We start from the raw sequence: 72,089 nt of genomic DNA, 5'->3' as shown, positions 1-72,089 counted from the left end.
ACCAATCACATTCTCAAAATGAGAAGCAAATCAAGAACACTTCCCAATATATATAATATCAAAGAAATCATGAGTAAATTACTGTACATAAATTTGCATGTAAGCATACTATTAAGCAAGACAAATAAAGCATCTTAAATAGTTATAATTTGTAAATGCAAAACTGCATACAAGATAAGTTGCACTCACAGTTTTGACTCTATCCCTTTATCTATGGGGACACAACGAGCATGGCATACTGGTGTTCCACCCTTAGCAATAATACCACGCCATATATAATCATCGCCAGGATGACGTTGATGAGATACTACAATGCCCCTTACACCAACTGGACTAAGACTACGCTTCCCTCGAACATTTATGAATGGACCTGAGATAACAGCATCAGTAGCTGACCCAAGCCTATATGTTTTATCTAAACCCAGCCCACGATCATCAATCTTCCTTGAGGCAAAAGAATCATCATCTATGGGCAGTGGCCAATCAATCCTTGACCTTTTTGGTTCCCTCTGATTGGGGTCAAGTACATCCCATCCACTAGACACTGACCTCATTGATGGCCTAATCCTTGAACCAGGAGAAGGAAGAATCCCAGATTCAGGAGGTGAAGGCCTTCTCCAGTTAGGCCCCATTGGAATGTTAGAATTCCCATCTCGGAAATTACGCAGAGAAGCCAAATCATTATATTCTGCACTAGAAAGCACAGGGTCAAAACCACCTTGAGGACCAAAAGGACGCAATGATAGGTTTGGTCTATGCACACTACTAGGTCCCAATGGTCCAGGAAAAGTATGTAGCCCTATAGGACGATGATGATCCAATATTTCCCGCTGGCTAGATCCCAAAAGATGTTCATTAAAATTCTCTGGCCTTGTCCCTTTAACCCCAGGGTTAAAACCAGAGTACTCTTTACCAGGAGCCAGCTCACTGCTTGAATACATAATTGTGATGCGAGGATCATTGAAAAGCCGCCCCTGCAAGCCTTCTTTAGCACGCCGAGCTTCATCTACACTTCTGAACTCTATAAAGGAAAAGTGCCTTGATGGAAAGCTCTTAATTCTCTCAATCTCGCCAAAAAGAATCATTGCATTGTGGAGCATTTGCTCATCAATCTGCACAGATGGAGGATAGCCTATCCACAGTACATTACTGGGCAAACCTTCCCTTCGGACCCCTGAAAGCTGAGACTGCTGTAACATTAAGAATAAAAAATTAATTTTCTAGGTTGGTGACCAATAATGTTAATTTATCTGGTTGAGAATGAGGCAATTTAAGCAATCAACCAAGTGAACCATCGTACAAATATTTCCATCTACAGTCCAGATATTTTATATCATCCAAACAGACCACACTCAGGCTCAGAGCTTCTGCCTGAAACTGTGAGCAACAAAAGTTGAGTGATAGGTAGTAAGTGACAAAACCAGCTGACCAATCATGCCATAAGAATACAAGGTCATAGTAAAATGGGAAGCTAGACTACAATAGTGAGTTTAAGAAAATAGGCAATTACACAGTAACAGTGGGAGTTTTGCTATTTCAGAATCAATCACCTGCGCTGGTCTTACTCCAGAATGTGCAACTGAAAACTAACTCTCTTTTGAAACATGAAAATCAGTCAATTATTCCTACTCACACAAAAATTTAACTGTAACCTAATATTATCCATCCAATCAAATAGAAATTATAAATACAATTTAAAGGAAAATGAATCCATTTGAAAAAGCAGACAGCCTAGAGTTTAACTGAGCAGTATTCCTCAAGTCAGAACATACAGAGGACACAGGAAACAAAAAATACCCAACCATTCCATCCATCTTATATCAATGCAAGATTAATCAATAAGATGGGTCCAATAAATGTGCCATCAAAAACATTTTTCATGGAAAAAAAAAATTTACATGAAAAAGCAAGCCTCATTCTCTGATCACTTATTTCTACCTAATTTAGTTTGCCCATTCTAAGGGCCTAATTGCTTCAGCAGCTGCAGTCACAGTCAAATATCAGCTGTCAGCACAGCAGCCAGCAGTTAAAGGGCTAAAAGATTGTTAGTTGAAAGAAGCTTAAACATTAAAAGATGGCTTCCAATTGCTCAAACAAACAAGATCTCATAACAGCTACAATTAGATCTCTGAAAACTACAGAGTATATTCTTAAGAAATCAACTTACTCTTCTTAAGGATTGTGAACGAACAAAATCCACAGATATGTGGTCACCACCAATTCGCTTTCCATTCATGTTTCTCATGGCTTCTGAAGCATCTTCCAGTTTGACATACTCAATAAACGCAGTATTCCGGTCTCTATGAAACTCAAATTCCTCAATTTTACCAAACTTAAGAAACACTTCTTCCAACTGTTCCTTAGAAATTGCTGGGCTGAATCCACCCACCCATAGATGCTTACAGGGTTTGGCCTGAAAATAGAATTGATTAAGAAGACCAATAAAGGACTCCAAGATTCATTATTTATATGAATAACTCCAAAATCCACTCAAAACCATTCGCCAAGAGAAAAACACTACTCTGAACCAATAGTCGTATGGCTAAACAAGATAGGGAATCTAATATAATTGCTTAATAATCAAGCCTGATGCTTAACCAAAAAAAAAAGCATCAACACTAAAGTGTGTGTGTGTCCAACTGTCCATCAGCATATTTTAGCTTGCATCCTTAGGAAATTAAGCATACTGGAATAGCCAAATAAGTTTCTTCATGATCCCCTAGCAATTTTCCCTTTCAATCTCTGTTATTTGAACTATTCACTTTACCTTAATCAACCTATCCCAGAAACATATTGAACAATCTTATATACTTAGATATAACACATGTTGAACATTCATATATACTTGATATAATTCGCAAAATATAAGGGAAAATTTAATTTAATAGGGGAAAAAAACTTATATCAGAAATGGGTACGTGGGCCCTAAGGGTATCCGATAGGGAAGACACTTAGGTGGCATTTTTGTGGTCCACAAAAGAATTACCAATCATTTTTGTGTCACAAAACCAACCTCCCTTGTAAAAATAAAGAATTAAAAAAAAAAAAAGCGCAAATAACATGGGTTCACAGCTATGCCGAGGGTGTAAAGAGTGTGTACCCAATTGAGGCAGCTAAATAGAGCAGTAAGAAAAGTTGTATGTCAAAAAAATTTAAAAAAAAAAAGAAGAGTGGTTGTGATTTCTAGAATCAAGTCCAAGAAAAAAGCTTATCCATTTCCACTTCTCCTATATTGCATACAGATTATCATTTGCCAGCATCACTAAGAAAATAAAATTCTAGAAAATCTTATCAATATTTTATGGCGAATGACAGACTGACACATTAACCTAAACAAAAAAAAAAAAAATTGTCATTTGGGACAAATAAACTTTTCAGCCCAAAAAGATGATATGTCTTCAAAAGTTTTTCTGGTGGATTCAGGAAAGTGACTAGAGCTTTCAAACAAGTTCCATTCCTCTTGGACAAAAAAGAGGTCTAAGAACACAATTGAAAATTATGCATTACAAATATTATCACAAAAAAGCAGCAATTTGTTGTATAATTTTTCAGATGAGTTTGGACTTGTCATGAATTGAAAAACTTGTTGGTTTACTGTGAAAGCTTATGATATATTTAGTACATCAAAAAGATTACAACACCTAATGTAGTGACATAACACAAAAGGACATAGCTATTTATATCTTAGCCCTCTATTTTTCGAAAAATAAATCAACTATGGGAGACCAAACTTCCTATTTAAGTATTTTGATGGCCAAAATTGTTGCAGTTAATATGGGAGTGGCATGGTTAACTAAATTATTTAATAAGATTCTAAACTCAAAGAAAATGCCTGATGAATAGAGAATGAGTATTTTAGTACCTATTTTTGACAATAAGGAAGACATACAGAGTTGCTCAAACTATAGGGAAATTAAACTCATGAACCACACTATGAAGTTGTGGGAGAGAGTTGTGGAGCATCGACTACGACATGATACTTCTATCTCTTTCAATCAATTTGGCTTCATGCCCGGTCGTTCAACTATGAAAGCGATCTTTCTCATTAGAAGCTTGATGGAGAAATATAGAGATGTGAAGAAAGATCTACACATAGTTTTTATTGATTTGGAGAAGGCTTATGGTAGTGTTCCAAGAGATGTCTTATAGAGTGTATTAGAACAAAAGAGAGTATCTATTAGGTACATACAAGTGTTGAAAGATATGTATGAAGGAGCAACTACTATTGTGCGCACAGTGGGAGGGGACACAAGAGATTTTCCGATCTTAATTGGATTACACCAAGGATCAGCTATAAGCCCTTACCTTTTTACATTAGTTTTAGATGAATTGACAAAACATATACAATAGAGTATTCCTTTGTGCATGATGTTTGCGGATGATATTGTTCTGATAGATGAGACGCGAGAAGGAGTCAATAGAAAGCTAGAACTTTGGAAAAGTACTCTAGAGTCAAAGGGCTTTAAGTTAAGTAGAATAAAGACAGAATACAAGCATTGCAAGTTCAGTGAAGGCCAAACTGGTGATAGGGAAGGAATTAGTTTGAATGGAGTGGTACTGTCCAAAAGTAATCACTTTAAATATCTCGGCTAAATCCTTCAAGTAGATGGGGGATGTGAGGAGGATGTTAGTCATAGGATTAAAGCTGGATGGTTGAAGTGGAGACGTGCCACGGGAGTTTTATATGATCGCAAGATTCCCAATAAGTTGAAAGGAAAACTTTACCGTACAGCCATACGACCGGCTATGTTTTATGCTAGTGAGTGTTGGGCACTGAATGAGTCGTATGCGTCTAAGATAAGAGTTGCGAAAATGAGAATGTTAAGGTGGATGAGTGGTCATATTAGACTAGATAAAGTCCGTAATGAGAGTATTAGAGAAAAGGTAGGAGTGGTGCCAATTGAGGATAAGTTGAGAGAAGGGAGATTAAGGTGGTTTGGTCATGTGAAGCGTAAACATACGGATGCTCTAGTTAGACAAGTAGAGCACATTAGCTCAGAGGATAGAAAGAAAAAAAGGGGTAGACCTAAATTGACTTGGAGAAGACTAGTACAACATGACTTAGAAGCATTACACATTTCTGAGGATTTAACCCAAAATCATTTAGAGTGGAGAAAACGAATTCATATAGCTGACCCCAAATTTTTGGGATAAAGGTTTAGTTGAGTTAGTTGAGGGTTATATTAGTTGCATTAGATGTTTAGCATCTGTGAGGTCAGACAGTGATCGGTCTTGACAAATTATGGAAACAAGTAAACCCTAACAAAAGAAGTCAGTCCATGTGTTTGTGTCCATCTGATATTCATTCAATTAACATTTTACACCATATACATATATCACTTTGTTTACGGCGAAAATATGATACTTTAACTTAGCATCTAAAAGAGCTCCCTCCCTTTTTGCTTCTTTTGGCTGGAATTAATACATCCTAGGTGGAACAAGCCAAGGGCATCAATTATGCTTAGTACCATTAACAACTTTATGTTGTAAATAAGCAATTAAGGAAAATCCCAATGTCATGCAACATCCACTAACACTTAATCCAATCTCTTGTAAATCTCTGTACCATCAAGGAAAATTTTTCAAGACAAAAGGCGGCTATTTGAAGGAAGGAAGCTGAAAGCATTACCTTTCCCCCCCTCATTTTTTTTTTATAATGGCTTATAAACATATGAGCTTTAGAGGATCAAGCTCAAAAAATATATTGTAAGTGTTCATATTTCTTACTTCACATAGAAAGAATTTCTAATCTACCAACATGTATACGTATGAAATTATTCTTCCCCGACAGGGCACAAAACAAAGGGCATATATCATTACTCAACATTTCTGCATTTTATGTTAAAATCATGGTTACTTATAAGGCAACTAACAATAATTGGCATTCACATACAAAGGAGTCACCAATATGTAAAGAGTTAATTGGTTGAGACTTGGCCACCCACAACTTTTCATCAGCTTGCTGGTGATCTTCGATCATGGCCCAACATAAACAGCTTATTGTCAATCCATATGAATTTTTTATCATTGATAATGCCAAAGTATCAAAACAAAAGAGAACTGGGCAGTGGGGCCTTCTTGTTTGTGGCTTATATCGTTTAATTTTGAGAGATAATGTGTAAGTTGCCAATTTGGGTCGGAGAAAAAAAAACATTTTCTAAAGGAATATATTCTCATCATTTGAGTTATCAACGCTGTGTGACCTTATTCGTGTTTCACCCATTATATAAAACTTGAAATGTATTGTCAGGGTTGAGTAACGCAAGTAAGCTAGGATTTTAGGATTTTCTTTATGTTTTTTTCTTTTTTCTTTTTTTTTCTAATTTTCATTCTCCAAATTTAAACCAATAATCGGCACTGCTCATATCTCTTGTCTATAAGTTTCATTAACCTCGTTACTTGATTATTTCATTTAGAAATCCCAATCCAATATTTTGTATTACCTCTAAAAGCGGATTAGATACGAAACAACATCATCCTGCGTAATCAAGATAATGCTTAAAGTATTATTCGATTTGTGAAATTCCCCATTTTTCCCTTTTTCCTAAAAAATTATTCAAAGAACGCCGAATGGATGTGAGATTTCGAAAGCCAAAATAAATCGTTGGCAAATTTGTTCTCAGTTATTTTGTTATCTTCGACATTTTGAGATAATGACTTTAGGAGGATGATTTTGGATTTTGTTTTAATAAAAAAATAAAATAAAATAAAATAAAATCAACCCTTTGAAGTTCCAGAAGAGAAAGACAATCTGCAATGCTTAAAAAATCAATCATCATTAGATAAATTAACCAATCCACAAACTGAATAATAATAACTATACCAAACAACAACGACCGAAATCGACAACCATTAAAACCTAACGAGACGCAAAGATGAGAACAACGAACCGGTCTCGCAAACTCGATCTTCAAAGGATACCCACGCAAGACCGTTCCTTGAAGCGTCTCCTTCGCCGCTGCAGCATCCTCCACACGTTTGAAGTATAAGAACGCATAACTCCTAGACGTACAAGTCATCATGCAATCAAGAACACCGAACTTTGCAAATAGATCCATAAGATTCGAATCCGAAACGTCGGCGGCCAAATTCCCAACCCAAAGATTGCTCGAGGGACCATCGAGCTCATCCGATTCCTTGTAAGTTACTTTGCTCGATTTGATTAGATGTGACATTGGCACAAACAGCGAAAGAATTAGGGTTTGAATAAACGAAGCAAATAAAGAAAGTGAAGAGAGGACTTGGGATCTCTTCTTTTATACGGGACTAGGAGGGCTGGACGGATGAGGATGAGGGATGACGTTTGTTTAAACGGCGTGTCGCTTTCTTTACGAATGGCTGTTTTGACTCTACTTAATTGATGCTCCGGGCCACATTGGATAAGTCGGCCCACCAGTTTTAGCTTTCAATGGGTGCATTAATGTGAGATTTTATTCTCTAATTACTTTCCAGAATTTTGAAAATTATAATGCCCGGTTTAGTATCGTGTTTGGTGATCTAAAATTATTATTTTAAATAAAATTATTATTTTAAATATTATTAAAAATTTATTTTAATATTTTTATAATTAAAATTTATTAAATTTAATTTTAAATTATTTTTTAAAACCCTTTAATTAATATATTTAAAAAAATAATATTTTCAGCAGCAGTTTTAACCGTAATATTAAATATGTTCTAATTCTTGTAAATGTGTGTTGACATTATTCTATTATTATGCATATACTTGTTATTTTTTTATGTAATTTTTAGTTAATTTTTCATATATTATATAATATTATCATAATATATTAATTTTTAATATTCAAATAAATTAAGAAAAATGGATTTTATTAATTATTAATTTTTCTCCTCGTCTTTTTAATTTTTTACTTATTTAAGAATTCATTTATTATTGCATTTAAGTAAATAAAGAAACTATTAATATACATTGTCTTATCATTTTTATTTTCATAAATTAAAATAAAATAATAAATTTTGATAATTAATTAAAAATAGGCTCTGAAGAAAAGAAGCCATTTAAATAAAATTAAAATAATTTTAAAATTCAATTTAATATTCATCAATCTTTTTGAAAATATAAAAGCTATTAAAAAAATAAATTTTTGATTTTTTTTAGTTAAATTTTTATAAAAATGGATCAATTTTTTTAACAAAAGTGAATTTCTGATGTTTTATTTAAATTTTTTGCAAAATAAGCGAAATTTCTTGAAAAAAATGAAAGTAATAATTTAAAAAAAATAATAAATTTCTGATTTTAGTTTTTTTAATGAAATTTTACTCTTAATTATAATGAAAAAAACTTAATTAAATAGAATTTAAGTCCCAATAGAATTAAAAATTTTAAATTTATCTCTAAAATAATTTAAATAATAAATATTTAAAATAAATTAATTTTTAATAGCGAATTAAATTTTGTCTTTTATGTCACATTAATAAATCGCCAACGGTATTTTTGACATAGCCAATATCCTCCCTTTCTACATTTATAATGTAATTATAATTTATTTTTTATATATAATTTTCTATTAATTTTCATATATAATATAATATTATTGATATATTTTTCTTAAAAAAAGTTATATATAACAATATTTAATTTACAATAAGTACGTTATTCTAAATTTTTATGATAATAAGCTAATTATAAGAATTTTAAATAAATTTTATTATGGTTCAAAAAGGATTATACTAGCATTTTTTTTTAACCTAGATGGAAAATTACCTCCTCTTAACAAGGTTTAGAAACAACACTAAAAGTCATTTATTGTAAAACACAGCTATTGTACAAAAGTTTTATATTTTTTTTCCAAATTTACTTTTTACATTCGCTTAATATTAAGTTTGTAATTTCATCTTAAATTACTTTCATTTAATAAAAAAAAGTTTGTAAAACCAAAGAATATAAAAAAGAAATAATCCTAAAAATCAATTTATTGTAAAACAGAGCCATTGTACAAAGGTTTTATTTTTTTTTTGTCCCGACCCAATCTATGGGCCGGATCGGTACTAGGACCTGGGCCAGCCTAAAGCCCCCGAGGCCCGTAGTAAGCTTAACTATTACTCAATCCAACTCTAAGGCCCATTTGGGCCTAATTTCAAAAATTCAACCGGACAGAGTCCGACTATAAAATGGACCTTTCAACGGGGAGTTTTTGATTCATCCGACCTGTAAACACAATATATAATCAATTGGGGAGCTCAGCTCATCCCCCGCATACTCAAATATCATAAAAATAAATGGGAGCTCAGCTCCCTCATCCAGTCTAACATACACACATATAATAAGTTTACAGGTCCAGCATGGTAATTATATTACAAACTCAAATCAAACGAATATTTCTAATATATGCGGAAATTCTAGGAGTTAATAAAATTATACAAACATTAATAAATAACCTGCGAATGAGAAAAGCAGGTTAACCACAACAATAATCCTCCTATAGCCTGAAAAATAATGAACAAGAGTAAGCGTTCGACTCAGAGAGTAAAATATCAATTTTAACCATAATATCTATAACTATCTAAAGCTAATGCACCCTGTAGAGTAAAATGCAACATCGGCAATATTTTCACATCAGAACAGCAAAAAGGTAATTTGGAGCAGCACACACCCGGTAATGTCAAACAATACATATATGGGAACTGATCCCCTATACAGCTCTCTTAATCCAACCTGTGTCAGCGAAGAACTCAAGTCGGACTTCCACTTAATAAACTAAATCGGGGTCCCAGCGAAGAACTCAAGCCGTGTCTACCCCGAAGGACCGGGTTCCAACGAAGATCTCAAACCGTGTCTACCCGTTCTATCCATAGCCAACACCACATCACACGCACGCCAACGCACGCACACAACTCTAAATTACCACAACAACATCCATGGCACTTTAACAGTTGTGAATACTACATAAAACGTGCCTAGAGTTTAACTATATAGATATATACATATAAGTGATACATGGGTATGCTTAAACATATAATAATATCGAAATTACAATTAAAATTAATATTTTACTCACAGACTTAACAGCAGTCACTGTGGCGGCTGAGCGGAGGAAGAAGGCTGTCCCGACTCACTTGACAATTTTATTATAATCATTTAATAAATTTGACTCAATACAAACTAAGAAAAAGACAAAAAATATCCTAAGTCATGCCGAAAATCCAGCAGAGTCTCCCCTATACCTAGGACCCACCCAATCTGCAAAAGGGTTTAAAACACACTTCTATATACACAAACCATACACCCACAACTCAATCATATCACACAGCCCCTCTTGGGCCCATCCAAATAGTCATCAATCACAATATGTAAAATTACAGTTTAGTCCTTATAATTGACTCTTTTTTCAAAAACTACCCAAATAAACTCTAAAAATTCTAAAATTTTGTCCTGCGGTCCTTAGCAATATTACTAGGCTAATGCAAAAAGAATCATAATTTTCTGAGCTACCACGAATATTTTATAGATTTTTAATCCTATTTAAGCACTAGAAAATTGCGAAAAAGCAAGGTTTGGGTTTACCTATGCAGATTCCGACTCCGGGGACGCGCTTGGGACGTCTGACAATGGTGAGGTAGCTAAAATCTCGATCCAATTCCAAAACTTTTTCGGTAGTTAGTTTGTCTGGCTGGAAATTCACAGACCTGGACAACTATCGAAGTTCCTCGAATTGAAGGTACATACATGAAGCCCACAACACGGGGGTTAGTATAAAATTTTTACTAAATTTTTTAAGCTCATTTAATGCTCGAAAAAATACTACGAAGTTTCGTGGGAACCACCGAAAAATTGTGTCGAAAAATTTCGAAATTTATATTGCCTCGAAGCTCTCAACGAGTGGAGCGCTCTGGTACTCTCGGTTTTCTCTTGGGGTTCACGATTTGCGAGAAATCTAGCCCAAAAATTGAAATTGGCTAAAACTTCCCGAATAAAAATTGGACAAACCGCTCAATAGATTTTGGTGTTCTTGGTGTTTATGGAAAGCTCTCGAAGTGTGGATGGTGTTTGACACAAGACCCGACCCAATCGGTGGCCGGATCGGCCAAATTTCGGTCGGGAAGCTGAAGCGGCGCGCTACACGTAGGTGGGTCTTCGCGCGCGTTTTCCGGCAGCCTGGAGCATCAGCTGGCCGTGGGGAGGCACTAGGGTGATGCGCCGGCGAGGTGGGGAAGGCTGGGTGGCAGCGGCGCGGCCTGGGGTGAGGGAGGAGAGAGAAAATGGGAGAGAGAGAGAGAGAGAGAGAGAGAGAGAGAGACGTGCGGGGAAGGAAAGAAGAAGAAAAGAAAGGCCGGTCCGATCCGGTCCGGTTTGATTCGGAATACAAAATTTTAAATTTTCACTCTGTCTTGGGATAAAAAACGAGGCTCAAAAATTCCGAAAAAATTCTAAAAAACTCAGAAAAATTCGTAGACTCCAAATATATTTTTATTTTTTCCACATAGTCTTTAAATTAATTTTTAAAAATTATCAAAATTTTATATTTTCTAGAAATCAAACCCGATTTCTAAAATTTGAAAAAAATTTCAAATAATTCCCTAAAATTTAAATAAAATTAAAACATTAATATTACTCACAAAATAATAAATTTAAAAATTTGGGGTGTTACATTTTTTTCCAAATTTACTTTTTATACTCGCTTAATATTAAGTTCGAATGATTTTTAGATCTAAATCATTAAGTACATAATTCATAATTCAAATTGTTTTAGTAATTGATAAATATTTCATATATTTCTAACCTAATCCTAACAAAAACACTATGATGTATTAATTAACATGGTTGGTGTCAAAAATGAAGCTTGGAGGATGGGAATCTCGATTCCTACATCCGATCATCTTGAATTGTTGCCATTTGACCAGAAATGGTATCAAAAGCCGTGGAGGGGGGGAAATTATATAATAGTCTGGGTATACCATGTTACTAGGTGATGTGATACACCCAACTAACAATAATACGACAAATCATATGTATTACTTAACAAAAAATTATTTTATTTTTATGATAAAATTTTGACTCACCTTTTTATAGTTGACGTGTTGTTATCTGTTTGGTCTGATGCACCAAATTATGCTTATGACCTGGTGCACTGAGACTACACAATAATTTCCCTTGGAGGGGAGGCATGAAGTGGAATTTTTAGCCAATGAGGAGACGCCACAACCGGAGCCACTTTCATTGTTCAATGGTCCAATTACAAAAGCAAGGGCAAGTTAGTTGCAAAGCTTAGTTAATAGACTTTGAAAGAGCTAAGAGGATCAGATTAGGCTTGGGCTTGGGCCTTTGGAGGACAAATAAATCAGCTTCACACAATTGAACTTTGGAGCCTAGCCTCTAGAATATTCTATTTTTGTTTTTTTATGCCATGTGGCAGATTAGTTATTTGTAACTCATATAAATACTTGTCTTTTACATCAAATAGTGATAGCTAAGATCAAACATTGAGAGAGTATTAATTTTCGGCCATCGCCATCAATTATGAGAGCTTTATGATTTCTTTCTTGTTTCTTGAATAGAACTTAGACTTAAGCAAATTGACCACTTACTTATTTTATCTTTATAATCAAGGTACTCTAGCCTAACTACTATTGTGTCTTGATTGGTTATCAATTCTGCCTTATTTGTTGTTAAAAAATCTTTAGATATTATGTTTCTAATTTGAATATTGGAGTGTTCATCGTTAACGCACACCATTGGTCGAAAAAGGGAGCATCTAGCTATGGAGAATCGAATATTGTGTTCTTTCACATTTATGATGTTGAGATTGCCGAGAAAGTGGCCGAAGAATCTCTCAAGTATCTTTCTCTCTCTTTACATTCCCATCACTTTTCCTTGCCATAAATGGAGTTGTTGGCTTTCTTTAACTAGAAGGCTGATTTTCAATGATGGGCTTCAATGCCAATGATAAGAACTTAAAAAAAAAAGAAAAAAAGAGGGGTGGTTATGTTTCAAAAAGATTACACTAGCATTTTTTTTTTAACCTATATGTAAAATTACCTCCTCTTAACAAGGTTTAGAAATTCAAGCCTTTTTTTTTTTAATTCGAATTGTCTACCTATCTTCTCTAAAAAATTATCTCTCTATAAAAATTCTCTCAACTTAAAATCAGATTTGAGGAAGAAGTTACTTTTTGTCGGTGACGACCTCTCTCTCCCTCATTTAGATATTTTTCTAAAATTTATCTTCAAGTAAAAAAATCTAATATAATTATATTAAAAAATCAGCGAATTTTATTGCCTATGATAATAAGTTTCATGTACGATCTAGGAATTGACAATTGTCCCTTTTGTAATTATTTGTACTCTTAAAATTTTAATATTATCAATGAATTTATATTTTTATTAAAAAAAATTCAAGCTTAAATTTTTTTTTTAAAATTTTTACCCTTTCTCTTTGCCCATTCTCTCTTATCTTTTACAAGAAATTAATTTGCCCAATAAATTTTTTTGATAACTAAAAATTAAACAAAAAATTTAAACAAAAAAAAAATAAATTTAAATTGAAAAAGGTAAGGCCCTTTCTCACTCTCAGAAATCGCGTTCATCTCTAGCTCTGTTGCATTTTATTCTATTTCTTTCTTTTTTTTTTTTTTCACATTCCATTCTCTCAAAGTCTCATCTTAGTCTCTTCTTTGGTCTGTCTAAAAAGGTAAGGATATTAGGGTTTTGCGTTTTTGTGATTTTAAGATTCTTATTTTTCCCATTCTTTTTGTTTTTATGCGTGCATTTGAGATAAACTGTTAGCTTTTTTTTTTTTTTTTTTTTTTTTCCTGATATTCAATCCTTTCCATTAAAAATGAAATTTTATTATATTATATTGGAAAAATTTATAATTTGATTTCTAAATTTTATTCTATATTATACTTTAATCACTAAATTTTAGAAAATTAATTATTTAGTTCTTGAGTTTTACACTATATTATATTTTAGTCTCTAAATTTTTAGAAATTAATTATTTAGTTCCTAATTTTACATTATATTATAATTTAGTTCCCGTAATTTTAAAATATAGAATAATTTAGTATTTTTCTCAATGAATAAAATTATTAAAATGATTGTAAATATTAAAATTATAGAGATTAAATTATTCTATATATTAAAATTAAAGAGACTAAATAATTAATTTCTAAAAATTAAAGTGTAATATAGGGTAAAACTTGAAGACTAGATTGTAAATTCCCCTATTATATTTGTTATGGGTTTTGATTTTTGAGCTTAAAAGCTATGCATTGAATTGATTAATTCTTAACTTGATTTCAATTTTCTCAGCCTTTGTAATAAATCATTTATAAGAAAAAGAAATTAAATTTTTACATAATAATGTTTTATTTTTATTTCTTTTAAAATAAAATTTTTTTAAATAAAAAAATAAATACTTTTATTGTAAATATGAGAATTAATAAAAAAAAAATTAAATTATTACAAAATTCTAATTTTCAAACACTGAGATAAACTATTGGCATTGCAAAATTATGGATAGTAGCTACCCTCATATGTTAATAATTAAGCTAAGCCTAAGTTTGAAACATTGGCTTGCTGAGCCTTCTTTTAGAACGTCTCATATCATATCTAGGTCTTGTATTCATTTAGCATAGCTTCCCAGGTTTTCGTTTTTCCAGTACTAACATATATATTGTTGTTCCATTGTATAGATAATTGAAGCATCACTGAAAAGAGATGCACAGCAGTAATTTTTTTGAGTGGTGGGCAGAAGCCTCAAATCCGCAAGCTAGAGATATCAGACAAAAGCAAAGATTTTATAGAGCTATTGCAACAACTAACTGTGTGTGTGATTCTGTATCAGACAAGGAATTTGAGTGAAGATTTCAAGAGATCAACTCTCATGGACATAACCATCTTATTTGTGTAATTGAAGATGATGAATCTGGCAAGATTATTGCAACTGGTAGTGTGTTTATTGAAAAGAAATTTGTAAGGAATTGTGGCAAAGCTGGGCACATTAAAGAAAATAAGCTGAGTTCTTGAAAGATCATGCCCATTCAATGGGGTGCTATAAGGTGATTGTGGATTGCAGCATTGAGAAGAAAACCTCACTAGAACTGAAATTTGAATTGGAAAAGAAAATTATATTGTTTTCAAAAGAAATAGAAATGGACAATGTTCGTAAATTGAAAATGACTTCTAAAGTATTAATTGATTGGACTGCTTAGAGTTTGATTTGTTGATTAATTTTATTGGTTGATTAAGTTGTTGGGTTGTTAGGTTCTTTCATATTGCATATCAAATATTATTTACAGTAACACTTGATTGACTTAAAAAGTAACTTCTACTACTTAAATATCGGATAACTATCCAAAAATAATTAATAAACATTTATTTCAAATTTCATAATTAATTTAATACAATAAATTAATTAATTAATTTCATAGAAATTAATTTGATTAATTATAGACTTTAAAATAATTAATATGTTAAAATAATTATTTTAAAAGTAAACAGAAGGCTCAAATTTTTTTATTATAAAATTTTAAATATTTCATAAACTTAATATTTATGTTCATATATTTATATATTTATATTTTGTTTTTAAAAATGATGCTGAATTTATTTTTTAAAATGTTTAATATTAAAAAAATATTTAATAGCTTTGGTTTAGACTATTTTTCCTTTAAATTGAAGTTTTTTTATTTTTCCTTAAAAATATAAATTAAATTTTGAATAACATTTTTTTTTATGTAGTAGAAGGGGAAAAGACAAACTAACATAGGGATAAACAACAGCAGTTACAACACGAGTTAACTAGAATTTTTAGCTTAGTGTTTAACTTTAAACTGTTACCAGATTCAAGCTATTCATGGAAATGTAGTTGATAGCAGACTTGGCCTTTGTGAAATTCCTTGATCTGAATTGTGTGGATGACAATTGGCAAAGATATATTGTATTTAATTTACCTCTACTTCTTGTACCTTTGCAAGCATCCATGTTTCTAAACTTGATGTATGTTGCATTATTCTTTTTAGTTGTTTGCCTTCGATTTCAATTCTCAGAATTTCTAAGCTATTGGCATTGCAACAACTGTGTGTGATTCTGTATCAGACAAGGAATTTGAGGAAAGATTTCAAGAGATCAACTCTCATGGAAATAACTATCTTATTTGCGTAATTGAAGATGATGAATCTTGTAAGATTATTGCAACTGGTAGTGTGTTTATTGAAAAGAAATTTGTGAGGAATTGCTGCAAAGCTGGGCACATTAAAGAAAATAATCTGAGTTCCTGAAAGATCATGCTCATTCAATGGGGTGCGACAAGGTGATTTTGGATTGCAGCATTGAGAACAAAGCATTTCATGAGAAGTATGGATTCAAGCAGAAAGAAATTCAGATGGTCAAGTATTTCAGCTGAGAAGTACTTACTGGGGCAAAGTTAGTTATCAAAGTTACTCATTAAAGCTTTATCAATGCACTAAAGGAATCAATTAGAAAGCAACATCAAACTGGTATTAATGAGTTGAAAATTGACAAGCTGCAGGCTAGACACTTTTTAACGCAGAAATCTTAAATTTGTCATCCAAGCCAAAGCCAAGTTCTGTAAGACTCATTTTTCTTTGATAGATATCCAACAATTGAGGTACATGTTCTTGATACTTTATCACAAACCTTTCCAAGAAGTACTTTTCAGAAGGTGGCAACACTGAGGATAAATGGATGTCCCCCTTAATCAAACCCTTTAAAAGCAAAACTCTTACAACTGAACATCTAGGTATAATTCTTCTCTCCAAACTATAACAAAGCACAGTTGGAAATCTAGCAACAGCAGCGGGCTGCCAACCCATCTTGCGCACAAAAAAATCCATCGTACCCATAACATTCTTCTCTGACAAACTCATGCATTTGGGATGCTTTCTGAAAATCAACCAAACCTCATCTTCAGAGAAACCCAATCTCCTATAAACCTCCAATTTGTGTTCCCATGTTTTGTGCGACATGAAATGAAAAACACGGACTGCCTCAACAAATATTAATTTTGAAGGGTCAAATCCTAGTTTCATAACCTTCTTAATCACTTCAGCAAACTTGCCCACTTTTTGGCACATGACCGACGGAGATTGGGTGACCAAGTAAGAGATGCAGGATTGAGAGATTCGAAGCTCTCTCAAGAGTGATGTATTGTTAGAAAATGTTTTCTGAAAAGAGTACAAAGATCTGTTTTCCATGCGATTCAGGGTCGTAACTACTTTCACATCAGAAATAAGTACACTTTTAAGGATTTCATAAATTGGGATCAGACACCGCTCTAAACTTCGAGCCAACAAATCTGGATTCCTAGAAACAAATAAAGGAAGGCCTGATCTTGAAACCCCTATAGAACGCAGAAACTCAAACTTGGGCAAGAATGTCTCTTCTGGTTTCGCTAAAAGCAAACGGGGCCGATGCTTAACAATTTTGGAAATGTGGGAATTGTTGAATCCATGTTCCCTGAAAAACCTTAATACTGAGTCGGGTCTTTCAGGGGTTTCAAAACATACCCTCTTAGAAATAGATTGAGCAGATTTTAGGGTTACTCCACAAGAATTTGTGAGATATGAGACTATAATTGAATTCTCATTCAAATTAGAAGATGTGGAAGACGAAAAGGATGTGATCACGAATAATGAGTGGAAAGGAAGAATACCCAGTTGGGCATTTGAGACAAACAGAGAAAAACTCCGATTTAAACCTAATCTTGAACCGCAAAAACCAAACATTGCAGGATACTCACTGAAATTTTCGAAGTGAATCAGCTAAGCGTTAGGCTTTGAGGAACGAACGGTAAAGCATCAACTGAGTCAAAGAGGCTGACATTTCCCCAGTAAACTGCGAAGAGCAGAGAATTTATTAGGGTTTTGCTTCTGCTCGCCACTGTCTCTTGGCTAATGTTCGATTTCTATTTTGAAATGCAATTTTGCTGTGCATCGTCTAAAGCCTAAACGCTCCGTTTTTATGCATTTTAAGTTTCGCTCCGATGGACAGGCACAGCACATAGAAGGGAAGTGGGTAATTGGATATCTTCTTTTTAATTTTTTAGTTCATAATTTTTGCAGAAATAAGGACGAATATTATGTACGATGTGTTTGATAAAAGATTAAAAAATAAAAAATTAAAATTTTTTTTTATAAATTTTAATTTTTTTAAAAATAATTATTAATTTAGTCTTTTAAAATATTCAAAGAATAATATTAATAAATAATTAAATATTAAAAATAAAAATTATTTATTATTAACATCGCCCTATATAATTTTTTTAATATTAGAAAAATCTTTCTGTAATTAATTAAAGTTTTTATTTTTTTTCTTAAAAAATATAAAATACATTGATAATTAACCAAGCACCAAAACTCTCTATTTAGAGTGAGGTTTTGTAAGATAATGGAGGATTTTTTTAATAAGTTAATTAAATAATAAAAGGTCATATTTACGGTATACAACTTAATATACTAAAGTTTGTTTATAAAATTATACTTATTAAATAATTTTTATTTTAAAATTTTATAGTAATATATTAATTTAAAGAAATTATTAATTATATAACATAATTTTAATATTAATTAATAATATATAATATAATATTAAAAAATTTCATATACTAATATAAAAAATTATACATTTAAATTTTAAGTTAATTGTTAATTTACAGTGTATCATATAATATATATTTTAATTATTTTATAATTATATAATTTTTAGTTATAAATTTATTCTCATCTATGGTGATTGTCTTATTCTAGGCTTACCGTAATCGGTGTTTTCGGGCGACCTAAAAGTGGATGCGAAACCCACAATCAGTCTCTTTCGTTTCGCGTTGAACAAAGCATCCTCGTCTTGAGTGGTAGCTCAATCGTTGAATGATGCCACGCTAGTGGAACTACGCACCACACATTTATCGAACCCGAGCATGGAGTCCATCACGCGCATGTTTTAGAGGATTCATCAGCAGAGTGTCCAACTTATGAATATGTAGAAATTCAAAATTTACAATTTCTTATCTTCGCTTCATTCCAAATCAAAGATGTTTTTGAATCCAAACTCAAAATCAGTCTCTTAATTTCAGCTGGAGATCCTTCCACAGTAAGTTCTCGAGGACTCTCATTTGAAGTTAGGCAGTAGTGGAACAATCAGCCCCCTGCTACTAGATGGCACCTCTTCTGGGCCATGCACTTCAGCTACTACTTCACTTTGCAAGGAGGAAAAGCCTAGTGGATCAAGGGATGTATTTTCTTGGTGTTTTATTCCTTGAACCCTTCTGCCAATGGATTTGTCATAATGTAACTCAACTCAATTCAATTCAACTCAATTAAATTAAGCTTTTATTTCAAAAATTTATTGTGATCGGCTATATGGATTCTCTTTCTCCACTCTAAACGATTTTGGGTTAAATCCTCGAAAATGTGTAATGCTTATATTTCATGTTGTACTACTCTCCTCCAAGTCAGTTTAGGTCTACCCCTTCTTTTCTTTCTATTCTCTAGCCCAATGTGCTCTACTTGTCTAACTGGAGCCTCCGTATGTCTACACTTCACATGAACAAACTACCTCAATCTCCTTTCTCTCAACTTATCCTCAATTGGCACCACTCCTACCTTTTCTCTAATACTCTCATTACGGACTTTATCTAGTCTAGTATGGCCACTCATCCACCTTAACATTTTCATCTTCGCAACTTTTATCTTAGACACATACGACTCCTTCATTGCCTAACACTCATTACCATATAACATGGTCGGTCGTATGGCTGTACGATAAAATTTTTCTTTCAACTTATTGAGAATCTTGCGATCACATAAAACTTCCGCGGCACGTCTCCACTTCAACCATCTGACTTTAATCCTATGACTAACATCCTCCTCACATCCTCCATCTACTTGAAGGATTGAGCCAAGATATTTAAATTGATTACTTTGGCATCCAAACTAACTCCTTCCCTATCACCAGTTTAGCTTTCACTGAATTTGCAATGCATTTATTCTATCTTCGTTCAATTTAACTTAAAATCCTTTGACTCTAGAGTACTTCTTCAAAACTCTAACTTTCTATTGACTCATTCTCGCGTGTCATCTATCAGAACTATATCATCTGTAAACATCATATACCAAGGGATACTCTCTTGTATATGTTTCGTCAATTCATCTAGAACTAATATAAAAAGGTAAGGGCTTACAGCTGAACCTTGGTGTAATCCAACTGAGATAGGAAAATCTCTTGTGTCCCCTCCACTATGCGCACACTAGTAGTTGCTCCTTCATATATATCTTTCAACACTTATATGTACCTAATAGATACCCTCTTTTGTTCTAACACTTTCCATAAGATATCTTTTGGAACACTGTCATGAGCCTTTTCCAAATCGATAAAAACCATGTGTAGATCTTTTTTCACATCTCTATATTTCTCCATCAAGCTTCTAATGAGAAAGATCACTTCCATAGTTGAACGACTAGGCATGAAGCCAAATTGATTGGGAGAGATGGAAGTGTCATGACGTAGTTGATATTCCACAACTCTCTCTCACAACTTCATAGTATGACTCATGAGTTTAATTCCCCTATAGTTTGAGTAACTCTGTATGTCTCTCTTATTTTTAAAAATAGGTACTAAAATACTCCTCCATTCATTAGTCATTTTCTTTGAGTTTAGAATCTTATTAAACAATTTAGTTAATCATGCAACTACCACATCTCTCAAATACTTCCACATTTCAATTGGTATTCTATAGAGTCTACAGGCTTTACCCACTTTCATTCTCTTAAGTACTCCATTTACTTCTGAAAATCTAATCATTCTAGTATAATTCACATTCTTTTCTATTGCTCTGTAGTCTATATTCACGCTATTACTACTTTGACTGTTATTAAAGAGATCATCAAAATAATTTCTCCATCTTTCTTTAATGTCCTCATCTTTCACCAACATTTTTCCTTCTTTATCCTTAATGCACCTAACTTCATTGAGATCTTGACATTTCTTTTCTCTACTTCTTGCTAATCTGTAAATATCTTTCTCCCCTTTTTTAGTTCTAAGTTTCTCATATAACTTTTCAAAAGCCTGCGCTCTTGCTCAACTAACTGCCTTTTTTGCCTCTTTTTTTGCTATCTTGTACTGTTCATACGCCTTATTATTATCACACTTACGTAATTTCTTATACCATTCCTTCTTTCTCTTCACTGCCTTTTGTACTTTCTCATTCCACCACCATCTCTCTTTTGAGGGTGGTCTATATCCTTTACACTCTCCAAGTACTTTTCTAGCTACTTCTCTAATATTTGATGCCATCTGTATCCGCATATCATTGGCCTCCACATCCAGCTTCCATGTTGTAGGGGAGGGGGGCGTGAGGCGAAATATCATCCATTAGAATTATATAAAATGCACCAGGTAATGCACCGGGAAAGATGGTGGAGTCACAATGGTCTCACTTAAGTACCACCTCCTTAGACAACATTCCCTAGACATGCACTTCATACAATCCTAATAGAATCAAACCACTGGTAAGTACCGTCTTCCCATAACACTACCACGGTACTAAAGATTTATGCCACAAAGGCATAGATAGACAGGAGTCGCCACCCGGGTAATAACCGAGACATATTCAGTGTTTCTTCCGAGGGTCATGGATGGCAACTTACCCCTTGCAGAGTTTCCACAACCGTCATTACCATAGCCCAATATCTAGGTTCGGGATAGTGGGTACGTAAGGTGAAGGTGTTAGGCACCCCTTACGCCTGGTCTAACCTTGTTAATTCGAGTGCCAGTCCTCTACTAATATTTCTAGAAGTCTTGTTTATTATTCCTTTATTAAACTTTATCCTAAAAATGCAATTTTAATCCTACACACACAAGTAATTCATAAAAGGGTTGTTGTTTACACACAATTTTCATGCACAAGTAATTCCTATCTATGGGGTTGCTAATTATTTAAATGATATTTACCAGATGACTAAAATTAATTTATTATTGAGAATTTAATTTGCAAACAAATTCAATTTCAAATAACCCTACGTTTCTATTTAACCTAATTAATTAATTTTCACCAAGTTACCCTAAGAATAATTGAACTAAGTTAATTATGTACATGTGTAATTTATTCTAATATCACATAAGTCCCAAGCAATCACAACCTAATAAAGATTTCTAACATGTGAATTTATTTTACAATTACCAAGTATTAAATTAAATTTATTTTACATGCCAATATTAGTTTAATTTATAAACAAGATTAATTTTAATTTACAAAATATTTATTTAAATTAATTACATGCAAAAGTCAATTAAATTAAAAAACAAAGTTAATTTTAATTTACCAAATAAAAGTTCTATTATTACTACAATTTCATTCCAATGGTTATTCGAGAAATTTAGAGCTACTTACCTGTTGGTAAATGCAGTTGCCATTGGGGCAAGCTACCCTTAAAAAAGGGTCTTCTCTTCTAGTATGGCAATGATATCACAGCTTACTCGTTTAGCTCCATATAAGCTCCACGCAAATGCCCTCTTTCGTACTTACCTTAGGGCAACTTACCAATTTTGTTTGTAATAAAAAATAAAGAAACTAAAGAAAATAAAAGAAATAAAGAAAATATTAATAACAATTTACATTGGATTCTAACTCTAGTCTCTTAAAGAGTTAAGATTCCTAATTAATTACAACTACCTAATGGTCTAAGTCTTTTAACATTATCCAAACACTTCATAACACTTCTTGAATTAAAAAAACACAGAAAAATAGATCAAATATCAATTAAAACCCAAGAAAATACAAAAACATGCATAAATATACAATTTTTAAATTTTGGCAGATTAACAGTAGCAAGAAATCCGATTTTTTAAAAATAGTTATACATGCCTAAAAATCATAAAAAAATTACAGAAGATAGCCTACATATCATACAAGATCATAAAATTTATAAATCAAACAAAACCCTAAACGAATGGTCTACATAAATCGTAACTTTTCTAAGTAACAGAATCATACTACTTTTTTGTAAAATTCATAACTCATTAACCACATTAGATATGAATGCAAAACCAATTGGAAAAGATTCATAAGAGTCTGAAGTTAATTTTAGACACTAGATTTACACAAAAATATTAAGGAACAAGGGAGATATGGGCTCCACAAGTCGGATATCCTGCAAATCAGATTTTACAGAAACCCTAACTTTAAATAGCCATAACTTACAAAATATTAAAGCTTTTTTTGTGATTCTTGAGCCTAAAATTAATGGAATTTTGTGTAGAATATGAATATAATTTTTACAAATTTTTTACAGATTCAGAAAATAAAGAAAAATAATAAAAATACGAGAGACAGAAACTAAACATGTGCAGAGTTGTGTATTCCCTCAAATTAAACATGATTACATGATCTATATGAACATATAAAATAAATTGAAGACAAAGAGCATAGAATTAAAATATTATGTGGCATAGATCTTGAAAAGAAAACAATAAAAAACTGACCTTCCAGAAATCTTGTCTGAAAATCTTCTTGAAGAAAAGAAAAAAATAAGGAATAACTCAAAAAGTCTTGAATATCTCTAAATTTCTTATAGCTCTGAATTTTCTCTTCCTCTTTCCTCCATCATCCTTTTTTTCCTTCTCTAGTAGGGTATTTATAGGGTTTTGGGAGAGAGGTGTGATAGGGTTTGGAGTCTTAGGGTGATAAAGTTTAGATGACTTAAATAACTACGATTGCAGAATTCGAATAAGACTGGGATATGGGTGAGGTGTTTCAACCAATAGGAAGATAGGAAAAAATGGAAGGCACCAATAGGGAGTGAGGAAGAGGTGTGGTAGTGTTTGGAGTCCTAGTGTGATAAAGTTCAGATAACTTAAATGACTAGGATTGATGAATTTAGATGAGACTGGAATATGGGTGAGGTGTTCCAACCAATAGAAAGAGAGGGAAAGGGGGTGACACCAATAGGGAGTGAGGAAGAGAGTGGGGCCAAGGAGGAGAGAGATATTTTGTTATTTTAATTTTTAGAAAATAATTAAATGGGTCCCATTTAAAATTCCTAACTAGGCTTTCTTAGGCCCATGGAGCCCAATTAAACTTAATTAGATCCATTTAAGAACTACCCATATTAAATTTAAATAAAATAAAATTTTATTTAAATTTAATTAAATTAATTTCCCCAAAACTTTATTATTATTTTTATTTTTTCAAGATCATGCCACGGAATTAATAATTCAGCTCCATGCCTCCAATTACATCTTACAGTCATATAATTTTTCATCATCGGGTTTCCCACGGCCTCAATGCACATACTCATCACAAAATAAGGGTCTACAGTTTGCCCCCCACTTTGGAGAAAGTTGAAATCAATGCAAAAGCATTGCTCAAGTTTCGTCAAAGTGAAACTCAAATTTCTAATAACTATGAAACATTGGCTATGAGGATCAAGTATATCTTGCTCGGTCGATATACTCTATGTTATGAGACTAGCTAGGCCTCATAACGGTAATAATTGTGTCATGTGAAAAATGAGTGTATTTTACTCTGTCGATACACTCTGCGTCATGAGACTAGCTACGGTCTCATAACAGTGATAACTGTGTCATGTGAAAATTGAGTGCATCTTGCTCTGTCGATACACTCTGTGTCATGAGACTAGCTATGGTCTCATGACAATGGCAACTGTGTGATTTGAAATGTTGTGGATTCGTATTTAGGACCGCAGTCCTAAACTACCTACGTATCCTCCTCATTATCCTGAGGAAGAATCAGACCCACTCGTAGTTCGACACTTGAAACTGTGGTGATGCATGTTCTTCTACGCCTTACACACCTACAGGTGACATGTTGATGCGTGTTCTTCTACGGCTTACACAACTATGCCATATGCCCTAAACAACGTCTAAGGACTTACCAAAAAATATCTGTCATGAAATGTTGTGGGTTCGTATTTAGGACCGCGGTCCTAAACTACCTACGTATCCCCCTCGCTATCCTGAGGAAGAATCAGACCCCCTCGTAGTTCGACAATTGAAACTGTGGTGATGCATGTTATTCTACGCCTTACACACCCACAGGTGACATGTTGATGTGTGTTCTTCTACGCCTTATATAACTATGTCGTGCGCCCTAAACAACGTCTAAGGACTTACCAAAAAACATTTGTCATGAAATGTTGTGGGTTCGTATTTAGGATCGCAGTCCTAAACTACCTACATATCCCCCTCGCTATCCTGAGGAAGAATTAGACCCACTCGTAATTCGACACTTGAAACTATGGTGATGCATGTTCTTCTACGCCTTACACACCCACAGGTGACATGTTGATGCATGTTCTTCTATGCCTTACCAACTATGTCGTGCGCCCTAAACAACGTCTAAGGACTTACCAAAAAATATCTAATTCATGATTTGAAAAATTTGAGATGACTGGGTCTCAAAACTCTTTTTGTGATTTTTGTGCTTCTTGTATGCTGCTTCCTATCATGGGCATGCTGATTTTGCTAGAGATTCTAAAAAAACTTAGTCCTCTGGGGACCTCTTTTTGTAAAAACTTTTTTATAACCTCAAAATTTTTTAGAAGAGCTGTTCACCAAAAAAAGACTTCCTTAAGGTCACAATACAATTTCCCTCGGATTTTTCTTTTTCTTCTCTCCTCCCATGGTTTCTGCCTTGACTCATTTTCTCTTCCATGAACTCCATTCTCTGTGCCCTAACTTTTGCCTGAAATATCCTTTTGGATTTTCATCTCAGCGGGTTTGCTCTAACTTTTGCCTAAGCGGCCCTTTCAGGTTTTCCACTTAGCGAGCTCTCTTTTTTTTCTTTTCTTTTTCTTGTTCTTTTTCTCTTTTTTTTGAAATTAGACGATCACCAGGATATTCATATCAAGCACCTATTCTATCATGCTCACAAGACAATAGGTTAAATCAAAACAATGCAGTTCAATTACTTAATCTTTTGATGTATCCCTCAAGACACAAAACATTCACAATCATAATTCAATAAAACCTATTCCTGGTTAATGCAATAAAAACTTCTTTATTTATTCAGGTACACCATTACTCCCTCTTACATTTAGTTTTGCTAAATTTCTAACCTTCCAAAGTTAGAAATAAGCTTTATAACCTGCCGAAAGGCATTTTCAGGTTTTCCATCCAGATCTTCTCTCATCTCTCCTTTTGCCTAGACTGTCTTTTGCAGGTTTTCAATCTAGCATTTTTTCTTTTCTTTTCTTTTCTTTTTTGTTTTCTTTTTCTTTTTTTTTTCGTTCTTTTTTCTTTGACCCTTACTTTTGCCTAAACCGCCTTTTGCAAGTTTTCAGCCTAGCGGACCTGTTTCACACAAAGTACCATTTGAGCTTGTCTAAGTTGACTGGTTCTTGAAATTCATTTCCATCCAGGTCTGATATTCTTACTGTGGCAAGATCTTGTTGACTATGTATGGGCCATCCTACCTTGGGTAAAACTTTCCTCTAAAATCAAAAGGGATGGGCCGAGCTTGTTTCAAAACCATGTCTCCCTCTTTGATCTTTCTTGGCTTCACCTTCTTATTAAAGGCTCTAGCTATCTTCCTCTGATAAGCCTGCATACGATACAAGGCTCACATCCTCTTTTCATCAATCAAAGCTAGTTCCTCATATCTCTTTTAGGCCCACTCATTTTCTAGGATCTTAGCTTCTAGCATCACTCTTAAGGATTTGACCTCTTGCTTAATGGATAGCACTACTTTAGTCTCATACACTAAAGAGAATGGGGTTGCCCCTGTGAATGTTCTTGTAGTAGTGCGATAACCTTAAAGAACATAAAGGAGTTTTTCAAGCCAATCCTTATATGTTTCAAACATTTTTTTTTCCAACTAGAACCTTTCCATTCATATGGGGATCACATATTCCTGCATGTACTTCTTTCTTTATTTGCTTAGCCTATTTTTCTATCAAACATAAGAGTTTGTAGAATTGCCCCCCAGCTAAAGTAAATTAAGTGGCGAATGAATTATTGCTCTATCTCTTTTATAGGCTTATTATGTGTATTCTCTCACTTCCAGAGACCTCCTTATGTCTTCATATCATTTTCCTTCTCCCTCTAGGTCCACATGTGCTACTATTAATCTTTCATAGCATGAAATTTTACTCCTCATTAGGATAACTAGCTAAGTCAACTTTTGATCATTCTTTTCCTATGGGGACACTAGCTTGGCTTGGGAATCGGCCATCTAATTTTAAGCTCGAGGCATGTGCTTCTTGGTACTTTGTTAACAAGGCTATAAATTTATCTCTTTCTTCTTGGGTTAAATCTTCAGCTAACTTAATGTCTTTAGGATTATTTGGTGTACCCAAATTAATAGAGATCGATTTTGATGCATTAATAGAAACTGATTCTAAATGATTATGAATGCCATGCATATGCCTATTAGAACAAACATCAAATAAGTAAGCAAAAGGACTGGTCATGTTATTGATCTTTTCCTCAAAATCTTTATCAAGTACATCAGAATTGGAAACATCAGTATCACTACTGTGAGCATTACAAAAGACAAACTCAAACTTAGGAGTGTAACTTTAGGTTCTTGGCTTCCATGCAGTCTTTAGATCAATGGTGCTAATTTTCTGCTCTAGTTCTTTCACATGTGATAACCCCTAATCATATGTCAAGGTAATTGCCCCCTCTTTCAAGAACTTAGGAGGCTTTGGCTCTTCTTCCTATTCTGTTGGCTCATAGCCCAAACCATGACTCGTGATCTGCCCCTTCATCTCAAAAAAAGTCACCAGACCATCTATACTTTCTCCTAGGCCTATGCTAAGAAAAAACTTCATCCCTTTCTTCATAGTAGCCACTTTTAGATCCATCAAGTTTTCATAAATCCCAACAACTTGAAAATCAGACACTAGTGGAACTGAACCATCTAGTTATAATGCAACTGTCTCCTCATCAAAATCAGTCCAAACATCCAAAGGACCCTCATCATAGCTAGAATTATCACAAATGTCAACAACCATTATAAACTGAGGTTCATTGGGCTTTTGGATGGGTTGGATAGGTTCATTGGGCTTTTGGATGGGTTGAATAAAGTCAATAATTCTGTTAGGGTTATTTGGGGTGATGGAGATCATGTAGAGACCTGGTGTAGGTGGAAATTTTGGTTAGGCATGGGGCTTTTTGGTTGATTTTCTGGGTCAATTATTCTTTTGGCATCAATTAGGTCTTAGATATCATGCTTAAATTGAAAGCATCAGTCGGTGTCATAACTATGGGCTTAGTAGAACTGGCAACATTGGTTGATATCATAGCTAGGTGGGAGTGGATTTGGTAGTGGTCTGGGTGCTAAGAGCTATAGGAGGTCTTGAGCTTTGAGACGCTCCAAAACTTCGGATAAGGGTTGGCTGAATTGGAAAAATCTTCTTGGGGTGTGAGACACAATTTGAACCTCAATAACTTTAATGCCACTTAATTGGCCTACCTCGGGGCCTCTTTCTAAAGTTAACCACAATTTTCTCTTCTAGCTCAAACATCTTGGCCTTCAATATTTCATCAAGCACGGCCATAGTTTCTTCCATCTTAAGTAGTGCAGGTGAAATCCTTACTAGTCTCTTCCCTTTTCTAACCCAACTGACCTGATTGGGAGTCTCTTTGGTATGTTTTGATGCTATGTTTGCTCAAAAAAATAGGATTTAAGGGTTAACCTAAGCATGCTATGTACGTGAATGCAATGCATGAATGGACTATTTTTTTCTTTTTTTTTTCTTTTTTTTTTGCCTTTACTTTCACAAAACCAAAATCGAACCATACCACTAGAACCAAAATTGAACCAAAACCAGACCACATAAACTGAACTAAGATCGGACCAAAGACTGAATCAAAACCGAAAAAAAAAATCTCCAGAACTGAATCTTCGCCCCCTTATACCTTCAACTCTCACGTGCAGGGTAAGAAAAAATTCTATCATGGGCTATGGTACACTGGACACACCAACAGGGGGTGGTCCAGGACGATCCTTCCCTCACAAATAAAGGATTTATATCCGTAAAGTTTAACCATAAGTAAGCATCCTCTTGCTTAACACGGGTTTTGAAATGAACCTAGGCCTATGCATAAACCCAATGTGTGTATAGGCCTAGGTTCATCTCAACTAATTACCTTAGGGCTACTTACCAATTTTGTTTGTAATAAAAAATAAAGAAACTAAAGAAAATAAAAGAAAAAAAGAAAATATTAATAACAATTTACATTGGATTCTAACTCTAGTCTCCTAAAGGGTAAAGATTCCTAATTAATTACAACTACCTAATGGTCTAAGTCTTCTAATATTATCCAAACACTTCATAACACTTCTTGAATTAAAAGAACACAGAAAAATAGATCAAATATCAATTAAAACCAAGAAAATAGAAGAACATGCATAAATATACAATTTTTAAATTCTGGCAGATTAACAGTAGCAAGAAATCCGATTTTTTAAAAATAGTTATACATGCCTAAAAATCATAAAAAAATTACAGAAGATAGCCTACATATCATACAAGATCATAAAATTTATAAATCAAACAAAACCCTAACCGAATGGTCTACATAAATCGTAACTTTTCTAAGTGACAGAATCGTACTAATTTTTTGTAAAATTCATAACTCATTAACCACATTAAATATGAATGCAAAACTAATTGGAAAAGATTCATAAGAGTCTGAAGTTAATTTTAGACACTAGATTTACACAAAAATATTAAGGAACAAGGGAGATATGGGCTCCACAAGTCGGATATTCTACAAATCAGATTTTACAGAAACCCTAACTTCAAACAGCCATAACTTACAAAATATTAAAGCTTTTTTTGTGATTCTTGAGCCTAAAATTAATGGAATTTTGTTTAGAATATGAATATAATTTTTACAAATTTTTTACAGATTCAGAAAATAAAGAAAAATAATAAAAATATGAGAGACAGAAACTAAACATGTGCAGAGTTGTGTATTCCCTCAAATTAAACATGATTACATGATCTATATGAACATATAAAATAAATTGAAGCCAAAGAGCATAGAATTAAAATATTATGTGGCATAGATCTTGAAAAGAAAATAATAAAAACTGACCTTCCAGAAATCTTGTCTGAAAATCTTCTTGAAGAAAAGAAAAAAATAAGGAATAACTCAAAAAGTCTTGAATATCTCTAAATTTCTTATAGCTCTGAATTTTCTCTTCCTCTTTCCTCCATCATCCTTTTTTTCCTTCTCTAGTAGGGTATTTATAGGGTTTTGGGAGAGAGGTGTGATAGGGTTTGGAGTCTTAGGGTGATAAAGTTTAGATGACTTAAATAACTACGATTGCAGAATTCGAATAAGACTGGGATATGGGTGAGGTGTTTCAACCAATAGGAAGATAGGAAAAAATGGAAGGCGCCAATAGGGAGTGAGGAAGAGGTGTGGTAGTGTTTGGAGTCCTAGTGTGATAAAGTTCAGATAACTTAAATGACTAGGATTGATGAATTTGGATGAGACTGGAATATGGGTGAGGTGTTCCAACCAATAGAAAGAGAGGGAAAGGGGGTGACACCAATAGGGAGTGAGGAAGAGAGTGGGGCCAAGGAGGAGAGAGATATTTTGTTATTTTAATTTTTAGAAAATAATTAAATGGGTCCCATTTAAAATTCCTAACTAGGCTTTCTTAGGCCCATGGAGCCCAATTAAACTTAATTAGATCCATTTAAGAACTACCCATATTAAATTTAAATAAAATAAAATTTTATTTAAATTTAATTAAATTAATTTCCCCAAAACTTTATTATTATTTTTATTTTTTCAAGATCATGCCATGGAATTAATAATTCAGCTCCATGCCTCCAATTACATCTTACAGTCATATAATTTTTCATCATCGGGTTTCCCACGGCCTCAATGCACATACTCATTACAAAATAAGGGTCTACACATGTTTTGGACTCGAGAAGCTCATTTTTGAACTTCACTTGTTTTACTCCTTTGAACTTCCACCACTTTCTTCGAGCTATAATATTTCTTCTAGCCTTACTTAAATTTTTCCTAAACTTGACATCCAAGACCACTAACCGATGTTAACTTATTAAAGCCTTTCCTTGAATGACCTTACAATCCTTGCATAGAGCTCTATTTGTCTTCCTGGTTAAAAGGAAGTCAAATTGGCTTCTATGTTGCCCACTTTGAAAGTTACTAAATGTGACTTTTTTATAAAGTAGGTATTTGCTAGTATTAAGTCGTATGTCATACCAAAATTCAGGATGCTTTTTGTCTCCTTATTTCGACTACCAAAACTAAAACCTCCATGAACATTCTCATAACCTTGCCTATCACTTCCTACATATCCATTTAAATCTCCACCAATTAAAACATTCTCTTCATTAGGTATGCTTTGCATTAGATCATCCATATCTTCCCAAAACCTTTGTTTACTCTCACTATCTAATCCTATTTGTGGGGCATAAGCACTAACTACATTTATTATTTCTCCTTCTAGTACTAGCTTTACTAGTATAATTCTATCTCCTATTCTTTTCACAGCTATTACAGTATCTTTCAATATCCTGTCTATGATTAATACGACTCCATTCTTATTTTTCTCTTTTCTGCTAAACCACAGTTTGTATCTTGAATTACCCATTTCCTTACTTTTCTCTCTTATTCATTTAGTCTCCTGAATGTAAGCAATATTCATCCTTCTCCTCTCCAAGGTATCCACAAGCTCTATTAATTTTCCTGTAAGTGATCCCACATTCCAAGTACCAACCCTGATTATTCTCCTATCCTGTTTCTTCCTAATTAATCTTATTCTATGATATTTTCTATTGTTCTCTATGCCTATCTTGTGTTTTATTTCACAATCTGTTCTATTATTTGTCCTATGGACTAAATTTTTTACTCACACCCGTCTATGATGTGGGAACCCTTGCTCATTTAACACTACACCTGGGCGCTGGCATGACGCATCGCTTTCGGTGAATGCCCTACACCCTTGCATATTTCTTACTACACCTGGGCTCTGATATAGGGCGTCATAAGTAGAGGACGCTTCAACGTTTATATCATAAAAATCCATATTATGAGGTGTGACAAAATTTTTATGCTGGTTGTCATCTACCGCAACCCTCCTCCTTTATCTGGGCTTTGAATCGGCTAAGCATGTAACGATCGGGAACCAACCACTAGAGGAATTGTCCGCTTTGGCCATAAGCCTCACGGTTTTGTCCCATAGGTGGAGTGGAGAACTTCCCAGGAGGTCACCAATCCTAGGATTTCTCTCAAACGAGCACGTTTAACCCTGGAGTTCTTCCAACTCTCCAGGCCATTCCACCAAAAGGCGCCTCTAGTGATTAGTTCCCCTATTTTATATATCATTACTTTTGAACCCAAGACCAACTCCGTGCTTTGCCGATGTGGGATTTGCCTAAGGGACCTTTCTCCCCCCCTTTCGGGACTCAGCGTCCTCACTGAGGTTTGCCCCACCATCGCCCAAGAGGACACGCGAGTAGCTCTGATACCAATTGTAACAATCGGGAACCAACCACTAGAGGAATTGTCCGCTTTGGCCATAAGCCTCACGGTTTTGTCCCATAGGTGGAGTGGAGAACTTCCCAGGAGGTCACCCATCCTAGGATTTCTCTCAAACGAGCACGTTTAACCCTGGAGTTCTTCCAACTCTCCAGGCCATTCCACCAAAAGGCGCCTCTAGTGATTAGTTCCCCTATTTTATATATCATTACTTTTGAACCCAAGACTAACTCCGTGCTTTGCCGATGTGGGATTTGCCTAAGGGACCTTTACTAAAACATGTCACACCTTACCCCTCTGTAAGGCATAACATGATCCCGTAGAATACCTAATGAACTACCGAACTTCACCTACCGATAACTCATTAAGTACCCTACAAGGGATTTTAAAACAATTTTCTTATCTTTGACAAGTGGTAAGCATTTCTAATAAGTATTTAAAACATTTAGTTGAAATTTAAAACTAATTAATATTTTTGGCCATTTTAGTTTTTTCGCAAATTTTATAAAAATTTTGACAGAGTTCCCTCTGTATTTTGAGAAACCAGTTCTTCAAATACCTGAAATAAAAGCACTTCCAATAATTTTCTAACCACTGCTTCAAATTCATACTCAATCTCAACCAATTTCTCAAAATTCACAAGTTCAATAATTCTCAAAATACTATCAATCAATATCATTCATATTTCATTAAAAACAAAATAATTTATACACAACCTTACAAATTTATATCAAGAGAAACATAAACTAAACTTTATTACAAACTTCATACAAATTTGTGTACAAGCTGCTCAAGATCTATTTTTACATGTCCATACATTTATGTGCAATATATACATCAAAGGAAGTATTTACAGTTAGGGTATAAATTATACCCGAAGGCTTCAAGCTGATGACTTCACACACCTCAGCAGCTCAGTCTGCTGCTCCTCTAGTCTCTGTATCTGCGACAACAATAAAAGCTATCGCTGAGTACTAAGACTCAGTGGTACACAATATACTAAAATAATCTTTATGCAAAACTTAAAGCACATTCATTCAAAAATTTGCCTAAACATGAAAATTAAATACAATCATGCATTGTAAGATTTTACATGTAAACCAATTTCATTTCAAAGTATCAAAACACATTTCATAAAACCCACAGTTAGATCACGCCATTCGAAACAAATAGAATCTCAATAGCCAGAGGCTAAAGAGAAATCACATGAATCTCAATAGCCAGAGGCTAAAGAGAAATCATATCACAAGGCTAGCTAGCTCAAATATATGGATATCCATTCACATCCTCTTCTACTGGCACACCTCAACACTTCTCCAGAGAAGGAATCAAAATTCGAAACTAATTACCTCCACTAGTCGTGCTAGTGAGGTGTTCAAATATATGGTCATGACACTGTAGTTTCAAAACTTATCTTAACAATTTGCTAAACATTGTCATTTCAAATATACACAATAACTTTCATAATTTAAATCAAACATCATAAGAATGCTATAATCCAATATTTCACATTATTCAAAACAATATGCAAAAGATGATTATAAAAGTATATGTTGTGCACAAACCTCAAACGAGTCGCCTGTTGGCCTTGACTCTACTCCTCGGGTTCTGTCCCGGTATTCTTTTCCACTGAAACACGCAATTTTACAATGTTTCAGTACTAGAACTTAAAATAAATCCAAAATAAACTTAGCTCCACATTTACCTAGCTCTAACGTGTTAAATTCGACGTTCTCGAAATTTTGTGTTTCGGGTTGCTATTCACTGCACTATTCCAATCAAATAGTTGACTTTTTAAGGCTTACTAGGTATGGGAACTCTAACTTCACCCACATACCACATTTTGGTCATTAAACTTGTTGGTTTTGGTCATTTTCTCAAAGCTTAGGTCATTTTGGCAAAATTGCCAATTTTCGGTTTTGGTTCTCCGAAGTTGCACTATTCCATTGGTCGATCTACTGTTGGAATTTAACAAAACTTCCTTCACAGAAAATGTTCCTTATTGTCTTAAGTGTATTCTCATTTTTGGATCACCTCAATCGGAGTTTTGTAGCTCAAGTTATGACCAAAATAAGTTTCTTCGCTCACGCAATCGCTCATGCTGCAATTTTGGGTTCTGGCAGATTTTGATCCAACTTTGGTCAATAATTTGATCAAGTTAAGTTCATAATTTGGTCTCACTTTCTTCATATGAAATGTTCTACTATGTCTTAGGTTTCCATCGGTTCAAGAATCGCCTAAATCCGAGCTTTCTAGAGGGAATTATAGCCATCCAAACATTGCTGCTCAATAAAAATTCTGCAGAGTTGCAAGTTTAGTGACCTAACTTTGCTCAATAATTTGAATGGGTTAATGGCATAATTTGGGGTGATGTTCTTCATGAAAGTTTTAGATCTATATGCCCTCTAACCCCTGGCCAAATTTCAGGTCAATTTGACCTGTCTAACTCGAGTTATACTGTTCATTTGGTCAGTTTAGTGCAGTGGCAGCCTGCTATCAATTCACTTTGGTCAATTGTTTCACCAAGTTTTTGTCAGTTTTTGGCCATGGTTCCTTAATGAAAATTGTGCTCTTTTATGTCTATTTTCATCTCCAATTGGTGGCATATCAATTGGACTTGTAAAATTTGAGTTTTGGTCCTTCAAAGTGGGTTTGGTCATGCTGCCAGCAGCATGACCATTAACCTACGAATTTGGTTTAATTTCCTACCATTCCCACACAATCCATTTGGTCATAATTGACCATTATTTCACTTCACAATAGGTCAAACATGCCATTTATGCATTTCTCCAAATTTTGGTTCATAAACCCTAGCATTGAAAACCTTAACTCATCATTTTCATGCCTTTAACTAGTTCTAATGGTTTAAATGTTAATCATTTAACTATGTAAAGTTTCTAAACTCATTCAATTGCATCATATTCATGCAAACCATACTCCTCCCAACCAGGCCAAATTTCAGCAATGGTCATTCTCCCATGTTTGTTTCATTTAATCAAGTTATAAGCTCACTTTCAACCATCACATGTGCATTTGAATGGATAAATGAAGAGTTTAGCATACTAACCTTTGTGTAGCAATTTTCTTCCTCCTTTCCTTCAAATTTTCCTTCTTTCTTTCTTGCTCAATCCTCTTCTCAAGTTGCCTAGATAAGCTTTAACTATGGTGGCTAATTTTTCTATGGTGAAATCTTATGATTTTCAAGCTCAAAATTGAGCTTTAATGGAGTTTGTGGAGAGGGAGAGGGTGAGGGAGAGAGAGTGACGTTTTGGAAGAAGAAGATTTGTGTTTTATTTTTTTTTTCTTTTCTTTAATCTTATCCCCTTTTTGAAGACCAAAAATCCCCAAATTAATAAAATAAATCAATTAAGCCTTTATGACATCATACATGATGTCATCACTTTGACTTTTCCATCTTTTTTTTTCTATTTATTTTTTTCTATTAGTTCTTTAATTTAATTCTCGATTCCAAAATTTTCTTTTCTCCAATTTTATTTGTGATTAGGTCGAGTCACTCTCGGGGTCAATTGACCAAATTGCCCCTCGTCAGTTCATCGGTTTGCAAATAATTTCATATTTCTTAGGCTCACGACCTAATTATTTGACTGGCTTAACAGTTCTTTTTCGTGATTTTCTCTTTTCCACTGTGTTCATAAGGGTCCTAAGGACCGCAGCGTCACTTTTTACAGTTCGAAATTTGAGTTTAAAACGACTTCGCAATCGTTCCCGAGGAGGTCACTCATGGCTGTGACTCTCGGCTCGTTTAACCTCTTATGTTCTGTTTTTCTTATTTATAGTTAACTAATTAAACATTACTAATTATTTGTGTTTATGGCTTCTCAAATTGTCTTAAGTGTGGCCCTAATCCCATTAATTGTCCGGACCGACACCGATCACCGGAACAGTGAAATATACCAGGCTATACAACGGGGGTGTTACAAAGCACAAATTACTTAGGCGGAGTTGGATTTGTCATAATGCATTATATTTAAATTCTAACTACTTGTTTTTTCTTGGAAATGAAAGGGTTCCAGAACCAGAATAGTTGGAAGCTCCTATGGGTAACCAAAATGTTAAATTTTTTAAAAAATAATGGGGAGAGGGGTGGTGGGGTGTAAACAACATAAATTGCTGGATGCAAAATAGAGATTCTGCAGCAAGACAACTTTAGTACTATTACACATATGCATAAATTTTATCTCAAATGTGATCATGGGACATCCAATGCATACTTGCTAAATGTAAACAGTAAAATTGCTGAAATTATGCAAAGCTACAATAAAGGAAGCAAAAGAAATGGAGAGAAGCCAGACTCACAAAGTGAAACCATTGAGCAAGTAACCATGGCTTCAATATTCACACTAGCGGAGAAGACTGGTGCTGTGATTTTTTTTTTTTTTTTTTATTGAAAGCTCTTACACTTATAAAAATATTTATTCAGTAACTGATATAGGTACCGCACAGCACACAACATATGAAGTTTGGACTTTTACATAATCCCAAACTCTTTTGATTTCCTACAGCAGTAACAATGTGACATACAAGAAGGGGCAAGGATGAGCAGAGTTTCCTATCGTCGACCATAAATGCAAAGCCACAAACAAATTCCAATAAAAAGACGGATACTAAACAGAAAATTAAAGATGTAAACCATCTTTTCCCTGTTTTGTTCAACAGCCACACTGCTTTATTGGCAATGAGGCCAACTGTAGGACTAGCACACGTTGGCGATGCCCAAGGGACTTGGAATAGTGCCGAACGATGAAGAGATTATGGAAGGAGAGAGAGAGAGAGAGAGAGAGAGAGAGAGGACAAGTTTGGAGGACCAAGTCCGTGCATGGGCGGGAACGGAGGGATTGCTTGGGATAGTCAAGATCCAGCTAGGACCAGCATCATAAATAGAAAGACCATTAAGTTTCGCCATTTGGCAGTAAATTGACACATCACATATATGTTTCTCACATCTCTTTCACTGTGTAATTTTGTATTTAATTATAAGGATTTTTTTAGATTCAAGTGTCTGTTAGGTCCCGACTTTAATTCAAGCGTGTGATAGGCCAAAAACTGAATAGAAAGAAATTCAGATGATCAAGTATTCAGTTGAATAACATTGTGAATTTGATATCAATTTATGGTAGACTATTATTGGAGCGTAAGAGTCTATAGAAACATATACATTTAGGTTTACAAGAAACAAGCAATCAAAGGCACTGCTTTCCCTCAAGTTATCGCAAAAAAAAAAAAAAAAAAAGAAAAGAAAAAAGAAAACAAAACAAAATCTAATGACAAGTAACAGCAAGTTATCAAAGTTACTCATTAAAGCTTTATCAATGCACCAAAGGAATCAATAAGAAAGTAACATCAAATTGCAATTAATGAGTTTAAGATCGACATGCTGCTGGCTAGACATTTTTTAACCCAGAAATCTTAAACTTATCATCAAACCCAAACCCAAGTTCTGTAAGACCCATTTTTCCTTGATAGATATCCAGTAATTGGGGCACATGTTCTTGATACTTGATCACAAACCTTTCCAAGAATAGCTTTTCAGAAGCCATAAACACTGAGGATAAATGGATGTCTCCCTGAATCAAACCCTTTAAAAGCAAAACTCTTACAACAGAACATCTAGGCATAATCCTCTTCTCCAAACTAAGACAAAGAGTGATTGGACGTCTGGCAACAGCAGCAGGCTGCCAACCCATCTTGCACACAAGAAAATCCACTGTATCCATGACCTTCTTCTCAGACAAAGCCATGCACATGGGATGCTTTCTGAAAATCAACCAGATCTCATCTTCAGAAAAACCACATCTCCTATAAACCTCTATTTTGTGTTCCCATGTTTTGTGCGACATGTGGTGAAAAACACGGACTGCCTCAACAAATGTTAATTTTGAAGAGTCAAATCCTAGTTTCAAAACCTTCTTAACCCCTTCAGCAAACTTGCCCACTTCTCGGCACATGACTGACGGACATTGGGTGGCCAAGTAAGAGATGAAAGATTGAGAGATTCCAAGCCCTCTTAAGAGTGACGAATTGTTAGAAAATCTTTTCTGCAAAGAGTAAAAAGATCTGCTCCCCATGCGATTCAGGGTCCTAACTACTTTCTCATCAGAAACAAGTACAGTTTTAAGGATCTCATAACTTGGGATCAGACACTGCTCTAAACTTCGAGTCAACAAATCCGGAATCCTAGAAACAAGTATACAAAGTCCTGATCTTGAAACCCCTATAGAACGCAGAAACTCAAACTTGGGTAAGAGTGTCTTTTCTGGTTTCGCTAGAAGCACCTGGGGTCGACTCCTAACAATTTTGCAGATTTGGGAATTGGTGAATCCATGTTCCCTGAGAAGCTTAAGCACTGAGTCTGGTCTTTCAGAGGTTTCAAAACATATCTTCTTAGAGACGGATTGAGCAGATTTTGTGGTCAATCCACATGAATTTATGAGATATGAGACTGTGAATGACTGTTCATTCAAATTAGAAGATATGGTAGACGAAAAGCATCTGATTATGAAAAATAAGCGAAAAGGAAGAATACCCAGTTGGGTATTTGAGACCAACAAAGAAGCACTCTTATTCAAAGCTAATCTTGAACCCAAAAAGCCAAACATTGAAGGATACTCACCGAAAATTTCGAAGTGAATCAGACGCTTTTAGACTCTGACAAATGAACAGTAAAGCATCAAGCAAGTCAAGGAGAGTGACATACTTTCGTTGCATTTCGAAAGCTGAGAAGAAGAAAGAATTTATGAGGGTTTTGCATTTGCTCGCCGCTGTCTGTGTCTGTGGGCTAAATAAATCTTCAATTTCCATTTTGAACTGGAATGCTGCCGTGCTATTTCTAGACTCAAAACGCTCCGTTTTTACGCTTTTAAATTCTGCTCTTGTAGATGGAACACACAAGGGGAGTGGATATCTTTTTTTAACTTTTATTTTTATTTTTGAAATAAAGACAAATATTATTTATCTCAAAATAAAATTCTTAACCAATAAATAGAGATGCTATTGTTATAATATATTTTCCTGCTTAATATAAAACATAATTAAATTGAGAGATGAATCATCACAAAATCGAAGTTAGAGAGAGAGACCTTGCATTTGTGTACTTTATAAATTTGTGCTAAGAATTTGTCCAGATGTTGCTCAAAACATCTTAAAGAGCCACTTGAAGTATAGACTCTTGAATGTTTTCTAGTTGGTTGCTCAGCTATTATTCAAGATGAAGTTACAATGTCTGCTATTCAGTACTGCTTAAGTAGGCATGATCACTGTCATATTTGGGGCACTTAAGATCTGTCTTGATTGCCTCTGTTGCTTCCTTTTGCCTCCCTGATCATTGAGTTTCATCATCTTTCTAAGGCATTGCCGTGATGATGAAGTCTGCCAATGTTATGCCTAAGTAAAACAACGTCAACAATAATGTAAAACTAGGATATGCTAAAGTCTGGTGAATGGCGACCTATTTACCATAATATCTCTATTTATAGAGATTCTGCCTGTTAACCTCCACCATCATGAAATTGTCACTGCACCTCACATGAAGGGAAGAAGCAGAAAATGAGAACAAATCATGAAGCTTCGGCAAAGCTTCTTTTATTAATAGATTAATTTGTATCATCAGCTGAAGCTATTTAAGATGAACAACAATGCATCAAAAAATAAAACAGATCAATAGAAAAATTATCATCTGCAGAAGAATTTCAATGGAAATAAAGATGTAAAATGGATTTGCTGCCTGTGACAACTGTTCTACTGCTCAAATCCAAGTCCTGATTCTAAAATTATCATTCTCCAGTGGAGCATCCTGTTTCCAACACATATTTACAAACGAACCCAGTTATATATATATATATATATATATATATATATATATATATATATATATATATATATATAACAGGAAGTTTATCATACTAAAGTCCTTTCATTGAAGAATGAGAAAAGAGAAGAGAAAAGAGTAGATGAGAAGAGAAATAGATTAGATGAGAAGAGAGTGAATATTAGAGGAGATAATATTTTCTATTATCGATTCTTGGAAATAGAATGAATGAATACAGATAAGGATTTTTCTTTTACATATGAATAATGCAGTTGTTACTAACCAATTCTGTTATTCTAAACTACTTCCTTTCAAGCTAACAACATTTCCCTCCAAAACACTTTCTACCCAACTCTTCTATTACTTATTACTATTTCTCTTCGTTATCCAATAGCATGCAACAATACTTCCTCCCTGAGAACCTTCTTGTCCCCAAGAAGGTTGAAAATCTAGAAAGATGAACTGCTGGAAATATGAATTGAAATGGCCCAAAAAAAATTTTGGCTGGAAGTTTGAGGTGTGCTCTTCTCATTAGCTGCAAGTATGAACTCTTAAGTGATAGAATTAATTTTTTTTTTCCTTTCTTCCCTCCCAATTTCCCATGTTTGTTCCTTCAAGATCACAATACCATTTGGTGGTTTAACTTTCTTCCTTTCCTTTCTTGATATTTCCCATTCATCTTCCATGAGACTGATAGAAGTAATCCATGAGACTGATAGGAGTACAATAGTTGAATTCACCATCTTGGCTCTCCAAATATTGCCACTTGCTTCCAACACCCATACTTTTTGAAACACTTTTATGTTTCTTATTTTCAAAAACATTCCCAAGAAGATCTGCAATAAAAAGTTTAGTTTTGTGAATGAATTGTGCAATCAATTCAAATTCAACTCCTATTTTCCCCGTTGCTGACTCTAGTTGCCCATCATTACCATCCTCATATATCTCACCTATACTACACTTTTCAACAATAAAATGTTGCTCCATCTCAGCACCAAGCTGATCTTCACATTTTTCTACTGATCCCAGCTGTGGATGAATTGTTACTTTCTGAACTTCAACAGGTATGTCATCTTCATCCTTAGGAGCCATGTTTCCATTTTCAATTGAATCTAATTGATTCGTGACAATCTCCTCTCCATCAATAATATCAACCTTTTCCACTTCTCCATCACCAACAATATCAACCTCTTCCTTACCTCCATTGCCACGAAGAAATGTTGCATCATCAAGAAGGTCAGTCTCCTCCTTAACATCAAAATCTCCTGTCTCTTCTTTTTGATTCAGCAATCCCCTCTGACTGCAATTACTCCAAGAATTCTTGGGTAATGAGTTTGGCCCTTGGGTAATGAGTTTGGCCTTTCCATTTGCTCTTCTAACAATTTATCCAATTCTTGCCATCTTTGATACAACAATTCCTCTAAGCTTTTTATTACTCTTCTTTCAAAAATTTCTAGCATTCCCTTGAGATCCTTTTGTTCCCAAAGTTGTATGTTCATGGTTTGATGCCCTGAGTGTATTTTATTCCCAAGAAAATTTGAGGAAGAAAATATTAAAAAAAAAAATCAGACCTAAAGCAGGGATTCAGAACAAGGAACTGACATTGAAATTGGAAGAAAATTACAGAGTAAGGAAGAAGAAAAATGTGAAATGAAGAACAGAGAAGAAATTACAAAAATAGAAAAAAATATTTTGCAGAGAAGGAAGAAAGATATAATGGAAAGTAATTTTTTTTTTTTTCAGCGCAAGAGAGAAGACGGAGGGAGGGAAAGGAGGAAAAATTTCAAGAATTTCAAGAAATAGGTTCTTGAAATGCAATTGAAAAATTAAGAAGAAAAATAAAAGAAAGAACTAGAAATTAACAGAAAAAGAAAGAAATTTGGTTTAAGAATTTCAAGAAAGAAAGAAGAAAGAAAGAAGAAGAAGAAAAAGAAAATAACAGGGTCTGAAGAAAAAGAAAATAAAGGAAGGAAAAAGAAGGAAGAATTAGAGGGAAAGAAGAGAAAGAGAGAAGAGAAAGAAACCTGAATCTGGACATGGATGCAACTATGATGAACCAAGAAGCAAGTAGTGCCCACCCCTTGAAAACTCTGACACCAATTTGTTACATAATAGCAAGATAATCAGAAAAGAAACATATTGGATGAGAAAGAAATAGAAGTAGATGAGAAAAGAGAAGAGGAGAATAGATGAGAAGAGAAATAAATTGGATGAGAAGAGAAAGAAAATATTAGAGGAGAGCGTATTTTCTGTTATTGATTCTTGGAAATAGAATGAATGAATACAGATAAGGATTCTTCTTTTATACATAAATAGTACAGCTGTTACTAACCAATTCTGTTATTATAAACTACTTCCTTTCAAACTAACAACAAATTCCTCCAGAACATTTCCTACCCAACTCTTCTATTATTACTATTTCTCTTCTTTATCCTATAGCATGTAACAACCTTGTTGTTTCATTGGGTAGAGAATTGAAGCATCACTGAAAAAAGACGCACAGCAGGAACTCTTTATGCAGCGAGCAGAAGCTTCACATCCAGAAGTTAGAGATTTTATAGAGCTATTGCAACAACTAACCGTGTGTGAGCTATAAAGAACCACGTCAAGCTTAGATTCTATTCATTTAACCATCTTGAATGTTTTCTTGTTTATTGCTCTACTATTTATTATTGAAGATGAAGCTATTGTCTGTGACAACTGTTCTATTGCTCAAATCCAAGTCCTGATCCTAGAATTATCATTCTCCCCGAGCATCCTATTTTCAACACTCATTTACAAATGAACCCAGTAGATACTTTGACCTTAACAATACAAAATATAACAGCAAGTTTCCCACACTCAAACCCTTTCATGGAAGAATTCCAATGCAGTGCAACTGCTATCTCAAGTTGCCAATTTAATTCAAGTACTTGACTATAATAAATAGGAGTACTAACTGCCAACAAATTCTTCATTTTTAGAGATTATCCCATTTCATTAATCCTCTTTACACATTTACAAAGAATTTCAACACTTACAGAAAATATATACATTTTGGTTCACAAGAAATAAGCAATTAAATGTACGATTTACTCAAGCTATTGTAGGACAGACAGATAAAAAAGAATAAAAAAAATAATAAGAAAAAGTCTAATGAGAAGTAAAAGTTAGTTATCAGGTTACACATCAAAGCTTTACCAATGCACCAACGAAATTAAGAGAATCAATTAAAAAGCAACATCAAATTGGTATTAATGGGTTTAAGATTTACATGCTGCAGGCTAAATATTTTTTAACCCAGAAATCTTAAATTTATCATCAAAACCAAACCCAAGTTCTGTAAGACCCATTTTTCTTTGATAGATATCCAACAATTGAGGCACATGTTCCTGATACTTGATCACAAACCTTTCCAAGAAGAGCTTTTCAGAAGGTAGCAACACTGAGGATAAATGGATATCTGCCTTAATCAAACCCTTCGAAAGCAAAACTCTTACAACAGAACATCTAGGCTTAACCCTCTTCTCCAAACTAAGGCGAAGAATCACTGGAACTCTGGCAACAGCAGCAGGCTGCCAACCCATCTTGCACACAAGAAAATCCGTTGTAGCCATGACCTTTTTCTCAGACATTGCCATACATGTGGGACACTTTCTGAAAATCAACCAGATCTCATCTTCAGAAAAACCCCATCTCCTATAAACTTGCATTTTGTGTTCCCATGTTTTGTGCGACATTAAATGAAAAACACGGACTGCCTCAACAAATCTTAATTTTGAAGGGTCAAATCCTAGTTTCATAACCTTCTTAACCCCTTCAGCAAACTTGCCCACTTCTTGGCACATGACTGACGGAGATTGGGTGACCAAGTAAGAGATGAAAGATTGAGAGATTCCAAGCCCTCTTAAGAGTGACAAATTGTTAGAAAATCTTTTCTGCAAAGAGTAAAAATATCTGTTCCCCATGTGATTCAGGGTCCTAACTACTTTCTCATCAGAAAAAAGTACACTTTTAAGGATCTCATAACTTGGGATCAGACAATGCTTTAAACTTCGAGCCAACAAATCTGGATTCCTAGAAACAATTATAGAAAGTCCTGATCTTGAAACCCCTATAGAACGCAGAAACTCAAACTTGGGTAAGAGTGTCTTTTCTGGTTTCGCTAGAAGCACCTTGGGTCGACTCCTAACAATTTTGCAGATTTGGGAATTGGTAAATCCATGTTCCCTGAGAAGCTTAAGCACTGAGTCTGGTCTTTCAGAGGTTTCAAAACATATCTTCTTAGAGACGGATTGAGCAGATTTTGTGGTCAATCCACATGAATTTATGAGATATGAGACTGTGAATGACTGCTCATTCAAATTAGAAGATATGGTAGACGAAAAGCATCTGATTATGAAAAATAAGCGAAAAGGAAGAATACCCAGTTGGGTATTTGAGACCAACAAAGAAGCACTCTTATTCAAAGCTAATCTTGAACCCAAAAAGCCAAACATTGAAGGATACTCACCGAAAATTTCGAAGTGAATCAGACGCTGTTAAGCTCTGACAAATGAACAGCGAAGCATCAAGCAAGTAAAGGAGACTGACATGCTTTCGTTCCATTTCCCCGGAAAGCTGAGAAGAAGAAAGAATTTATGAGGGTTTTGCATTTGCTCGCCGCTGTCTGTGTCTGTGGGCTAAATAAATCTTCAATTTCCATTTTGAACTGGAATGCTGCCGTGCTATTTCTAGACTCAAAACGCTCCGTTTTTACGCTTTTAAATTCTGCTCTTGTAGATGGAACGCACAAGGGGAGTGGATATCTTTTTTTAACTTTTATTTTTATTTTTGAAATAAAGACAAATATTATTTATCTCAAAATAAAATTCTTAACCAATAAATAGAGATGCTATTGTTATAATATATTTTCCTGCTTAATATAAAACATAATTAAATTGAGAGATGAATCATCACAAAATCGAAGTTAGAGAGAGAGAGACCTTGCATTTGTGTACTTTATAAATTTGTGCTAAGAATTTGTCCAGATGTTGCTCAAAACATCTTAAAGAACCACTTGAAGTTTAGACTCTTGAATGTTTTCTAGTTGGTTGCTCAGCTATTATTCAAGATGAAGTTACAATGTGTGCTATTCAGTACTGCTTAAGTAGGCATGATCACTGTCATATTTGGGGCACTTAAGATCTGTCTTGATTGCCTCTGTTGCTTCCTTTTGCCTCCCTGATCATTGAGTTTCATCATCTTTCTAAGGCATTGCCATGATGATGAAGTCTGCCAATGTTATGCCCAAGTAAAACATCGTCAACAATAATGTAAAACTAGGATATGCTAAAGTCTGGTGAATGGCGACATGATATCTCTAGTTATAGAGATTCTGCCTGTTAACCTCCACCATCATGAAATTGTCACTGCACCTCATATGAAGGGAAGAAGCAGAAAATGAGAACAAATCATGAAGCTTCGGCAAAGCTTCTTTTATTAATAGATTAATTTGTATCATCAGCTGAAGCTATTTAAGATGAACAACAATGCATCAAAAAATAAAACAAATCAATAGAAAAATTATCATCTGCAGAACCATTGTTAAATCAATGATGTTGCCTCGTCCAATGCAAAAGAATTTCAACGGAAATAAAGATCTAAAATGGATTTGCTGCCTGTGACAACTGTTCTACTGCTCAAATCCAAGTCCTGATTCTAAAATTATCATTCTCCTGTGGAGCATCCTGTTTCCAACACATATTTACAAATGAACCCAGTTATATATATATAACAGGAAGTTTATCATACTAAAGTCCTTTCATTGAAGAATTTGTTACATAACAGCAAGATAACCAAAGAAAAAACAGATTGGATGAGAAAGAAATAGAAGTAGACGAGAAAAGAGAAGAGAAAAGAGTAGATGAGAAGAGAAATAGATTGGATGAGAAGAGAGAGAATAGAGGAGATAGTATTTTCCATTATCGATTCTTGGAAATAGAATGAATGAATACGGATAAGGATTTTTCTTTTACATATGAATAATGCAGTTGTTACTAACCAATTCTGTTATTCTAAACTACTTCCTCTCAAGCTAACAACATTTCCCTCCAAAACATTTTCTACCCAACTCTTCTATTACTTATTACTATTTCTCTTCGTTATCCAATAGCATGCAACAATACTTCCTCCCTGAGAACCTTCTTGTCCCCAAGAAGGTTGAAAATCTAGAAAGATGAACTGCTGGAAATATGAATTGAAATGGCCCAAAAAAAAATTTGGCTGGAAGTTTGAGGTGTGCTCTTCTCATTAGCTGCAAGTATGAACTCTTAAGTGATAGAATTAAATTTTTTTTTTTTTTCCTTTCTTCCCTCCCAATTTTCCATCTTTGTTCCTTCAAGATCACAATACCATTTGATGGTTTAACTTTCTTCCTCTCCTTTCTTGATATTTCCCATGCATCTTCCATGAGGCTGATAGGAGTAAAATAGTTGAATTCACCATCGTGGCTCTCCAAATATTGCCACTTGCTTCCAACACCCATACTTTTTGAAACACTTTTATGTTTCTTATTTTCAAAAACATTCCCAAGAAGATCTGCAATAAAAAGTTTAGTTTTGTGAATGAATTGTGCAATCAATTCAAATTCAACTCCTATTTTCCCCGTTGCTGACTCTAGTTGCCCATCATTACCATCCTCATATATCTCACCTATACTACACTTTTCAACAATAAAATGTTGCTCCATCTCAGCACCAAGCTGATCTTCACATTTTTCTACTGATCCCAGCTGTGGATGAATTGTTACTTTCTGAACTTCAACAGGTATGTCATCTTCATCCTTAGGAGCCATGTTTCCATTTTCAATTGAATCTAATTGATTCGTGACAATCTCCTCTCCATCAATAATATCAACCTTTTCCACTTCTCCATCACCAACAATATCAACCTCTTCCTTACCTCCATTGCCATGAAGAAATGTTGCATCATCAAGAAGGTCAGTCTCTTCCTTAACATCAAAATCTCCTGTCTCTTCTTTTTGATTCAGCAATCCCCTCTCACTGCAATTACTCCAAGAATTCTTGGGTAATGAGTTTGGCCCTTGGGTAATGAGTTTGGCCTTTCTATTTGCTCTTCTAACAATTTATCCAATTCTTGCCATCTTTGATACAACAATTCCTCTAAGCTTTTTATTACTCTTCTTTCAAAAATTTCTATCATTCCCTTGAGATCCTTTTGTTCCCAAAGTTGTATGTTCATGGTTTGATGCCCTGAGTGTATTTTATTCCCAAGAAAATTTGAGGAAGAAAATATTAAAAAAAAATCAGAACTAAAGCACGGATTCAGAACAAGGAACTGACATTGAAATTGGAAGAAAATTACAGAGTAAGGAAGAAGAAAAATGTGAAATGAAGAACAGAGAAGAAATTACAAAAATAGAAAAAAATATTTTGCAGAGAAGGAAGAAAGATATAATGGAAAGTAAGTTTTTTTTTTTTTTTTTTTTTTTTTTTTTTTTTCCCAAGAAAATTTGAGGAAGAAAATATTAAAAAAAAATCAGAACTAAAGCACGGATTCAGAACAAGGAACTGACATTGAAATTGGAAGAAAATTACAGAGTAAGGAAGAAGAAAAATGTGAAATGAAGAACAGAGAAGAAATTACAAAAATAGAAAAAAATATTTTGCAGAGAAGGAAGAAAGATATAATGGAAAGTAAGTTTTTTTTTTTTTTTTTTCAGCGCAAGAGAGAAGAACGAGGGAAAGGAAGAAAAATTTCAAGAATTTCAAGAAATAGGTTCTTGAAATGCAAGAAGTGAAAAATTAAGAAGAAAAATAAAAGAAAGAACTAGAAATTAACAGAAAAAGAAAGAAATTTGATTCAAGAATTTCAAGAAAGAAAGAAGAAAGAAAGAAGAAAGAAAGAAGAAGAAGAAGAAGAAGAAAAAGAAAATAACAGGGTCTGCAGAAAATAAAAGAAGGAAAAAGAAGGAAGAATTAGAGGGAAAGAAGAGAAAGAGAGAAGAGAAAGAAACCTGAATCTGGACATGGATGCAACTACGATGAACCAAGAAGCAAGTAGTGCCCAACCCTTGACAACTCTGACACCAATTTGTTACATAATAGCAAGATAATCAGAAAAGAAACATATTGGATGAGAAAGAAATAGAAGTAGATGAGAAAAAAGAAGATAAGAGAATAGATGAGAAGAGAAATAAATTGGATGAGAAGAGAAAGAGAATATTAGAGGAAAGCGTATTTTCTGTTATTGATTCTTGGAAATAGAATGAATGAATACAGATAAGGATTCTTCTTTTATACATAAATAGTACAGCTGTTACTAACCAATTCTGTTATTATAAACTAGTTCCTTTCAAACTAACAACATTTTCCTCCAGAACATTTCCTACCCAACTCTTCTATTATTACTATTTCTCTTCTTTATCCCATAGCATGTAACAACCTTGTTGTCTCATCGGGTAGAGAATTGAAGCAGCACTGAAAAAAGACGCACAGCAGTAACTCTTTATGCGGCGAGCAGAAGCTTCACACCCAGAAGTTAGAGATTTTATAGAGCTACTGCAACAACTAACCGTGTGTAAGCTATAAAGAACCACGTCAAGGTTAGATTCTATTCATTTAACCATCTTGAATGTTTTCTTGTTTATTGCGTATTTATTATTCAAGATGAAGTTATTGTCTGTGACAACTGTTCTATTGCTCAAATCCAAGTCCTGATCCTAGAATTATCATTCTCCCCGAGCATCCTATTTTCAACACCCATTTACAAATGAACCCAGTAGATACTTTGACCTTAACAATACAAAATATAACAGCAAGTTTCCCACACTCAAGCCCTTTCATGGAAGAATTCCAATGCAGTGCAACTGCTATCTCAAGTTGCCAATTTAATTCAAGTACTTGACTATAATAAATAGGAGTACTAACTGCCAACAAATTCTTCATTTTTAGAGACTATCCCATTTCATTAATCCTCTTTACACATTTACAAAGAATTTCAACACTTACAGAAAATATATACATTTTGGTTCACAAGAAATAAGCAATTAAATGTACTACTTACTCAAGCTATTGTAGGACAGACAGATAAAAAAGAATAAAAAAAATAATAAAGAAAAAGTCTAATGAGAAGCAAAAGTTAGTTATCAGGTTACACATCAAGCTTTACCAATGCACCAAAGAAATTAAGAATTAAGAGAATCAATTAAAAAGCAACATCAAATTGGTATTAATGGGTTTAAGATTTACATGCTGCAGGCTAAACATTTTTTAACCCAGAAATCTTAAATTTATCATCAAAAGCAAACCCAAGTTCTGTAAGACCCATTTTTCTTTGATAGATATCCAACAATTGAGGCACATGTTCCTGATACTTGATCACAGACCTTTCCAAGAAGAGCTTTTCAGAAGGTTGCAACACTGAGGATAAATGGATATCTGCCTTAATCAAACCCTTCGAAAGCAAAACTCTTACAACAGAACATCTAGGCATAACCCTCTTCTCCAAACTAAGGCAAAGAATCACTGGAACTCTGGCAACAGCAGCAGGCTGCCAACTCATCTTGCACACAAGAAAATCCATTGTAGCCATGATCTTCTTCTCAGACATTGCCATACATGTGGGACACTTTCTGAAAATCAACCAGATCTCATCTTCAGAAAAACCCCATCTCCTATAAACTTGCATTTTGTGTTCCCATGTTTTGTGCGACATTAAATGAAAAACACGGACTGCCTCAACAATCCTTAATTTTGAAGGGTCAAATCCTAGTTTCATAACCTTCTTAACCCCTTCAGCAAACTTGCCCACTTCTTGGCACATGACTGACGGAGATTGGGTGACCAAGTAAGAGATGAAAGATTGAGAGATTCCAAGCCCTCTTAAGAGTGACGAATTGTTAGAAAATCTTTTCTGCAAAGAGTAAAAAGATCTGTTCCCCATGTGATTCAGGGTCCTAACTACTTTCTCATCAGAAACAAGTACACTTTTAAGGATCTCATAACTTGGGATCAGACAGTGTTTTAAACTGCAAGCCAACAAATCTGGATTCCTAGAAACAATTATAGAAAGTCCTGGTCTTGAAACCCCTATAGAACGCAGAAACTCAAGCTTGGGCAAGAGTGTCTTTTCTAGTTGCGCTAAAAGCACCTCGGGCCGACTCTTAACAATTTTGGAGATTTGGGAATTGGTGAATCCATGTTCCCTGAGAAGCCTAAGCACTGAGTCTGGTCTTTCACGGGTTTGAAAACGTATATTCCTATTCTTAGAGACAGATTGAGCAGATTTTAGGGTCAATCCACATGAATTAATGAGATATGAGACTATAAATGAATGCCCATTCAAATTAGAAGATGTGGAAGACGAAAAGGATCTGATTGCGAATATTGAGTGAGAAGGAAGAATACCCAGTTGGGCATTTGAGAACAATAAAGAAACACTCTTATTCAAAGCTAATCTTGAACCGGAAAAACCAAATATTGCAGGATACTCACCAAATTTTGGAAGTGAATCAGCTAAGCTTTGAGCTTAGGGAATGAACATTGAAGCTTCAAGCCAGTCAGGCTGACATGCTCTCTTTCCATTTCCCTGGAAAACTTCGAAGAACAAAGGATTTACAGGGTTTTGCATTGCTCGCCGCTGGCTCTGGGCTAAAGAAATGTTCAATTTCTATTTTGAATTGCATCGCTGCTGTGCTTCCTCTAAAGTCCAAACGCTCCGTTTTTATATACAAGTATAACTAATAGTTTTGTCGGATTATTTGCTATTTTATTTTAATAATATAAATTAATATATATTTTTATATTTTATATTTTTATAATTATCCTATCAAATTATGTTAATGATTTATAATTTTATTTTAAGTAGTAATAAATAAATAAGTTAATTGATATAATATTGTTTTAATTTAATTGACATATATTAATAAAATAATTAAAAAAAGTATATATATATACAATGTAATGATTTTTAAAATATAATTATTTAAATTCTTATATTTTAAATATAAAAAATATTTTTAGAAATAAATTTTTAAATTTCAAAAATAATTGCTTATATATATAAAATAATTCATTTTTTTTAATTTAATAAAAAATTAATTAAAAAATTATTAAATTTAAATTACAAATATATAATATAATGAGCATAATTTTATAATATCTGAAATTATAAACTTATAAATTTTAAAATTCTTAAAAAATATAGTAAATAGAGTTGTAGATAATTATTATTTTTTGGTCTGAAATAAGATTTTAGTAATTGAAATTTAAAAATATTTAAATAAAAAATAATATATAATATAATAAATCAATTTTTATATAAAAGTATAAAAATAAAAAGCAAGTATGCCACATATTAATTATTTTTAAGTTCTCTTGGTAAAGTCATTTTTAAGGCTTGACTTTTATAATTATTATTTTTTATCTATTGTTTGTAATATAGAATTTTATAATAATTTAATATAATTAATTTTTTTTATTAATTTTTATGTTTAGAATGAAAGATTTCAATTCTTTTTAATTTAAAAAAATTTTCATTTAAAAAAAAATAAAATCAAACATAATTTTATAAAAATTTAAATATTACTCACTGAAACAAATACAACTCAACTCAACTCAACTCAACTCAACTCAACTAAACCTTTATCCCAAAAATTTGAGGTAGGCTATATGGATTCACTTTCCTCACTCTAAACGATTTTGGATTAAATCTTCAGAAATGTATAATGTTTCTAGGTCATGTTGTACTACTCTCCTCCAAGTCAATTTAAGTCTATCCCTTTTTTTCTCTCTATCCGCTAACCTAATATGCTCTACTTCTCTAACTGGAGCCTCCGTATGTCTACACTTCACATGACCAAACTACCTCAATCTCCCTTCTCTTAACTTATCCTCAATTGGCACCACTCCTACCTTTTCTCTAATACTCTCATTACGGACTTTATCTAGTCTAGTATGGCCACTCATCCACCTTAACATTCTCATCTCTTCAACTCTTATCTTAGACGCATACGACTCATTCAGTGCCCAACACTCACTACCATATAACATAGCCAGTCGTATGGCTGTACGGTAAAATTTTCCTTTCAACTTATTGGGAATCTTGCGATCACATAAAACTCCCGTGGCACGTCTCCACTTCAACCATCTGACTTTAATCCTATGACTAACATCCTCCTCACATCCCCCTATACTTGAAGGACTGAGCCGAGATATTTAAAGTGATTACTTTGGGACAGTACCACTCCATTCAAACTAACTCCTTCCCTATCATCAGTTTGGCCTTTACTAAACTTGCAATGCATGTATTCTATCTTCGTTCTACTTAACTTAAAGCCATTTGACTCTAGAGTACTTCTCCAAAGCTCTGACTTTCTATTGACTGCTTCTTGCGTCTCATTTATCAAAACAATATCATCCACAAACATTATGCACTAAGAAATACTCTCTTGTATATGTTTCGTCAATTCATCTAAAACTAATGTAAAAAGGTAAGGGCTTATAGCTGATCCTTGGTGTAATCCAATTGAGATCGAAAAATCTTTTTGTGTCCCCTCCCACTGTGTGCACAATAGTTGTTGCTTCTTCATATATATCTTTCAACACTTATATATACCTAATAGATACCCTCTCTTGTTCTAACACTTTCCATAAGACATCTCTTAGAACACTATCATAAGCCTTCTCCAAATCAATAAAAACCATATGTAGATCTTTCTTCACATCTCTATATTTCTCCATCAAGCTTCTAATGAGAAAGATTGCTTCCATAGTTGAACGACCGGGCATGAAGCCAAATTGATTGAGAGAGATAGAAGTATCATGACGTAGTCGATGCTCCACAACTCTCTCCCACAACTTCATAGTATGGCTTATGAGTTTAATTCCCCTATAGTTTGAGCAACTCTGTATGTCTCCCTTATTTTTAAAAATAGGTACTAAAATACTCATCCTCCATTCATCAAGCATTTTCTTTGAGTTTAGAATCTTATTAAATAATTTAGTTAACCATGCCACTTCCATATCTCCCAAACACTTCCACACTTCAATTGGTATTCCATTGGGTCCACAGGCTTTACCCACTTTCATTCTCTTACGTGCTTCCTTTACTTCTAAAGATCTAATCCTTCTAGTATAATTCACATTCTTTTCTATTGTTTTATAGTCTATATTCATGCTATTACCATTTTGAGTATTATTAAAGAGATCATTAAAATAATTTCTCCATCTTTCTTTAATGTCCTCATCTTTTACTAACAATTTTCCTTCTTTATCCTTAATGCACCTAACTTGATTGAGATCTTGACATTTCTTTTCTCTCCTCATTGCTAATCTATAAATATCTTTCTCCCCTTTTTTAGTTCTAAGTTTCTCATATATCTTTTCAAAGGCCTGTGCTCTTGCTTGACTAATTGCCATTTTTCCCTCTTTCTTTACTATCTTGTACTGTTCATATGCCTCATTATTATCACATTTAGATAATTTCTTATACCATTCCCTTTTTCTCTTTACTGTCTTTTGTACTTCCTCATTCCACCACCATCTCTCTTTGGAGGGTAGTCCATGTCCTTTAGAATCTCCAAGTACTTTTTTAGCTACTTCTCTAATCTTTGATGCCATCTGTATCTACATATCATTGGCCTCCATATCCAGCTTCCATGCTTCGGACTCGAGAAGCTCATTTTTGAACTTCACTTGCTTTACTCCTTTGAACTTCCACCACTTTGTTCGAGCTACACTATTTCTTTTGACCTTACTTGAATTGTTCCTAAACTTGACATCCAAGACCACTAACCAATGTTGACTTATTAAAGCCTCTCCTATAATGACCTTGCAATCCTTGCATAGAGCTCTATTTGTCTTCTTGGTTAAGAGGAAGTCGATTTGGCTTCTATGTTGCCCACTTTTAAAAGTCACTAAATGTGACTATCTTTTTATAAAGTAGGTATTTGCTAGTATTAGGTCGTATGCTATAGCAAAATCCATGATGCTTTTTCCCTCCTCATTTCAACTGCCAAAACCAAAACCTCCATGAACATTCTCATAACCTTGCCTATCACTTCCTACATGTCCATTCAAATCTCCACCAATGAAAACATTCTCTTCATTCGGTATGCTTTGCATTAAATCATCCATATCTTCCCAAAACCTTTGTTTACTCTCACTATTTAGTCATATTTGTAGGGCATAAGCACTAACTACATTTATTGTTTCTCTTTTTAGTACAAGCTTTACTAGTATAATTTTATCTCCTACTCTTTTTATAGCTATTACAGCGTCTTTCAATGTCCTATCTATGATTATGCCTACTCCGTTCTTTTTTATCTCTTTTCCGGTAAACCACAGTTTATACCTTGAATTACCCACTTCCTTGCTTTTCTCTCCTACCCATTCAGTCTCCTGAATGCAAGCAATATTCACCATTCTCCTTTCCAAGGTATCCACAAGCTCCATTAATTTTGCTATAAGTGATCCAACATTCTAAGTACCAACCCTGATCCATCTCCTATCTTGTTCCTTCCTAATTGGTCTCCTTCTATGATATCTTCTATTATTTTCTATATCTATCTTGTGTTTTGTTCCATTATATGTTCTACTATTTGTCCTATGGACTAACTTCTTTACCCACATCCATCCATGATGTGGGAACCCTTGCTCATTTAACACTACACCCAGGCTGTCACACCTTACCCCTCTGTAAGGCATAACATGATTCCGTAGTATACCTAATGAATTGTCCAACTTCACCTACTGATAACCCAATAAACACACTACAAGGGATTTTAAAATATTTTTCTTACTTTTTGAAGGTGGTGAGTATTTCTAGCAGGTATTAAAAACGTTTAATCGAAGTTTAAGAGTTAAGTAAAATTTTTTACCATTTTTATTTTTGCGCAAATTTTGTAAAAATTTCGGCAGAGTGCCGGCTGTAATTGAGAAAAACCAAAATTTTTTATCTGTAGAAAAGCACTTTCTATAATTCACTTCATCAAAATCAACCACCATCACAACTCAAATCAACACAATTTTTCTCAAACTCCACATTTCAAGTCAATTCTCAACTAAATTATGTTCAAAACTAATACTAAAGAATTTCATTCACAATCCATTAAAGAAAGATTGATTTACATTCATCGGTCTAAATTTACATCAGGAAATCTAAAATAATATTAATATAAGTTCTGTACAACTGCTCAAGACCAATTTACAACATGTAGATACAGTCATATACATCAAAATAAATATGTACAAGGGGTATAATTTAATACCTGGCAAAACCTCAAGTGTAGCACAGTAGTCCTTAGCAGCTCACTCGGCTGCTTTACTAGTCTCTCTACCTGCGACAGCAATAAAAAGCCATCGCTGAGTACAATTACTCAGTGGTGCACAACATAACAAAAATACTAATTTATTCAAATATTAAATCACAATTATTCTAAATACCATGCTAAAATCATTAAACAGATATAAAACACAATTTACAATTTTAGTCAATGAATTTTTTCACTTCTGAAGTCACAAAATAATTTTTATAAATTCACACAGTTATATCATGCTATCAATATATATATTTTTCATCTCAATAGCCAAAGGCTTATGAGAAATACCAAGGCTAGCTAGCTAGCTCAAATCTATAGGTACCCATTCAAATTTCTTCATCTACTGGCACACACCTCAACACTTCAGCCAAAGAGGGAATACAAAACTAATTCCTTCCACTAGTCAAGCTAGTGAGGCATTCAGATATGTGGTCATGACACTGTGGTTTCAAAACTATCTTAACAATTTTCTAAACATTACTTTGCAATTCAAACATACACAATTTATTTTTCCAACAGTTTAGATCAAAAGCATATTGTTCCTTTCAATAATAATTTCAATACAAATAAGTCACAATTCAATATCACAATTCATTCAAAACAATTTGCAGAAGAAAATTTACAGAAATTTCTATGTTGTGCACAAACCTCGTGCGAGTTGCCTCTAGGCCTTGACTCGATATTTTCTTTCCTTTCTCTGTATTCTTCTCAACTGAAACACATAATTTGTAGTGTTTCAGTATCACAACTTATAATAAATCTAATAAATAAATTCATGTCTACTTAATTCTAATCTTAATATGCTTAAAATCTTATTATTAAAAATTTGCATTTTGGGGTTACTATTCATAGCACTATTCAAGTCAAAATGTTGACTTTCTCATGCTTAATAGGTATGTGAATTCCAATTACACCCACATACCACATTTTGGGTGCCTAATTTGTTGGTTTTGGTTGCCCTTTCAATTTTTAGGTCTCCTAATGACAATTTCAAATTTTCAATTTTTGTGCCCTGTTTTGCACTGTTCCATTGGCCTGGTTACAGTGAGAATTTGGCTAAGTGCCCTTCATCAAAATTGTTCCTTATTGTTTTATCTTTAATTCCCTTTTTTTTTTTATCTTTAATTCCCTTTTTGAATCACTCCATTTGGAGTTTTGTAGGCCAAGATATGGCTATTTGAATAAGGCTGGCCGGATTGGTGTTACCCATAATTTTTGGGCACCTAATTGGTTCTGGCAGTTTTGGACCACTAAATTTGGGTGACAATTTCACTTGGTTATGGGCAGAATTTGGTTGGTGTTCTTCATAAAAGTTGTAGTACTATGTCATACCTTTCCAATGCCATAAAAATCAGGTCATTTGGACCTGTCTAGCCCAAGTTATGGCCAAATGAACAGTCATTTGGTCATTTTGGTACAGTGGCAGTGCATAACACCCAGATTTGACCTAATTGTTCATTATATTAATGTCATTTTCTGGGTATGGTTTCTAAAAAAAAATTGTGTCATTATGTGTCTACTTTCATTCCCAATTGGCCTCATACCAATTGGAATGGTAAAATTTCAGTTTTGGTACCTTAAAGGCACCTAGGTCAAACTGCCAGATTAGGACCCCTAAGCAATCAGAATTGCTTTTCAATTCTACCAATTCCAACACATCACAAATGGTCCCAATTAACCATTTGTAACCTCAATTAAAGTCATTTGCATCAATTAACCATTTCCTCCAATTTTTCCCCCAAACTTCAAAGTTTAAAAAGCCTAATTTATTAATTTCATTCACTTAATGAAATCAAAGTGTATATCCTTAATCTATATATTTAATTACACTTCTACGTCACTTAAACTTCATCAAACTCAAACATATTCAGTCCCCCTATAAGCTGGCCGAATTTCACATATAACCCACACACTTGACTTGTTTCATTTCTTTCATCAATTCTAAGTTTATTTCACATATATAAACATAAAGTTAAAGAGGAATTGAAGAGTTAGAACACTAACCTTGACTTTGAATTTCAATCTTCCAATTCTCTCCACTTTCTTTCAATTTTTTTTTACTAATCTTCTTTACAAGTAGAAATAGCAAGGTTTATGGGGGATTTTTGGGGAATTTAGCGTTGACTTGTGGAATTAAAAGCTTGAGACCAAGCTTTCACGGAGGTTGCAAATGGAGGTGGAAGAGGAGTATGGGTCTCGGCCTAAAGTGAAGAAGAAGAAGAAATGAAATTTCTTTTCATTTTTTTTTTTATGTTTTTATGTGTAATTAAAGTTAATTTTGACTTGGTCAATTATTCGGGAAATTATAATTACATTTTGACATCATATATGATGTCATTCAAGTGAGGTAATAAATCAAAATTTCAATTTTTTTTTCCTTCATTTTTTCTTGTTTCTTTAATTTAATTCTTGATTCCGAAATTTTCGTTTCTCCGATTTTATTGAACAGTTAGGTCAGGAGTCACCTCTAGGGGTGAATTGACTAATTTGCCCCTCGTCGGTCTGATCCGATTTGCAAAATAATTCGATATTTTTTCTGGATCCCTGACCTAATTATTTGACCTATTTATCAGCTCTTTTCTATGAGTTTCTCTTTTCCACTAGGTTCGCAATAGTCCTTAGGACCGCGGCGTCAAATAATTTGCAGTCATTTCCCAGGAAGGTCACTTATCGCTGTGACTCCCGGCTCATTTAATCTTTTATGTTCTATTTTTTTTTATTTATACTTAACTATCTGGCAATCACTAATTATTTGCATTCAGGGCTTATCTAGATATCTTAAATGTGGTTCTAATCTCTTTAATTGTCCAGACCGACACCGATCACCTGAATAGTGAAATATACCAGGCTATGCATATAGGGGTGTTATAATTCTCCCCCCTCTTAAAATAAATTTCGTCTTGAAATTTTACCTGGTATCAGTCTCTGAACAGCTGTGGGTGCTGTCTCTTCATGTTTGTCACACCCTACCCCTCTGTAAGTCATAACATGATCCCGTAGTATACCTAATGAATTACCAACTTCGTCTACTGATAACCCATTAAATACACTATAAGGGATTTTAAAACTTTTCTTACTTCTTTTTACAGTGGTGAGCACTATTTATAGGTGTTAAAAAATTTTTTGAACTTAAGTGAAAGAGATAACACATTTGAATTATTAGGAATTTCTGTAAAAATTTTGGCAGAGTGCCCTCTGTATTTTGAATAAAACAGTTCTTCAGAAAACCTGTAAAAAGCACTTCAATATATTTCTAAATCTTAACTCCAACAGTTAAACAACACAATATTTTTCTCAACTCAAATCCATAATAATTTTTCAAAGACTGAGATAAAGAAATATAATACAAATTTTACAAGTCAAAATAACTCATAATTTACTTTACAACTTCAATGTACAATTTTAATTTACAACTGTTCAAAATCAAGAACAATATATACATACAGTGAACATACATTACAGTACAAAAAGCAAAATGTGGTATACTCAATATACCCGATGATCTCTCGCTGAATGCACTAGCAGCCTAGTCTGCTGCTCTGTCCATCTGTCTACCTGCGACAGCAATGGAAAGCTATCGCTGAGACAATGTCTCAGTGGTGCACAACATTAACCAAATACAAGTTTAAATCACAATTCATAAATCATATAAATGATTGATATATAAAACCATAGTTAAATTCGAGACAATGAATGTCATAAGGAATTTAACACAAAATCACAATAAATCTTAGTGATCAAAACATAGTTAAATTCAAAAGACAGTGAATGTCAATAAGAATTTAAACTCTATTTCACAAATTATCAAAGCTCATAATAACACAATTTAGTCGAATAATTTAAGAACACAGTTTTACCAATTCATTCACAACTTAAGCCATGACACAAATTTCTGATCAATGTCGCGTTGTACACCACGACAAAGCAATCATGACCCCACTAATCGAAATCAATGAGGAAGGAAGCTAGCTATATAATGAGTACTTATCAAAGCACCTGCAGGCGTTACGTATCGCCGTCCCTGCAAGCCCTTGGGTGATACCTATCAGAGCACTTGCAGGCGTTACGTATCGCCATCCCTGCAAGCTCCTGGGTTCACGCGTGAGAGTTCCCAAGAATCGTAGGCGTTACGTATCGCCGTCCCTACTTTGCTCCGATACCACTAAACACAGTTTATCTCAAAATTTCCATTCAAACACATTTCCACAATTTAAAATAATAATGTACAAATAGTCATAATTCATTTCAATTGAAAAAAAATTCAAAAGAAATAGCTGTTGTGCACGAACCTCTGATAACTGTCTCCTGGTCTTGACTCAGTGTTTCCTTCCCTCTTCCTGAGTCTTTGCTAACTGAGAAACACAATTTGAAGTGTTTCAGTACTCATTTAAACTGTCTCTAACGATAATGCTTGATAATTAATTCATTGAATTCTATTATTTGCTTAGTCAACCTAATATGTCGACCCTCGATGTATTCTAGGTAAATTAGGTTTTAATGTTACTAATATATCACATTCGATAGTCTTTTAGGGTTGGTACATGTTACCAAATTCATTTCCATGTATCTTGCATTTTCTTGCAATTTGCTAGATTCCGGGATACTAGTTTGACCTAGCCGGACGACCTATTTCTCTCGGTTTTTGGGTTTCAGTCAAAACTACAAACTTGTAGATCTATGTCTTATTACACGCGGGGCAAAATTTCAGGTCATTCTGAGTTATGTAGACCAAGTTATGGTCATTTTACTATTGCTGGTCAAATTGCATCAAAATTGGTCACTTTAGGTCATTTTAGGTCATTTTAGGTTCGGCCAATTTTTGGACCTGAACTTGTGCAAGCTGTTTGACTTGCTTATGGTCATTTCTGGGCTTTGGTATCTTCATAAGACTTGTAGATATGGGTCTTAACTATTCATGGTCAAAATTTCAGGTCAATTGGACTTGTTTTGAGTGAGTTATCGCCTAAACACTAACTGCTGCCCAAATGGTCAATTTTCAGGCCTTATTTGCACTTAATCCGGATTTGGTCATTTTTCAAGCTACCTTGCAAGCAGAATTTTGGCAAGCTTCCTTCATGAAAGTTGGCACATTTTGTGCCTAGTTTCACCTCCAATTGGTCTCATACCAATTGGAGCCACACACTTAAAGTTCTAGGCCAAAATGCATACTGCCCTATTGCACTTTCTTTATTACTCCTCAAAGCTCACTTTTAGCATTTACCAATTCACACATTCAAGCCAATTCTGTTTGTACCATAACCTAAACATAATTCACAACATATTATAGCTTATAATTACATTCAATGTACACCATAAAGTGCAGAATTTTTCAAACTAAATTTACAATAATTCAATCACCTAACCATAACACTTTTACATGTCCAACTTCACACCATCACACACATACCCAAACTGCCATAACAACCCACAAAATTCAACATTAATATTCCATAATCCAAACATGAAATAACATCCTTATGGTTCACCAAACCAGGCTGCCATTTCATGCATTACATTCCCATAATTTCCAAGCATTCAAATTTCAATACACATTCACATATACTAAGTATACATCACCCAAATAATTTCCTACACCATATACATTTAATCAATCCTTTAATTCACTATTTACAAGCAAAAATAAACTGTCTTCAAGGTGTTTCCATGGCTGCCAAAAGTACACATCCCCCTTTAAACATCAAACCTCAAAAATCTCTCCATAATTTATGTATCCGTAACATCCTTACAAACTTTAATGAAGTAATAATAAAAAACACAAACTTACCACTTTGGAAACTCTTCAAAATCTCTCCAAAACTTGGTCTTCTTGCTGCCTATCTACTGCCCAAGTGGTGTAGAACAGTTTTTGTGAAGGAAGCTAGTGAAAATTATGGCTAAATGATGGTTGCATGGCTTGGTTAAGCTTTGGCCATGGAGTATCTTCAATGGAGGTTCACGGCTGAAATTTTGAGAAGTGAGGAAGATGACAATCTGCTGGTCCAAATTGATGAATAAGTGGTCCACTTTGGTGGGTGAGTGGAGCACTAAGGGCCTTTAATATTAGTTTATTCATAAATTTCATTTTCCCACATTTAACTCCCCATTTTTGTAATTTATATTAGGTACCACTAATTTAATTTTTCATTATATTTTCCAAGTGTAATATTATGTATTTTTAATGAACATTTAGGTCAAAAGACAACTCGAGGTGTCAAATGACCACAATGCCCCTGTTCGGGTTGCATTCCCGATTTTTCGGTAATACCGGATTTTGTCCGTTTTTCGATTTCTCACTTTTCTTAGTACTAATTAATTAATTTTTATTTAATATTTCTTATGGTATTTATACTTCAATTGATGTCTCTTTAAGTCCAAAAAATATTTTTCAGGGTTCCCCGCGGTCTAGGGCTAGTCAACGGTCCACGCCGTGACTTCCCGGTGCGGTCACCCATCGTTAGGGTTCTCGGCTCGCTTAACTTGGTTACAATTCTTTGCTATTATTTTTCCTTTATTTTTCTTGTATTTCATTATTTTATGTCTCCTCACTCATATCGAAGTGTAATTCTAGGCATTCTAGCTGTCCGGACAACACTGGTCATAGGAACAGTAGAACGCACTACCGAACTTAAGGGTGTTACAATTCTCCCCCCCTTAAAATAAATTTCGTCCACGAAATTTTACCCAATAGCCATCTTACAATAGTCATACGTTTATTTTCTCCTTTCTATATGATCGTACTCAAATTTGTATAAGACTTTTAACAATCTAATACAACGCTTAATTTGTTTGTATAACACCAATCTCCTCTTACTATTGTGCTGTCTAATATTTCGGTTCACGTTCCTTCTTGAATGACCCTTGAGGTCATGTTAGAATCATTTATCTAGTCATTGGTCCTCTGACCATTCTAGTCCATAGTCTTCCTCACATTCGTAATATTTCTTTGTTATATATGAATCAACTGTTCAAATCTCTACTTCCATAACTCTTTTTATCTGTCAATATTCTATAACTTACTTCCTTTTGTATTGAACTATAACCTTTCGATATTCTAACTTTTGAGTTTTAGATCCTTAAGTAGGATTTCCAAACTTATTTCTAACAATTAAATTCTATCCTGGCATAACTATACCAAAACAGATGCCGTTGGCAACTATTCTCATCTAGGTGTACTATCGGGTAGTACGTAGCTCTATACAATAATCTCAAGTTAGTACTGTAATTTGCAGCTTACAGTATAAACATCAAGAACATTGCATAGTTACTACGATACATCCCAATAGATCAAATTTTTTGATATTTTATCCTTTTCGAATTTACTGATATTCAAATCTTATTCTGATTACAATATCCATTAGCAATTACTAATAGTAACATCCTTGCCCTCATCTAGAGCAATTCCATTACTGCATCTTACTTTTACGTCCTCTTGCCTTATATTAAGTAGGCTCACCAATTAGCTTTATAATTTATGGTGTGTTAGAAAATACTTTTCGCCGATAAACTCTTCCAAAAATAATTTCACTTATTATCACAATCCTTATCTTAAAGGACTAATCACTAATGCATCCAAATTTATTTCCCTGTAAAGGAATAACAACAGAACATATAATTCTAACACTAACATAAGAGTATGCAGACTCCAGGTCAGACAATACATAAACGAAGAGTGCCATCCTTCTTCTTAATAAACAATACTAGCGCTCCCGTGGTGACACACTAGAGCGGATAAAGCCCTTTTTAAGTAATTCTTGCAACTGTATCTTTAACTCCTTCAACTCTGCTGGTGCCATTCTATATGGTGTTATGGAGATTGGATCCACACCAGGCATAACATTAATTTCAAACTGCACCTCTCTTTCCAGAGGTAATCCTGGCAATTCATCAGGAAACACATCTGGAAAGTCATACACTGTAGGGATGTCTTTCAATGTTGGACTCTCCACTTGGGTGTCTACCACATGTGCCAAGTATGCTTCACACCCCTTTCTAATCATTTTTCTGGCTAGTGCAACCGAAATGATGTTTGATGGCAATAGCTGCCTCTTCCCATGTATTACCACATCACTGTACTGAGGAAGACCAAAAATGACTGTTTTCAGCCTACAGTCAATCATGGCATGATGCCTGGCTAACCAATCCATGCCCAAGATGATATCATAATCTCTGGAGGGCATTTCAATGAAATCAGACAGGAAAGTGTGTCCTTGGATCACCAAAGGATAATCTCTATACATTTTATTAACCCCGACCTCCTGTCCTAGCGGACTTGTTACTAGCACCTCAAAGTCTATTTTTGTACATGGAACAGCAATGCAATCAATGATGCTAGCACACACATAAGAATGGGTAGAACCCGGATCAAATAACACAAACACATCTTGATTAAAAGTTGAGAAGGTACCAGTCACAACATCAGATGTCTCAGCCTCTTCTCTCTGTCTCATTGCATAGACTCTGACTGGGGCACTATCTTGCTCTGAATGTTTCATTGTGCCTTGGCTGCCTACTGGGCTACCTCTACCCCTGCCTCTACCTCTGCTGGGTGGTTGTGAACTTCTGGTGACAGGGCTTTGAACTGACCCTTCTGCAGTAGGAGGAGGTGGTCCAACTCTGTGAGCACTGGTGCAGTCCTTGGCAAAGTGTCCTATGCCTCCACAGTTATAACAGGCTCCAATAGCCTTATAGCATATCCCACCATGATATCTTCCACAATTTTCACATTGGCGGGAATGGTAGGAACCTGCAGTACTCTGTGACCGGATAGAGGAGGTTTTACATCACTGAATGTCTTCCCCTATCAGACTTCTTGCCACCTCTGCTATGTCCCCCATAGTTCTTCCTTTTTCCAGTAGGACCACTGGAACTCTGTTCTACTGATTTTCCCTCTTTCTTTGTCTTCTCTGATTTCTTTTTCTCAGGAGCAGCTTCAGACTCAATTCTTTCCAACTCTAGGGCTTGAGAAACAAGTTCAGAGAAGTTAGTGTGTTTGAATCGACCACTTGTAATCTGATACTAGGCTTCAAGCCGGTTTCAAACCTCTTGCATCTCTCCCTGCTGGTAGAAAGTAGACTTACTGCATAATGGCTTAGGCGAGAAAATTCTCTTTCATACTCAGCCACTGATATGCTCCCCTGTTTCAGACTTAAGAACTCTTGTAGCTTCTGGTCTACATAAGCATCAGGGACATATTTTTATCTGAATTCCCTGAGAAAGTCATTCCATGTTAGCACTGCAGGTTCTACCAGACTGTGGGGAATGGTTTTCCACTAGTCATAAGCATTTCCCTGTAGCAAAGATACTGAGTATTCAAATCTGAGCTCCTCTGTGCAGTGCAGTTTCTTGAATACCCTATCCATCCTCTCTAACCACTGTTCTGCCTCTAGAGGATCTATTGTCCCCTTGAACTCTGTAGCCCCATATTTCATCAATTTGTCATACTGTCTAGCAGAAGACTGTGGTTGTACCACTGGTGTCTGTATTGGGACTTGAGTAGGCACATTACCAGCCATTTGTTGGAACATTGCAGCCATCTACTGAGCGAACTAAGCAGGGAACTGCGGTACTGCGGGGGTTAGTGCTACTGAACCACTGACATTATGTAGGGCTGGGGCATCCCCTTGCACCTCAGCCTCTATCGATTGATTAACTGAACGATCACCCTCTTCCATAGTCAATTCGAGGATCTTAGACCTCCTGAACAATTAACACAAGGAGATTTCCTCCCGTTAGTGCATATTTATAATGTAATGTACTGTATGTATCAAATAATGATATTGAGCAGTTGTACTATGAAGAAAGAATATTCAACTAACATGTGAAAACAGAATTTAAAAACTTTGCTCTGATACCACTAAAACATGTCACACCCTACCCCTCTGTAAGGTATAACATGATCCCGTAGTATACCTAATGAATTACCAACTTCGTCTACTGATAACCCATTAAATACACAATAAGGGATTTTAAAACTTTTCTTACTTCTTTTTACAGTGGTGAGCACTATTTATAGGTGTTAAAAATTTTTTTGAACTTAAGTGAAAGAGATAACACATTTGAATTATTAGGAATTTCTGTAAAAATTTTGGCAGAGTGCCCTCTGTATTTTGAATAAAACAGTTCTTCAGAAAACCGGTAAAAAGCACTTCAATATATTTCTAAATCTCAACTCCAACAGTTAAACAACACAATATTTTTCTCAACTCAAATCCATAATAATTTTTCAAAGACTGAGATAAAGAAATATAATACAAATTTTACAAGTCAAAATAACTCATAATTTACTTTACAACTTCAATGTACAATTTTAATTTACAACTGCTCAAAATCAAGAATAATATATACATACAGTGAACATACATTACAGTACAAAAAGCAAAATGTGGTATACTCAATATACCCGATGATCTCTCATTAATGCACTAGCGGCCTAGTCTCACGCTCTCCATCCGCTCATCTCATGATAAAGAATGGAAAGCTATCGCTGAGACAATGTCTCAGTGGTGCACAACATTAACCAAATACAAGTTTAAATCACAATTCATAAATCATATAAATGATGGATACATAAAACCATAGTTAAATTCGAGACAATGAATGTCATAAGGAATTTAACACAATATCACAATAAATCTCAGTGATCAAAACATAGTTAAATTCAAAAGACAGTGAATGCCAATAAGAATTTAAACTCTATTTCACAAATTATCAAAGCTCATAATAACACAATTTAGTCGAATAATTTAAGAACACAGTGTTACCAATTCATTCACAACTTAAGCCATGACACAAATTTCCGATCAATGCCGCGTTGTACACCAAGACAAAGCAATCACGACCCTACTAATCGAAATCAATGAGGAAGGAAGCTAGCTATATAATGAGTACTTATCAAAGCACCTGCAGGCGTTACGTATCGCCGTCACTGCAAGCCCTTGGGTGGTACCTATCAGAGCACTTGCAGGCGTTACGTATCGCCATCCCTGCAAGCTCCTAGGTTCACGCGTGAGAGTTCTCAAGAATCGTAGGCGTTACGTATCGCCGTCCCTACTTTGCTCCGATACCACTAAACACAGTTTATCTCAAAATTTCCATTCAAACACATTTCCACAATTTAAAATAATAATGTATAAATAGTCATAATTCATTTCAATTGAAAAAAAATTCAAAAGAAATAGTTGTTGTGCACGAACCTCTGATAACTGTCTCCTGGTCTTGACTCAGTGTTTGCTTCCCTTTTCCTGAGTCTTTGCTAACTGAGAAACACAATTTGAAGTGTTTCAGTACTCATTTAAACGGTCTCTAACGATAATGCTTGATAATTAATTCACTGAATTCTATTATTTGCTTAGTCAACCTAATATGTCGACCCTCGATGCATTCTAGGTAAATTAGGTTTTAATGTTACTAATATGTCACATTCAACAGTCTTTTAGGGTTGGTACATGTTACCAAATTCATTTCCATGTATCTTGCATTTTCTTGCAATTTGCTGGATTCCGGGATACTAGTTTGACCTAGCCGGACGACCTATTTTCCTCGGTTTTCGGGTTTCGGTCAAAACTACAAACTTGTAGATCTATGTCTTATTGCATGCGGGGCAAAATTTCAGGTCATTCTGAGTTATGTAGACCAAGTTATGGTCATTTTACTATTGCTGGTCAAATTGCATCAAAATTGGTCACTTTAGGTCATTTTAGGTTCGGCCAGTTTTTGGACCAGAACTTGTGCAAGCTGTTTGACTTGCTTATGGTCTTTTCTGGGCTTTGGTGTCTTCATAAGACTTGTAGATATGGGTCTTAACTATTAATGGTCAAAATTTCAGGTCAATTGGACCTATTTTGAGTGAGTTATGGCCTAAACACTAACTGCTGCCCAAATGGTCAATTTTCAGGCCTTATTTGCACTTAATCCGGATTTGGTCATTTTTTAAGCTACCTTGCAAGCAGAATTTTGGCAAGCTTCCTTCATGAAAGTTGGCACATTTTGTGCCTAGTTTCACCTCCAATTGGTCTCATACCAATTGGAGCCACACACTTAAAGTTCTAGGCCAAAATGCATACTGCCCTATTGCACTTTCTTTATTACTCCTCAAAGCTCACTTTTAGCATTTACCAATTCACACATTCAAGCCAATTCTAGTTGTACCATAACCTAAACATAATTCACAACATATTATAGGTCATTTTGGCAGCTTACAATTACATTCAATGTACACCATAAAGTGTAGAATTTTTCAAACCAAATTTACAACAATTCAATCACCTAACCATAACACTTTTACATGTCCAACTTCACACCATCACACACATACCCAAACTGCCATAACAACCAACACAATTCAACATTAATATTCCATAATCCAAACATGAAATAACATCCTTATGGTTCACCAAACCAGGCTACCATTTCATGCATTACATTCCCATAATTTCCAAGCATTCAAATTTCAATACATATTCACATATACTAAGTATACATCACCCAAATAATTTCCTATACCATATACATTTAATCAATCCTTTAATTCACTATTTACAAGCAAAAATAAACTGTCTTCAAGGTGTTTCCATGGCTGCCAAAAGTACACATCCCCCTTTAAACATCAAACCTCAAAAATCTCTGCATAATTCAAGTACCCATAACATCCTTACAAACTTTAATGAAGTAATAATCAAAAACACAAACTTACCACTTTGGAAACTCTTCAAAATCTCTCCAAAACTTGGTCTTCTTGCTGCCTATCTACTGCCCAAGTGGTGTAAAACAGTTTTTGTGAAGGAAGCTAGTGAAAATTATGGCTAAATGATGGTTGCATGGCTTGGTTAAGCTTTGGCCATGGAGTATCTTCAATGGAGGTTCACAGCTGAAATTTTGAGAAGTGAGGAAGATGACAATCTGCTGGTCCAAATTGATGAATAAGTGGTCCACTTTGGTGGGTGAGTGGAGCACTAAGGGCCTTTAATATTAGTTTATTCATAAATTTCATTTTCCCACATTTAACTCCCCATTTTTGCAATTTATATTAGGTACCACTAATTTAATTTTTCATTATATTTTCCAAGTGTAATATTATGTATTTTTAATGGACATTTAGGTCAAAAGATAACTCGGGGTGTCAAATGACCACAATGCCCCTGTTCGGGTTGCATTCCCGATTTTTCGATAATACCGGGTTTTGTCCGTTTTTCGATTTCTCACTTTTCTTTGTACTAATTAATTAATTTTTATTTAATATTTCTTATGGTATTTATACTTCAATTGATGTCTCTTTAAGTCCAAAAAATATTTTCCAGGGTTCCCGCGGTCTAGGGCTAGTCAACGGTCCACGTCGTGACTTCCCGGTGCGGTCACCCATCGCTAGGGTTCTCGGCTCGCTTAACTTGGTTACAATTCTTTGCTATTATTTTTCCTTTGTTTTTCTTGTATTTTCTTTTCTTGTATTTCATTATTTTATGTATCCTCACTCATATCGAAGTGTAGTTCTAGGCATTCTAGCTGTTCGGACAACACTGGTCATAGGAACAGTAGAACGCACTACCGAACTTAGGGGTGTTACAATGTCCTCCTCTCGTTTCCAAGTAGCTTCCTGGCCTAAATGATGGTTGTTTGCTGGTTTTACAACCACCGCAAGTGCACTTATTGCTAACAAGTAATAAAGTGATGAGTAAAGTATCATTCCCATGAGGAATTTGATTTGTAAGTACCAATCTACACAATAATTTTGACTGTTTAGGCTATCGAACAATGAAGAAATGGAAGTTGTCTATTTTAAACACTAAAATGATAAACTTAAAATGAAGTAATCTATTTTGGAACAATTCCGGAATTAAGATTTCACACCTGAATCTTGCTATGGATGTTATCTTATTTATTTACTGGTTTTGACAATCGTTTACCTTGATGGAAATCAGTCCTAAGGTATCCTAAGTCCTCTCTCAAGGTACCTAGGGTGTATTCTAATTAACTTAAACTCGACTTTCGTGGCGATCAAATTAATTAAAATCCCTTAAGGTCTTTGACTAATTTTGAAGTTCCACAAAGGTATTAGCCTATGTCTAGGTCAAAATTCTTAGGTTCAAGATCTCAATTTTCTAATATTAATATTCACCTTTCAGTACTTCAATTAATATCTATAATCAATACTAAGTGGGTACCAGCACATGGCATGCATTAAGATCACAAGAAATTAAATCAAGGAACAAATCTCAAATCTAATAAATAAAACTTAATGTTTATCAATAACAATAATTACAAGCATTACTCTCCCAATTTCAGAATATAAAAACTACTCACTCATGAATTCAACAAACATCATGATAAAAAGGTAAAGACAGTAAAAAGAAATCATATAGAAGAAATAAAACAATAAAATCCATTTAAGGAGATGGAATGAAGGAACCGAAGAGAGTTTGTAGCTTTGATCTTGTGGGACTTCGGCTGGAAAACTCCCCTAGATACTGATATTCTTCTCCTCAAGACGGCTGGAGAGAGTGCGAAATGCGAGTCTCTCTAAAACTCCTAAAATTGCTGTCAAAAGATCCTCTCCTCCCTAGGGTGTTTTCTCTTTCTATTTATAATAGCTATTCTAGGGTTAGGTCATTTTGAGTCCCAAAAGCCTTAGGAGTCTGATTTGAATGTGTAAACAAGAACGAGAATTCGGGTTTGAAAACTGACTATCGCAAGGTACATGGCCCGTGTGTCACTACACGGCCCAGGGCCGTGTAACTTACTGAAGTAGAATTACGGTGTCTTGTGTTAGCATAAAAACTTACACAGGTCTGTGCTGGCTACACGGGCCGTGTACTTTTATTCTCAGAAAGTTCTTCAAGCTTGTGCCTGGCAGAGACTTACACCGGTCCTTGCAGATTACACGGGTCCAATTACACGACCCGTGTACTTTTGTTTCTCTATTGGCTCTCTGGCTTTCATCTGGTAGAGACTTACAGGGGTCTATGGCTTGGCTTACACGGCCCGTGTACTTTGTATCAGCAGAAATTCTGAGTTTTTTGATTTCTCCAAGCTTTCCTTTTGCACTCCTGTACTCTGGGGCTTCACCCAAACACCTGAAATAATGCATAAAACATGGAATTAAGGGCTTGATAATAGAAATTACAAAAATTAATGAAATCAACTACTATGCATGAGATTACTTACCTAAATGCTATGAGATAGTATACAATTATGCTTAAAAACATTTATACAATTCAAGTGCATCAATGTTCCACATCACTTTAACCAACGGTATCTGCTTGTTCCGTAGCTGCTTCACCTCATATGCCAGAATTTCTATGAGTTCTTCCTCGTATGTGAGGTCTGGATTTACCTCAATCTCTTCTACTAGTAGTACATGAGATGGGTTGGATCTATACCTTCTCAACATGGACACATAGAAGACATTATGTATCTTTTCTAAGTCTGGAGGCAGTGGCAAACGATAAGCCAAAGGACCCACTCTTTCTAGAACCTCATATGGTCCGATAAAACGAGGACTTAGTTTTCTCTTTCTGCCAAATCTCATAATTTTCTTCCAAGGAGAAACCTTGAGGAATACTTTCTCACCCACTGCATACTCAATGTCTCGCCTCTTCAGATTAATATAGAACTTCTGACGATCTGATGTAGCCTTGAGTCAATCTCTGATTAATCTGATTTTCTCCTCTGTTTGCTAAACAATTTTTGGCTCAATCATCTTTCTTTCGACCACTTCATCCCAACACAAAGGAGTCCTGCACTTTCTGCCATACAAAGCTTCATATGGAGGCATCCCAATGCTTGATTGGTAGCTATTATTGTAAGCAAACTCAATCAGAAGCAAGTGTGTGTCCCAACTACCCTCAAACTCAATCACACAAGCTCTTAGCATATCCTCCAATATCTGTATTACCCTCTCAGACTGGCCATCTGTTTGTGGATGGAATGCCGTGCTAAAGTTCAATCTAGTTCCTAGGGTTCTCTGAAGACTATCCCAGAATCTAGAAGTGAACCTAGGATCTCTGTCAGATACAATCGATACTGGCACTCCATGTAGTCTCACAATCTCATCTATATACAATTTGGCCAATCTCTCTAAACTATAGTCCATCCGGACTGGCAGAAAATGAGCAGACTTAGTCAATCTATCAACTATGACCCATACTATATCATGGCTCTTTTGTGTCCTCGGAAGTCCCATCATAAAATCCATAGTTATCCGTTCCCATTTCCACTCAGGTACTGGCAATGGATGTAACAAACCAGCTGGTACTTGATGCTCTGCCTTCACTTGTTGATAAGTTAGGCATTTGGAGACAATATCAGCTACATCCCTTTTTATGCCCATCCACCAGTAATGCTCTTTCAGCCCTCTGTACATTTTAGTGCCACCAGGGTGCATAGCAAAAGGAGACTCATGTACTTCCTTCATAATGATCTGTCTCAAGTCAATGTCGTTAGGAATGCACATTCTGCCCTGGTGTAACAGTAGACCATCATCTCTCACAGAGAATTCGATTTTCTT

At 34.5% G+C, this 72,089-nt stretch overlaps 5 protein-coding genes across 8 annotated transcripts in view; all 5 read right to left on the bottom strand.

The window, feature by feature from the left end:
* LOC110636678 (flowering time control protein FPA) overlaps positions 1-7,259 on the bottom strand; it is a 14,473-nt gene extending 7,214 nt beyond the window's left edge. Inside the window, exons 1-3 of one of the 4 annotated variants that reach the window (XM_058148486.1) lie at positions 6,891-7,259; positions 2,168-2,413; positions 190-1,190 (exon numbers count right to left, since the gene is read on the bottom strand). In XM_058148486.1, the coding sequence (XP_058004469.1) occupies positions 190-1,190; positions 2,168-2,413; positions 6,891-7,175 (1,532 nt within the window). In that variant the 5' untranslated portion in view covers positions 7,176-7,259. The remainder of the gene's footprint in view (positions 1-189; positions 1,191-2,167; positions 2,414-6,890) is intronic. The other 3 variants (XM_021786477.2, XM_021786478.2, XM_058148487.1) reach the window with 3 other exon arrangements.
* Positions 7,260-16,435: 9,176 nt separating this feature from the next.
* LOC110668497 (transcription termination factor MTERF2, chloroplastic) lies at positions 16,436-17,932 on the bottom strand. Its single transcript, XM_058148485.1, has one exon. It carries the CDS (start codon positions 17,702-17,704, stop codon positions 16,490-16,492), a length of 1,215 nt encoding a protein of 404 aa, XP_058004468.1. The 5' UTR covers positions 17,705-17,932; the 3' UTR covers positions 16,436-16,489.
* A 19,816-nt stretch (positions 17,933-37,748) lies between these two features.
* LOC110668478 (uncharacterized) lies at positions 37,749-39,276 on the bottom strand. Its single transcript, XM_021829737.2, has one exon. The coding sequence runs from the start codon at positions 39,080-39,082 to the stop codon at positions 37,868-37,870; it is 1,215 nt and encodes a 404-aa protein (XP_021685429.1). The 5' UTR covers positions 39,083-39,276; the 3' UTR covers positions 37,749-37,867.
* Positions 39,277-43,499: 4,223 nt separating this feature from the next.
* LOC110668456 (uncharacterized) lies at positions 43,500-44,998 on the bottom strand. The gene has a single exon (XM_058148484.1). The coding sequence runs from the start codon at positions 44,766-44,768 to the stop codon at positions 43,554-43,556; it is 1,215 nt and encodes a 404-aa protein (XP_058004467.1). The 5' UTR covers positions 44,769-44,998; the 3' UTR covers positions 43,500-43,553.
* A 4,478-nt stretch (positions 44,999-49,476) lies between these two features.
* LOC131180614 (transcription termination factor MTERF4, chloroplastic-like) lies at positions 49,477-50,901 on the bottom strand. The gene is made up of 2 exons (XM_058147959.1): positions 50,841-50,901; positions 49,477-50,798 (listed from the first exon to the last, which is right to left on the bottom strand). The coding sequence occupies exons 1-2, from the start codon at positions 50,899-50,901 to the stop codon at positions 49,531-49,533; spliced, it is 1,329 nt and encodes a 442-aa protein (XP_058003942.1). The 3' UTR covers positions 49,477-49,530.
* Between the last annotated feature and the right edge of the window lie 21,188 nt (positions 50,902-72,089).

The sequence above is a fragment of the Hevea brasiliensis genome, chromosome 6, assembly GCF_030052815.1.
Source record: "Hevea brasiliensis isolate MT/VB/25A 57/8 chromosome 6, ASM3005281v1, whole genome shotgun sequence".
In the NCBI taxonomy this organism is placed as follows: Eukaryota; Viridiplantae; Streptophyta; class Magnoliopsida; order Malpighiales; family Euphorbiaceae; genus Hevea; species Hevea brasiliensis.
The sequence above is the reverse complement of the archived record's forward strand: the minus strand, read 5'-3'. Positions and strand labels throughout refer to the sequence as shown.

Coding starts and splice junctions, on each gene's coding strand:
- LOC110668497 (XM_058148485.1), bottom strand. CDS start 17,704: ATGTTTGGTTTTTGCGGTTCAAGATTAGGTTTAAATCGGAGTTTTTCT.
- LOC110668478 (XM_021829737.2), bottom strand. CDS start 39,082: ATGTTTGGCTTTTTGGGTTCAAGATTAGCTTTGAATAAGAGTGCTTCT.
- LOC110668456 (XM_058148484.1), bottom strand. CDS start 44,768: ATGTTTGGCTTTTTGGGTTCAAGATTAGCTTTGAATAAGAGTGCTTCT.
- LOC131180614 (XM_058147959.1), bottom strand. CDS start 50,901: ATGCAAAACCCTGTAAATCCTTTGTTCTTCGAAGTTTTCCAGGGAAAT. Junction 50,799..50,840: donor GGGAAATGGAAAGAGAGCAT/GTCAGCCTGACT, acceptor TCATTCCCTAAG/CTCAAAGCTTAGCTGATTCA.